The sequence below is a fragment of the Triticum urartu genome, chromosome 7A (genome assembly GCF_056163025.1).
Source record: "Triticum urartu cultivar PI428250 chromosome 7A, HENAU_Tu73, whole genome shotgun sequence".
Classification (NCBI taxonomy): domain Eukaryota; kingdom Viridiplantae; phylum Streptophyta; class Magnoliopsida; order Poales; family Poaceae; genus Triticum; species Triticum urartu.
In genome coordinates this window covers 361,860,948-361,933,036 of record NC_141879.1, presented here as the reverse complement: position 1 = coordinate 361,933,036, position 72,089 = coordinate 361,860,948, and the positions used below count along the sequence as shown (strand labels likewise).

General features: G+C 48.2%; 1 long non-coding RNA gene and 1 pseudogene across 1 annotated transcript; one reads left to right on the top strand and one right to left on the bottom strand.

Annotated features, from left to right (window-relative positions):
• Positions 1 to 9,632: 9,632 nt before the first annotated feature.
• LOC125521997 (uncharacterized) lies at positions 9,633 to 12,162 on the bottom strand. The gene is made up of 2 exons (XR_007289596.2): positions 11,122 to 12,162; positions 9,633 to 10,575 (listed from the first exon to the last, which is right to left on the bottom strand). It is a non-coding gene; the product is annotated as an uncharacterized LOC125521997 (long non-coding RNA).
• A 31,524-nt stretch (positions 12,163 to 43,686) lies between these two features.
• On the top strand, positions 43,687 to 61,758 carry LOC147959609 (putative E3 ubiquitin-protein ligase SINA-like 6; annotated as a pseudogene).
• Positions 61,759 to 72,089: the final 10,331 nt, after the last annotated feature.

Below are 72,089 nucleotides of genomic sequence, written 5' to 3'. Positions count from 1 at the left end.
AAGAACCTTGGTGGGCAGTTTATACTTATCCACAAATCCCCTTGAGATGTATGAATGCGATGCACCAGTATCAAAAAGAACGATTGCAGTAAATGACTTAACCAAAAACTTACCTATTACTGCATCTGGCTGGGCTTCAACCTCCTCCACGTTAACGTGGTTCACCTGTCCCTTGTTGAAAGGGTTCGGCTTCTTCCTAGAGCTTCCATTGCCATTACCATTCTGGGCTTCAGGACATTCATTGGCAAAATGTCCAGTCTTCTGACACTTATAACAAGTGACTTGGCTCAGGTCTCTCTTGGCTGGGGTTGATGGGTTGGTACAGTTCTGACCGTTGCTTCCCCCATTCCCATTACCGTTCATGGGGCCATTATGATTATGCGAATTCCCTCCTCCATGGGTATGCTGAAAATGTCCTCCCGCTTTCAGGGTAAAACGTGGCTTCTGCTGAGCTCCTGAATTGTACTTCCCTTGTCATGCTTCCTCTTGCGGTTCTCAATCTGCTGCTGCTTCCCTTCAATCATAAGAGCACGATCTACCAACTCCTGGTAGTTGTTGAAAGTTGCTACCATCAACTGCATGCTTAGATCATCATCCAGTCCTTCCAGAAACTTCTCCTACTTAGCTGCATCCGTAGCAACGTCATCCGGGGCATAACGTGCTAACTTACTGAAGTCATCCACATATTGGCCAACTGTTCATCCTCCTTGGTGCAAGTTGCGAAACTCACGCTTCTTCATGGCCATAGCTCCTGCTGAAACATGGGCAGTATAGAAAGCCTGCTGAAATTGGTCCCATGTCACCGTGGCTATAGGGTAGGTGACAGTGTAATTCTCCCACCATGATGTTGCTGGTCCATCCAACTGATGTGCGGCAAAACGCACCTTCTCAGCGTCAGTACATCCTGTAGTGGTTAACTCCCTTCCAATCTTGCGGAGCCAATAATCTGCTACTATAGGCTCGGTGCTACTGGAGAACACTGGCGGATTCAGTCTAAGGAAACGGGTTAAGTGATCAACAGGTGGTGGTGGTGGTGGGTTGTTGTTGTTGTTGTTGTTGCCTTGGTTCTGAACTAACAACTGCATCAGGGTATTCTGCTGTTGAATCAACTGAGTGAGCTCCAGTGGGAATGCAAATCCGGGGTCACGTCTCGGAGGCATCTGAGGGTTTAGAAAAGATGAGAGTATAGAATAGATTGAGGTCTAGAGAGAAACACTACCCATATGCACATGAGGCAATTGCAAATGAAATCACTTCATTCAATCAAGCAAGGCATACAATCGGTCTAACTATCGTTATAAAAGTGCTCGGACTACTCTATTTACATGGTGGAATACTACTACTGATATGGTGGTCTACTAAAAATATTCCTCGGTTGTAGACTCCATGATATCTTCTTCAGCTTTGTCTTCAAAGTCATCATCGCTCAGGTCAGAGTCAGTGTCGTCGATGATGATGTAGTCCTCCGGGCGAATCTCCTTGGGTTCTTCGTCTTCTTCTACTGGTGTGGGGTCTCCCATGAATATTCCGATCTTCTTAGTCAGGTCGTCCTTCTTCTCCACTAATACTTTGATTTCCTCCTCATAATCTTCACATGTAGCCTTGAGTTCTTCCTCCAGTTCCGTGATTCTTGTCATCGCCTTCTTCAGATCTATCATGCCTGCGCACATCTGGTTCTCCTAGCGTCGAATGTGCTGGTTTAACTCCTGGATAAAAGCTGCGATTGATCTATCCTTCCTGGTGCTGATCATTTCCCATTTCTCATCTCGGCGCCCACAAATCTGGTAGATAGTATCCTTGAGATCATTGTGGTAAACTTCTCCAATACGTCCCATGGTGATGTGGGCTGCCATGCTCTTTCCTAGAATCCAGGTTGGTGCATCAAAGGAAAACTCTATAGGCTCAGTGACTGGCGCGAATGTCCTTCCTGGAACTTGAACTTGGATCATCCAGCGCTCCTCCTCGGGTAAAGTGGCGTTGTAGGTCCCGGTGAAGCTTGGTACTCCGATGTTCAGGTACTTAGTGACTTCCTTCAGGTGGCGTCCAAAGGGTGTATCTTCATCCGGTTGCGTGAACTTGTTCCTTGCATCCGCCATCCTAAAAGAGTAGAAAAGACGAGGAGTCAGAAATGAGAAGAGAATAGTGATCTAGGGCTTTATCTTAGTGGTCGTGTTCTACAGTCAGCGTGTGCTCTGATACCATCTTGTAGAGATCAGACCTCAAACAGTCTGATCCCTGTGCTTCAGTGTCATCCCTGGATCAGTAATGTTAACACACATAGTACTTGAAGGATTTATAACAGAGTAGCAATCACACACTTATTACATCGAATGTCTCCAAAGAGAACTTATTGCAAATAATATGGCTTAAGGCCATCTAATAATGATAACAACGAAAGGCTTGGAAGATAAGTGAGTCCATCAACTCCAACGGCATCACTGAGTATAGAACCACGACCTATGGCACCTTACTCGTCGTCTGAAAAATCTGCAACATGAACGTTGCAGCCCGAAAACGGGTTAGCACATGGAATATGCTGGCAATGTAACACATAGAGAGTAACGAACAGAAATAGGCTATTATACATGCATATCTGGCTGGTGGAAAGCTCTATGGTTACAGTTTTGTGTAAAGCCATTTTTTCCTACTGCAAAGGAATAAATTTTATTTAACTAACATGGTGGTTGTTAAACATTGAGAGTGTAGACACCCTCTCAATCCCAATTAAGCATCATCATTAAAACCCAACAAAATTAATTAAAGTCACATGATGAGATTCACATGATAATCCAAGTACTAGATACTCAAAACGTCCATAACCGGGGACACGGCTAATCATGATTAGTTTATACACTCTGCAGAGGTTTGCGCACTTCTCCCCACAAGGCTCGATCTCCTCCGTTGGGATTCTCGCACTACATGGTGTTTGAGAAACGGATGACCGAGACTTAGTCTTTCAGAAGCGCTAGCACCTGACGATTGGGTAGACCGTTACACCTACTTTCCCCTACATCTTCTAGTCTACCACTGTAAGAGTTCGCACGACTTAATCAACTATGCTAGAGCCCATAGTAGCTTGTGGCTGCACACGGAAGTTTCTAGCATGAATAATCTCATGATCCCTTTGAGCCTGGGTGGTGGTCCATAAAGAAAACAGGCAATCGCTGGAATACCCAGGTGCCTCAATCCACCCAGATGTGTATTAAAGTTGCCACGTTAAGTAAACCATTAAATAACAATCTCACATCTGTCATGGATAAACTCACCCAATCCACGTCTACTAGCATAGCATGGCATAAGCAAACGTAGAAGTAACTCCCAAAGGTTTGATAATAAAACAAGTAATAGGTACTACCTCATCTACTTCCCAACCCACAATTTATTTAGATCCTAACCATGCAATTGTTTGAGGATTGATCTAATGCAATAAAACTGGGTGGTAAAGAGGTATGATCAAAGTGTTACTTGCCTTGCTGATGATCCGTGAAACCTAGTGATTCGAAGTAGCAAGCGGCGCACTCCGGGTACTCTAACGCAAACAAACAAGCATACAATAAGCACTCATCTAATGCACAGGTAAAATCAAATAAGAGATCTAACCAGAAAGTTCAACTTAAGAACTCCGGTTTGCAAAAAGAAACAAATCGAATGAAACAGCGAAAGTCAAACGGCGAAAGAAACAAGCTTCATTTACTAATCTAGACTTAAGTCAAATTTTACAGAAGCAAAAACTTGTTTGAGTTGGTTAAATGGAAAGAGGGTTTCGAAACGAAACTCTAGGCACTTGAATCGCCTGATTCCGATAAACGAGCGAAAAGTTATACTAGAACGAAAATCAGATCAGAAATCGCGATGAGAAATAATCGTGGAAAATCCGAGAAAAAGAAAAACTGACGAACAGATTAACGAACGAATGTTCGTTAACTGAAACTAAAAAGTGAACTCGTCCGTTAAAATGAACGAACGAGCGAACACTCGCTAAATAAGTGAACCGAGAAAAACAAAAAAACGATCTAAATAAAAAAACCTAGGGTTTAAAAAACCGAATCGGTTTTCTTCCGAAAACCGGTGGCGGATGGCGGCTACCTCGTCGAAAACCGGCGGAACTCGGGGCTCCGGCAGGGTGGAGTGGCGTCGGCGGCGGGCGGCGTGGGCGTCGGCGGCGGGCGGTGGCACACGGCGGCGGGCGGCGCGGCTGCTGCGGGAGGCAGGGCGGGTCGGGGTGACGGGGTGAGGCAGTGACGGCGGGCGGTATTTAAGAGGGGGGCGCCGGGTCGGGGTCGGCCTCGGGAGGCGAGCCCCGGCCGGACTCGGCGGCGGCGGCGAGTCGGACTCCCGCGGGGAAGGCGGCGGCGGCGCGGGCCTGGCCTAGCTTGGCTGGACCTTCGGCCCAGTCGGGCGCGCGGTACTTTTTTGTAAAAAAACAAATTCCACCGAAACTAAGAAAAATTCTAGAAAATAAAATAAAATTCTAAAAATGCCAAAATAAATTTTCACCGCCTAAATAAAATATTTAGAACGAGATGAACATTTTCTTGGCCCTAAAATGCAGTTTTGAAAAACGTGCATTTTTTCCTAAATTCAAAAAGAACTAGCCAAAAACTCTGAAATAAAAATCTTATTTGATTTTTTTATTAAATCCTCAATATTTCTTTATTTTGGGAAAGTCATTTTATTCCCTCTCTCATATTTTTATAAGAGAAATAATTGAAGATAAAATAAATAAAATCAAATGATCCTATTTTCAAAATTTGAGAAAACTCAAATATGAAAATAACAAAATTCCCAACTCTCTCCATGGGTCCTTGAGTGGCGTAGAATTTCTGGATCAGGCCAAAAGCAATAAAATATGATATGCAGTGATGATATAATGTATAACATTCCAAATTGAAAATTTGGGATGTTACACTCTTATTGCATGAACGCTGAATATATGGGTAGAGCATATTTGATCCAAATTCTAGGTTAATTCAAATTTGTCAAAGAGTTATACCATTCTTTGTTCAATGTAGACGGGCGCGGCAACACACGCTTTTATGTTCTTATACTATTAAAAGGGAATGAGGTGTTGCTTAATGGTCTACTTGCTCAAAATGCTTAGTGATATGCTCCAAAGCCCTCAACCACTTTCTCAAATCCAAATATGTCCTAAACCTAAAGTCAAACTCGGCCCCACCGATTTCATCTATCCGGCGCCACCGAGTTCCTTTGATAGAGCCATAGCCAGAAACCCTAATCGGTTCTGTCTCGGCGATAGGGATTTTGCTCTTACCGAGATGGGATTGCAAACTCTTTGTTTCCGTTTGTAACGTTTTCGCCTCACCGAAATGAGTGATCGGTCCCACCAAGTTCACAATGCAAACTCTCTGTTTCCCTTTCATAACGTTTCAGTATCACTGAAAGGAGCGATCGGTCCCAGCGAGTTTGCCTGACCAACTCTTTGTTTGCTTGTTACTGAAATCGGTCTCACCGAGTTCATGTAATCGGTCAAACCGAGATAAGGTTTTGCCCTAACCCTAGCGCATCGGTCCCATCGAGTTGATCATGTCGGTCCCATAGAGAATCCTAGCGTTCACATTTTGAACTGAATCAGTCTCACCGAGTTTACCTATTCGGTCTGACCGAGTTGGGTCAAATGTGTGTAACAGTTAGATTTTGTGTGGAGGCTATATATACCCCTCCACCTCCTTCTCTATTCAAGAGAGAGCCATCAGAATGTGCCTACACTTCCACTACTCATTTTCTGAGAGAGAACCACCTACTCATGTGTTGAGACCAAGACATTCCAATCCAACCACAAGAATCTTGATCTCTAGCCTTCCCCAAGTTGCTTTCCACTCAAATCATCTTTCCACCATAGCAAAATTTGTGAGAGAGAGAGTTGAGTGTTGGGGAGACTATCATTTGAAGCACAAGAGCAAGGAGTTCATCATCAACACACCATCTATTACCTTTTGGAGAGTGGTGTCTCCTAGTTTGGTTAGGTGTCACTTGGGGGCCTCCGTCAAGATTGTGGAGTTGAACCAAGGAGTTTGTAAGGGCAAGGAGATCGCCTACTTTGTGAAGATCTACCCAAGTGAGGCAAGTCCTTCGTGGATGATGGCCATGGTGGGATAGACAAGGTTGCTTCTTCGTGGACCCTTTGTGGGCGGAGCCCTCCGTGGACTCGCGCAACCGTTACCCTTCATGGGTTGAGGTCTCAATCAACGTGGATGTACGATAGCACCACCTATCGAAACCACGCCAAAAATCTCCGTGTCGACATTGTGTTTTCCTTTCCAAACCTCACCCTTTACCTTCATATGCAATGCTTTACATTCTGCTGTTATACTCTTAGAATTGCATGTGGAGGTTGATTGCTTAACTTGTGCTAAGTTGTTAAAATCTGCCAGGACTTAAAATTGAGAAAATGCTAGATTTTTATTTGGTTAAGTAGTCTAATAACGCCCCCCCTCTAGACCTACTTTCGATCCTACAGTATGCTACTCTGATCCTATCGTATATATTGAGTATTACACTTTTTCTATTTCTGTAGATATGGGAGTATATTCTTCTGTCATAAGATATATAGTATATACTCTATTTCTCTACCAGATAGTTTATACTACATCTATTTTCAAGAAGTATATCCTTTTTTTATGGAAGTGTATATACCTGATATTTTTTGAGGAAGTATATACTACACATGTTGCTAGTGAGTGCGTACAGCTTCATTTCTGAGGAAGTATATACTTCATATCTTCTGGTAGAGTAAGCAACACATCTTTCGTGAGGAATTATACACTTAGCAATTTTATGGGAGATCATATACTACATGGCTTGTGGGGAATATACTCATATTTTACAATAGTATATACTACTTTTTTCCCTAAAATGTATATACTACATCATCTGTGAGGGAATATACGTCTTGATTTTACAAGAGAGTATATACTGCAAAATTATGATCGAGTATATATGTTATTTTTGTTTTCAAGAGTATATACCACATTATTTATGAATTGATTTTTTATTAAATAGTGTATACTGTGATATTAGGAAAAATAAAAAATTGTATGATAAGCTTGCATAAGAATTTATTCACCAAAGAAGAGTATATGTATACTCCCCGCAAAAAAAGAGTATATGTATACACGTAAGAAGAAGTATGCCTGCCTCTAATCAGCGGTAACAAAAATGGCTTGATTGCAAAAGTGCAAAGAAACCTGCTATAGTCGTTCCATTCATACAGTACATGATAAAGCATTCATGTATATGCATCATTGGTGGCTATGTAAATACTTTCAAGTTTGCGTTCCGCCACCGGCTTCTGTCATCTTCGTGCTGCACCCTTGGCCGTTGATGCTCGTCATATAGAAACTGCTTGGTTGATAAAACATTCATCACTTCCACGGGTCACAAAAATGGCAGAAGGAAACTGCTTGCAGAAATCATGTAGGATAGATACAAAAATTTACTTACTTCGGGTCAAGACCTAGAGGACGGTCGGTGACTGAGAACAGCATGCGTGTCGTGGCCTCTGCCACTTACCCATGACAAATATTGTTTTCTGCTGGGGAGATGGAGAAGTTGTCGTCAGAATCAAAGCTGGACCCCAATTGATAACACAAGAATCTACCCCTTGAATAAAATGTATCCCTCATGTATTAGGTCGGATCCTATTTTGTATTTATCAAAAAAATCTGTAGAGATTAAATACTAATTCTTAGAAGACTGGATCTAATCAATGAGAGGATGAGCCGCTGCCAATGAGACCGCTGCCGAGCGAACTCCTTCTCTTGGAGGCCGATGTACTCTGCCGCTGCTGTACCAGCCATCGCTGTTACCGCCGCAGGACGCAAATGAGACGACAAGATAGATGGATAAGGGCTCAAATTGATAGGATGATCCAACGACACCTATAGAAACGCCCGGAAAATAGGAGCAATGAGTTTCGTCGTTACGGCTGAACTTTTTCCACGTAATAAAGGAGAGACACGTGGATAGGAGTATGTACTCCTAGGAGTACTAATCCATTTTCCTATATACATACATACATACATATATATATACCATCTATTCTGATAATATTATCAGAATAGTTATTTTGATAACACTTCCGCATTGCATGCTCAATGCGAGGGCACTACACTTTCTTTATCAAAAGCACTGCATTGCAGAGACTAGTGAACTTCGTGTCGGAAAAAACTGCTCGTACTGTTTTCTCGGTACTATTTTCGCTCTAATTTTTTAACCGTTTATTGGAACGAGGCGTCTAATATATCGTTGGAGAGCTACGGATTATGCGCAACTTCACCATGTTGAACACTTTTCGAGATTCCCCGCGGTTTAAGAGCAGTTTCAAAAATGGTGCGGCCCACAAAGAGTGGCAGCGAGCGTTTTTCGCGTTTTTTTCTAAACCGCTCGTCGGAATGAGGCAAATGATACACCGTTGGATAGGTATCCTCAAGGCGCATATTTTTCATAACTATTGTTCTCTCTAATTCGTTATGGTTTAAGAGCAGCTTCAAATTTACTAAATCGCGGAATTCTGTTTTTCAAAAAAATCAAATTTTCGGTACTGTTTTCGCTCCAGTTTTTTAACCGTTTGTCGAAACAAGGCGTGTAATATACCGTTCAAAAACTATGGACGAGGCGCAACTTTCGTGTGTTGAAATGCTTTTAAGATTCCTTATGGTTTTAAGTTAATTTTGAAAATCATGCGGCAGACGACGAGTGGCAGCGGCCGTTTTTTGTGAAATTTTTACAAATCGCTGGTCGGAATGATTCAAACGATACGCCGTTGGAAAGATATCAATGAGGCACAAATTTTTCATGTAGAACACTCTCTTTAATTCTTTATGGTTTAAGAGGAATTTCGAATTTACCAAAATGCGGACACTCTGTTTTTCGCGACACCCAAATCGACGTGGGTACTTCATCCAACTGAAAAACCGCACTGCATCGGACGAAAAACCGCACTGCATCAGACGTGATAGAGAACTGCATGGTTTATTTTGTTCAAACATAATTTTTTTCAAGGACGAGAAAGTAGAGTGCACTTCACATCGGGAGTAAATGAACCACAACACTATCAAGAAGTGAACCGCATTACTTTTTTATGGTACGTAAATCTTCTTAAGAGAGCTGGAGTGCACTTCATCTTAAGTGTTGGTGAACCACAAGACTATGAAAAGTGAACCTCGAGACTACCGTAAACGGGCCGTACTGCATCAGACAGAAAACCGCACTTATTTAGACTAAAAACCGCACTTCATTGGATAGACAAGTGCACTGCATGATTTCTTTTTTGTGGGACGTAAATTTTCTTAGACGGAAAGTGGAGTGCGCTTCACATTGGGCGTAAGTGGACCTCAACACTTCCGAAACTAAACCGCGCCGCTGCCGAAAGGGAACCGCATGACATTTTTGTTAACCTTTTTCATACTTAATATTTTTCTACGAGCGTAGACCAAACGCATGGAACCGCATGACATTTTTGTTAACCTTTTTCATACTTAATATTTTTCTACGAGCGTAGACCAAACGCATGGAACCGCATGACATTTTTGTTAACCTTTTTCATACTTAATATTTTTCTACGAGCGTAGACCAAACGCATGGACCATATGGACGAAGCGAATGAACCGTAGTGCATCAAGAAGTGAATCGCATTAATTTTTCTGCCCTTTCACATATGGGAGTAAGTGAATCACATTGCGGTGTCGACCAAATTGAAAACAACATATCACACACACTGCTTCAAATCAAAAACCGCACTGCAATGTCGACCAAGTAACTGCATGCAGGTTTGACTATACTGCTTTTTGCTATGATTCTTAAACAAGGCATGTGATACGTGTGTTTGTTCTTGAGCCCGAGTGAGCTTCCAGAGAGTTCAAAGCGAACTCCCACACACATAAAAAGTGTACTGCAGTTTTTTTGGCCATCATTCTTTTTAGTTATCTACAGAAGGAGACAACAGGAGGTGAAACAATAATTTCAGCACCACCCATGAAATCCTCCTACAGATCCTTCAAAGAGATTTCAAGGTGAAGCTCTCCAGCTCCAGCAATGATATGCTCACCAGAATCTTCAATGCTACAAAGAACCATAGGGTCAGACTTTGCTAGCCGCTTCAAACCCTCAACAAGCTTAGGAAGATCAGAAGCCACCTTGCACTGAACAGCAACACGCACAACAGGTGACACAGAGAACTTCATTGCCCTGATTGGGCAGGCATCAACTTCATTCTCATTTGTCAGGGTTGCATTTCTTGGTGATGAACTGATCCAAACCAACCAAAGCAACAGTGTTACCACAGGGAACATCCTCGACCGATTCTTGCTTCTTTACCATCCAGATAACAGTACGCTGGACACTCTTCACATACAAATCCTTCTTCTGGCCAGGAACAAAGTTAGGACCCATGATACGGACCTTCATACCATTTGCAACCCTCCCAGCAAAAACACGTCCAAAGGCAAAGAATCTACCCTTGCCAGATGCTGGTATCAGTCATGCGAACATCACCAGCAACTTCCTGGGCGATAATCCCAGCAGCTGCCACAAGGGAATTCGTAAGCGTAGAGTTGCCTGCAAACATGTAAATAATATGTGAGGACGGTGCAAAAGCATCCAGATTAATAGTTGAACACAATATACATTAAAATAGACACTTGAACATATTTAACCACTGAGAGATGTAAGTATGGCACAACATTACACTACATTGAAACAAACCGTGATTAAAATAACTTCAAAAAGGACAAACCGGGTATTTAGTAACATGGTTAAAAAAATCTGGTGGGACATTGCAAACAATATTAATACAAGGACATGTGTTTTTGTGCTACTAAGTACAACTGTGTAAATTGTAATACATTCAGCAACTAACAGGAGCATACACCAAACTGGGCAGATTTTGAGCCATGGGATTATATGCCAATAGTTACATTTAAGCTTGTCAAAGCATAAAGCATTCATAAAAGCAGTAAGAATAAGCTCCAGGAGACAGCAAGGGCTGAAACTACTTATTTCAAAACAGTGAAACAGCTCATTAAATTTAACTAACTTACAGAGATCCGGTTTTGGAAATAATATGGCATAACTAAGAGCAGGATACAAAAGGAGAGAAACTACAGGTGAGGGTGCCCGCATGCATGGATGGGCTACACTGCACGCTAGGGCGAGCTGCACTGCACACCAGGGCAAGCTGCACTGCACGCCAGGGAAGGTCGCGGAACTGCATGCCATCGTACGTCGCACTGCACGCCATCGTTGGCCGAACTGCACGCGAGCCGCCGAGGATGGACATGCACTAGACCTCGCCGGAGGTAGTTTCCGGGGAGAGGAGGAAGAAGGAAAGGAGAGAGGGGAGGGCGGCTCGTAGGGGAGGGTAGAGAGCTCGACGCCGCCGTAGAGGAAGGAGCTGCAACAGGATCCTGCCGTATCCGTCTCCAGGAAGGTGTGGGAGGAGAGGGGTGGAGGATCTTGCCGGATCCGTGACCGGCTAGCACGGGAATGGGAGGTGTAGGAGGATCCAACCGGCGGGCAGGCACGGGGGACGGATGTGGAGGAGGATCCCGCCGCATCCGTCGTCGTTCAGGCACAGTAGGAGGGGGTGGAGGAGGGTCCTGCCGGATCCGTCGCCGGGAAGGCACGGGAGGACGGAGATGGAGGTGGATCCAGCCGGATCCGTCACTGGGCAGGCACGATAGGAGGGATGGAGGAGGGTCCTGCCGGATCCGTCGCCGGGTAGACCTAGAGGTGGGAGATGGAGGAGAGGGGGACGACTGCTGCACCGGGGGATCCATGGCGCCAGCGGGGCCATCAAAGGAAGAAGGCGGTGGGGCGGGACCCGAGCGGTGGCGCCGGAGGAAGGAGATGGTAGGGCGGGTCCCGAGTGGCGTCACCGGAGGAAGGAGGTGGTACGGCGGGGCCCAGGAGCTGGTGGGAGAGGAAGAAGGGAGGAAGGAGGTGGCCGCGGTAGTGTGGGGACAGGGGCGGTGCTGGTGGTTACCGCGGTGGTGCGCCGGTGGGAGGGAGCAGATGCAGGGATTCCCAGATGCAATGGGGTTCGTGGGTTTGGTGGTTGGATCGGGGATAGTGTGGAGCGGCTGTGTGGTTAGTTTGTACTAGTAGCTACGAGTGGATACGAGGTGTTATCAGAATAAGCGGAGGTGTTAGTAGAATAAGGTCTTAAGAGGTGTTATTAGAATAGACCCACCCTATATATATACATGTATATATATATAGTGTTACTATTCATCACCCAGGGTGCAGAATAAGTTATTCTTCACCTGAGGTAATCTTACGATCATTTTATAATTAAATTACGTTTTGAATTCAAATAGTTACATTCCTATTGATTCACTACGTAAAATTTGACATATGAAAATAAAAATATAGGTCATAAGACAAGAAAATTTGCAGTTTATGTGTATTTTAGACTATGTTTTTATGTTTGTAATTTTACATAACATAAAATATTTTTTACGGCGATTATATATTTTCTTACGATCCCTTTTTGCGTCATAAATAAGACAAAAAATACGATGCATTGATGGTAAAATAGAGGGGGGGGTGAAAAATAACTATTCCTCACCCAGGGTGACGAATAGCACGACCATATATATATATATATATATATATATATATATATATATATATATATATATATATATATTAGGGGCGATCGGCTGTTCCCGAACTCCCAAACACGCAAAAGACCGGCCCGTTACACTCCTTCGAACGGCCCACCCCCACTCCACGAACTTCTCCCCAACGCTTTCAACGCCCACTCGCAGCGGGAACCCGCGCCGCCGCCGTCGTTCCCCAGCAGGAAGCCGCGCCGCCGCCGCCGTTCACCCACCAGGAAGCTGCTCCGCTGCCGCTGTCCCCCACCAGGGACCCGCGTCATCGCCGCCGTCCACCCACCAGGAAGCCGCCCCGCTGCCACCGTTCACCCGCCAGGAAGTCGCGCCACCCGCCACCGTCCACCCACGAGGAAGTTGCGCCGCCACCGTCGTCCACCAAGGAATCTAAGCCACCGCCGCCCCCCAACAGGAAGCTGTGCTGCTGCAGCGGCCACCACATCCACACGCCGGCGCGACCACCCAACACCACATTTGTCAGCTCTGTAGCCACCTCCCCTCTAGATCGGGTCTTCCCCGTCGATCCACTGAGCTGCAAGCTTCCCCCGACCGCTGCCACTGTTTGGCGTTGTCCTCGCCAACCGCCTCCTCACCGCTCACCGTCTCAGGCTCGTCGGCACCGACCTCGGGTGGCCACCAGTCACCCAACCCCGTGGCATCCCACTCCTCTGCCCAGCGCGCCCGATTCTTCCCCACCCAGGCATCCCACGATGCCATCAGCACAAAAAAGTCAACCCGGCGCAGGCGTGTGTGCAGGTCAAGTTGATCTACTCAGTGTTGATCCATGAGGCCGATCTGAACTTCACTAACTGTCGGCTTCTTCCTGCAGAGCACCAACATGAGTTCTCTCCCAAATCCTCTTTGGACATGCTCCATTTTTTGTAGATGCAAGAAGCACTGCCCTCTCTATCACTCCATCTCTCTCAAGTGGCAGGCAGAGGAAACAAACCTCTGAACAACCATCTCGTCGGCGTGATTTTGGAAATTCAGACCAAAGCTGAATATTTTCTTGAAGAGTTCACCTTCGATTAGTGCTTCTGTGTGTGTGTAACTATTGGCAGTAGAAAAATCATTTTACATAGAACACAAAAAAGGTTCGAAAAATATCAATGATAGAAGTTCATGTACATGAAGATTGATGCTTCGCATGTTGTGTGTATATACGACAGCACACAGAAATCATGTTGTGCCATTATTCAGTAGCAGTTCAACAAGAAAACCTGCAAGAGTTCTATTAGTATAGTTCGAGCAGAAGAAAAATCATATTGTGCTACTTGATGTTTACAAAAAAAGATGTCATATTGTGCTACTTTTATAAAAAAAAATATATATCAGATCTTTTATGTACTTATAGAAAACCAAGAAATTCCACATTAAAAAATGGAGAAGTTCACTACTTGTAATAAAACAGAGTTTCCTCGTTTCCACAAAAAATACCTTGAAGTTCAAAATTAAAAAACGGAGTGGTTCGATGTCTGGTTTGAATTATTTTCCCTTATAAATAACGAATTCAAAAAAAATATTTTCTTAGAAACAAAAACAAAAGCAAAGAAGGTCAAACTAAAAGAATAGAGAAGTACACGTTTAAAAAAACTCAGATTTCCCTCGTTATCAAAAAATGGAAACAAGAAGTTCAAAAATTAAATAACAAGAAATTCAACTTCTAATAATAGAGGCTTCAAAATTTCATAAAAAAGATTAAGAAATAAAACCAGGAAGTCCATATTAAAAAGATGGAGAAGTTCGATGATTATAGAAACTCAAATTTTCCTCGTTATTAAAGAATGGAAACAAGAAGTTCAAAAATAAAATAACAAGAAGTTCAACTTTTAATAATAGAGTGCTTCAAAATTTCATAATAAAAAGATTAAGAAATAAAACTAGGAAGTCCATATTAAAAAGATGGAGAAGTTCGATGATTATAGAAAACTCAGATTTTCCTCATTATTAAAGAATGGAAATAAGAAGTTCAACTTTTAATAATAGAGCGCTTCAAAATTTCGTAAAAAGGATTAAGAAATAAAACTAGGAAGTCCATATTAAAAAGATGGAGAAGTTCGATGATTATAGAGAACTTAGATTTTCCTCATTATTAAAAGAATGGCAATAAGAAGTTCAAAAATTAAATAACAAGAAGTTCAACTATTAAAAATAGAGGGCTTCAAAATTCATAAAAAAGGATTTAGAAAATCAGTTTAAAAATTCATAAAAAACTCAAAAAAATTCACATAACCGAGAGAAGTTCAGGTTGATAACTGCCAGAAGTTAATGTACTAGATGGTGTGCATTTTGTATTAAAAAGGAAAAAAAAAGCAAAGGCTAAAAGTTTTGTTGTTATAAGTTCAAGTCCTTCGTTGGAGAAAATTAAAAAAATTATTGTGAGAGAGAATTGTACAAAAGGAAATATTATTTGTGTAACACAGACGAATGGATGAGAAAATTAAAAACAAAAATACGTCACAGAAGTTCAACGTGAAAACAATATGAAGTTCAACTACTACGCTGAATGAATTTTAGATGAAAAAACTTTTAAAATCGTCACGAGTATGAAAAAATGATCAACACAGAGAAGTTGCATGTTTACAGCAGCTTTCCATCGGTATATCACCTGCTCAATTCCGGTGAATGGATGGAGAGCTACTAGAAGTGGATGGAGATCTACGAGCAAAAAAAAGCAGGTGAAAAACAGAGTGAAGTTCAACTAGACATGCCGAGATGTTCAGGTTCTTCACGTGGTGCATTTTTGAAGAATCTGTTTCGCGCTAAAGGCAAAACAAATGATCTCGCCATTTTCGCAATTACTTGAAAACGGCTGGGAATCGGAGAAAACCATCAACATGAAAAAGTTTCGCATTTTTCGTAGCTTTTCAACGATATATTATTTGCCACATTCCGATAAAGTTTGTAGAAAATACGGTGAAAATACATTTTTAGCTATTTTCAAAACTGTCTTAAAACCGTAAAGAATTGGGAGAAACAATATATACCAAAACGTTCAAGCTTTCCAACGCCATATCATTTGCTGCATTCGGACGCACGGTTAAAAAATTAGCTCAAAAATACGAACTCGGTAGGACTTGGACCATTTTCTAAATTACTCTTAAACCATTCAAAATTAGAAAAAAACTTTCAAGATGAAAAAGTAGCGCATTTTCATAAGCTTTCCAACGCCATATCATATGCCTCAATTGGATTAGCCGTTTAGAAATGACATCAAAAATACGAACTCAGCTGTTCGGTTTACGAAATTTTACGTTTTTTCAAATTACTCTTTAACCATACGTAATTAGAGAAAACTTTCAACATGTGGAAGGAGAGGTTTTGCAGCAGCTTTCCAACGCCATATTATATGCCTCATTCCGATAAACGGTTTAGAAATGCAATCGAAAATACGATTCATGTTTTTTGTGTGAAGAAAAAACGGTTTTCAAAACTGCTCTTAAACCGCTTATATTTTGTCAAAAATTTAAGTTGAGTCATGATATTGGTGTCCATAGCTTTCCAACGGTATATCGCAAGCCCCATTTGGGCAATGTTAGCGGAAGTTCAACCTAGTACAGGGGGAAGTTCAACGTACTACTAGCGGGGCAGGTCAGGTTGTGATCAGAATATTATTCTGATCCCATGATCAGAATAGTGTTTATATATATACATATATATATGGGCTATTCTGTTTCGCGTAACAGAATATTATTCTATTACCCTACTTGAACTGATGGTTTCAGGCGGTTGTACTGATAATTTTCATCTCGTCGAACTGATCGTCTTTTCGTCGGAATGGGTGTGTAATATATCCTTGGAAAGCTCTTGACATCCGCATTACAAATATATAGGAATTTTTTGCAAAATTATCAAGGTTTAAGAGCAGTTTTGAAAAAACCGTTTTTCTCAAAACCGAAAACGTGAATCGTATTTTGGACTCAATTTTCAAACGGTTTATCAGAATTGAGCAAATAAGATGGTGCTGGAAAGCTGGTAAAATTCCGCATATTCCATATATATACTAGCTTTTCAAATTATATACAATTTAAAAGTAATTTGAAAAATGGTGAAATTCTGGGTGAAACGAATTTTTGCTTTTTTGCAAACGGTTTGTCGGATTGATGCAAATGATACAACGTTGGAAAGCTATGGAAAATGCACAACTTTTTTGTATAGAAATGTTTTCTAATTCCTTACGGTTTAAAAACAAATTCGAACACGGTCAAATTTGATTTTGAATGCGATTTTTTTAAGTTTGTCGAAATGGGGGCAAATAATATACTGTTGGATAGCTATCAAAAATGTGAAACTTAGTCATGTTGAACGTTTTCTCAAATTCGCAATCATTGATGAGTAATTTTGAATACGGTGAGACATGTCGTGATGTTTTTTCCGTCAAAAAAAGCAGAGTACTTGTACTGAACTATGTATGTGTCCGTATTGATTTATTTTTCACATAGTAACTTTGAAAGGTTCCAAAAAGAGAGTACTTGAAAGGATGTCTGTATGGATTTATATTGAGCGTGTTTTCATAGACTAGACTTGTTGGGGATATGACTATCAGGTATGACCCGCCCAGGAGGGGCCGGGTCAACTACAATGATGGTTCATCCTAGAAGCCCAAGAGAGTATACCAGACGGCGGTTCATAGATAGGCCGGTAAGAGGCCCAAGCCCAGAGACGGCGTAAGGCCCGTAAGTGTAAACCGCCATGTATGAGTAGACTTGTAATATAAGGCATGTAAGATACGTCACCGAGCCAGACGGTATGAGCTGGCCGGGACTCTGTAGGCCGCAGGGCGTCAACCCGTGTATATAAGGGGACGACCCGGCAGCGGCTTAGGGCAAGAAAGATCAAATCGAGAGCCAGGCAAAGCGTGTTTGCTTCCTGGTAATCGAAACCCTAGCAATACCACCTTAACTGGAGTAGGCCTTTACCTTCACCGCAAGGGGCCGAACCAGTATAAACTCTCCGTGTCCCTTGTCCCGTTTAACCCCTTTAAGCTAACCTCGTCGCAATGGCTCCACAACTAAGTCCTTCCATGAGGACATCTGTCGTGACACTTCCACGATAGTTGGCGCCCACCGTGGGGCCAGCGCACGGTGGTTTAGAGTTCTTAAAGGGCAGCTTCAAGGGGATCAAGGGATACGTTGTGGGCCGGATGACCAAGAGTCGTCGCGGCAAGCTCTACATCGACGATGCAAGCTAGGGCCCTGAGGCCGGCTCAATTGAGTACGGGTACCGGGTCCCCTTCGGTGGAATCCACGTCTTCATTGGCAAGATCGGCAAGCCGGGCCCTGAGCCGGACATCTGCACCGACATCATCGAGACGGCTCAGCGTGCACGACCCGCCCCGGCTCAGCCAGCCGTAAGGCACGTCTTTGTTGGGTTCACCCACGGGGCTGAATTGGAAGGCTCCGTCTCCGGCAGTGAGACGGAAATCTGCTTTGATGATGAGTCCACGAGCGAGACCGATTCAATGTATCAGCTACAGGGCAGAAGGCTTGGGGGTTGTTCCGATGGCGATAGTATTTCGGACCCCTGTGAGACGCCAAACAAGCTCGCGATCTTCACAGCTGGCATACAGCCGGTTCTTGGCTCGACAGCTGCTGCGGCTATAACTTTTGGAGCAGCTGCGGTCACGGCAGTTGGGGTTCGCGGTTCAATTCGCCCGCCGACTCAAGTCTTAGAAGATCTGTTGGATGCTCTGGCGACTCTGATGGAGGTTGAGGTAACCCCAGAAAACCAGGAGCAACAGAAGGCAGAAGTGGCTAAATTACGTGATGGAATAGCGCAAGCTAAGGCAGACTTAGCGACAGAGAACGCCAGGATGGCCGCAGAACAAGCTATTTTGGACGCCCAAGCACAGCGGATTCAAGCAGAATCATATCGGCTTAGGGTGGCTCAGAACGCTTCACATGAAGTCTTGAGGAGGAAGCAACGGAGTCGTTTGTCCTTCATTTATGAGTCAAGGGACCTCTTCAACACCCCTGGAGCTGGGGCCAGTAACCCGTCGCTGGTGAACCAGATAGTTGAACCGCCCGGCCAGCCACGTATAAACAGCACTCCACCTCAGCATGTGACAACACCGCTGGGTCATTACTCCACCCCTCTGGACAACATGATTGCGGCAGCTACACGATTGGCGGCTCTGCATGATGAGGGTGAAACTCCAGCGGCGGTTGAAACCCGAACAGCTAGGGAGCTTCTTCAAACAGCTCTGGTGCAGCAGCAGGCTTACTCTTATAGTTGCGATCGGATTCATGAGACCCCTTGTCCGAGCCAGAGCTACAGCAGGCACATTGACTCGCCGGCGGTCTCAAGTACTGAAAAGTGCCATAATCAACCTCATGACCCGACACGCAATGAAGCTAATGCACAAGATTTGGTGGACCAAGCCAGAGCACGTCGGGAGGCTGAGCTGGCGGCTCAACTAGCGGCTCATCAGCATTCGTCGGTTTACCCGACAGCTTCAATTGAGGCAGGAGTGACTTCCAAGGCTTTCGGTGTGCCGTTTCTAACGACAGCTATACGAAATGAGCGTCTGCCTAAGGACTTCAAAGGCCCTCGTAAGGTGCCAAATTACACAACCGATCAACCTCCTTAGGCGTAGGTGGAGAGTTATGACATGGCCATGGAGATGCTGGATGTTAGTGAAGCTGCTTACGCCAAGTACTTCACCATGATGTTAGAGGGGACGGCTCGTACCTGGTTGAAGGGGTTGCCGGCTAATTCCATTGGGTCATGGGCGGAGTTGAAGGCCCGGTTTATCCAGAAGTTCAAAGACGCGTGCAAGCAGCCTATGTTGATTGTGGATCTGGTTTCTTGCGTTCAGGCCGAGGGTGAGTCTACGACCAGCTGGGTGCGCCGGGTCTCAACCATCATACATTCTTCAGATAACATCAACGTCGGCTCAGCGATTCTGATGTTGGAGAAAAATTGCCGGTTCATTCCACTCAAGCAGAAGCTTGGGCAGCTCAAGCGTCATTGTAACGACTTGGGTGAGCTGATGGCGGCTCTAGTTAAGTATGCCGACTCGGATGGTACCAAGGACCCCGATTCAGAGAAAGAAGAGTAATGGCATGAAGGGACAATAGTACAACTCTGCCGGTCAGGGTGGCAATGGTAAGCGCAGGGCTGATGACTTCATGGCTAACACAGGTGCACGCAATGATTATCAGTGCCGTAGAGGACCGCAGGGGGCCGTCGGTTTCGAGCATAGGATTCGACCTTGAAGCAATGTTAAACCAGCCGTGTCCAAAACACGGAACGAAACGTAAGCCGGCTACTCATTCATGGAAGGATTGCAGCATAATGAGAAGCTTTCGGGAATCCATCCAGCGCCACCATGGCCCAAATGGCGGGTCAGGGTCTGGTTCTCATGGTCCGGGTCATGGAGGCGGCAGTTCAAGTTTCGATTTTCAAGGTCACGATAACCAGGGTGGTTACAATCAATAGAGTAATTAGGGGAATCAACAGCAACAGCAGTCCGGTTATCAGAGCAATCTGAAACAATTAAGTAGTGGGCAGTACCACGTTTTCACCACCAGTTTGTGTAAACGGGATCATAAGCTTCACAAGAGAGCTGTGAACGCAGTTGAGCCCGCGGTCCCACGTTATCTACGATGGTTGAAGCAGCCTATCGTATGGATTCGAGAGGAACATCCGCCCCGGGTTGATAATCTGGGTCATCTGGCTTTGGTGGTGGCGCCTTAAGTTGGGGGTTATAAGTTTACTAAGGTGCTCATGGATGGGGGTAGCAGCATTAACATCCTTTATTATGAGACCTTCCGACGCATGGGACTGATAGATAAGAACCTTAAGCCGTCAAATATTGTCTTTCACAGTGTCGTGCCAGGTAAATCAGCCTACCCAGTGGGTAAGATATCGTTTGAAGTTGCCTTTGGAGATGAGCATGATTCCAGGTCTAAGACGTTAACCTTTGAAGTGGTCAAGATCAAAAGCCCTTACCATGCTTTGTTCGGGCGGCCGGCTTATGCTAAATTCATGGCGAGGCCCTATTATCTCTGTTGGAAAAGGCAGTGCCTAGGAGGCGCTTAGGCATGCCTAGGCATTAGGCAATGGCCAAACGCCTCGCCTAGGGCATAAATGGAGGTCTAGGCAGGGCAAGCAAGGAATTGCCTACCCAAGCAAGAAATCATGCCACATACTGTACTGATATGCCAAACGGGTTATATTCCAATGGCAGTGGACGGTAATTAACTTATCTATATGGCCTAAACTAATATCAACACCCATATAATAATCGCAAATACACTACGAGTAAAAAAATATTACCGCCTAGGCCGCGCCTAGGGCTCTTAGGCATCGCCTAGGCACTAGGCGAAGGCTAATCGCCTCGCTTACGCCTACCGCTTTTTCCAACCTTTCCTGTTATGTCTACTTGCAGCTTAAAATGTCGGGTTATAAGGGCACCATCACAGTGCATGGGAGTCGCAAGGTGGCCTTGGAATGTGAGGAAGGAGATGTGGCTTATGCTGAATCAGTGTGTGCAACGGAGGAGCTAAAATTTTGCAAAGACAATGTTGACCCAGCGGACATGACATCTTTGAAGAAACCAACCACTGAGCATGATCCTTCATTAAAATTTAAATCGGCGGACGATACCAAGATGATTGATTTTGTCCCTGGCGACTCATCTATACAGTTCAGCATCAACACTAATTTGGATCCAAAATAGGAAAGCACGCTCATCGAGTTCATCCGTGAGAACCGGGACATCTTTGCATGCAAGCCTTCTGACATGCCAGGTGTACCGAGGGAACTCGCTGAGCACACTCTTAATATTGATCTGAAGTTTAAACCGGTCAAGCAATTTCTTCGCCAGTTTAACGAGGAGTGGCCCAAGGCCATTGGTGAGGAAGTGGCCCGGCTTTTGGCGGCTGGGTTTATCATTGAAGTCTTTCATCCTGAGTGGTTGGCTAATCTGGTTGTGAGCATTTGAGTTTTTTGGATGCTTATTCTGGTTATCATCATATCAAAATGGCAGTTAAGGACCAGGAGAAGACAGCTTTCATTACTCTGTTCGGAGCCTTCTGCTATGTGTCTATGCCTTTTGGGCTCAAGAGCGCCCAGGCGACTTATCAGCGGTGTGTATAGAATTGCCTTCACAATCAGATTGGGCGCAATGTTCATGCTTATGTAGATGACATTGTGGTGAAGTCAAGAGAGAAATACACCTTGATTGACGATTTGAAAGAGGCATTTAACAATCTCTGGGTCTACAAGATGATGCTTAACCCGGCCAAATGTGTCTTTGGTGTGCCGGCAGGCAAGCTATTGGGATTTCTGGTTTCTAACAGAGGCATTGAAGCTAACCCTGAGAAGATCAAATCCATTACATCTTTGGCTAAACCGGCGTGTATCAATGATGTTCAGCGACTGGTGGGTCGAATTGCAGCTTTGAGTCGGTTCATAAGCCGGCTGGGCGAGAAGGCCATCCCCCTTTACCAGATGATGAAAAAGACGGATCATTTTGTTTGGAGTGATGCTGCTGATCAGGCATTTGAGGATCTGAAGAAACAGTTGGCTAAGCCGCTCGTGCTTGCTACCCCTGTTGATAAAGAGGCTTTGTTGCTATATGTGGCTGCTAATAGCCGGGCCGTCAGTGTAGGCATTGTGGTGGAAAGGAAGGAGGCAGGCAAGGAATATTTGGTTCAATGGTCAGTTTATTATATCAGTGAGGTGCTTATTGAGTCTAAACAGAGGTGCCCACACTGGCAGAAGCTTGTTTATGGGGGTTTTTATGGCAGGCCGAAAGCTTAAGCAATATTTTCAAGGTCATCCTATCACTGTGGTAAGTTCTGCTCCTTTAGGAGATATCATTCAAAACAGGGAAGCCACAGGCCGGGTTGCTAAATGGGCTATTGAGCTCGGTCCTCACGGTTTAAAGTATGTGCCACACACAGCCATCAAGTCCCAAGCACTGGTGGATTTCATCAATGATTGGACAGAGTTGTAGGTGCCTGAGGAAAAGCCGGATAACACATATTGGACTATCCACTTTGATGGATCCAGACAGCTGGAGGCTCGGGGGCTGGAGTCGTTTTAACTTCCCCACGAGGTGATAAGTTTTCCTATATTCTCCAGTTAATGTTCCCTTGTACTAACAATGCAGCAGAATATGAGGCCTTACTCCATGGTCTTCGGATGGCTAAGGAGATGAGCTTAAGCCGGGTGAGGTGTTTTGGCGATTCTGATCTGGTGGCTCAGCAAGTTTCTGTCACTTGGGATTCCAAGGATCCTCTTATGGCAGCTTATCGCTAGGAGGTTGATGCCATTGCAGGTCATTTCAAGGGTTACCAAGTTGAACATATTGATCACAGGAAGAACGAGGCGGCTGATACCTTAAGCCGGCTAGGATCTCAGTGTAAGGCGGTGCCGCCCAATACGTTTTTGGATATTCTGCTTAAACCGTCTGTGAAAGTACCCACCGAGGAGGACCTTGCAGTTCCTGACCCGGAAGCGCAGTTGGTGGCGGCTCTCCATGCTATTCCTGATTGGACGGTTCTGTATTTGGCTTACATCACCCGGGGTGAGTTGCCAGAGGATGAGGTCTTGGCCAGACAAATAACCCAGCGGTCTAAGTCAATGACGATTGTCAGTGGAGAGTTGCACCATCGCAGCGTTTCAACGTTGCGTCTCTCCTGAAGAAGGCTGTGAGATTTTACGAGAAATCCACGAAGGAGATATAATGCGGAGCATCCCAAGATCATCCCCATGGACGCACCTACACCTCCAACGACACCACTTGGACCAATGACACGAGCCCGAGCCAAGGCTATCGAAGATAAGGTGAACTCACTCCTCTCCGAACTTCCACTTTCTATGGATGAGACATGGCTACTACCTAAGTCCGAGATGTTGTGCATGATTAGGCACCAAGAGGACCCGCCCGAAGATGCGCATGAAGATGTACAAGTCCCCAAGTCCACAGATGAGGAGAACCAACGGAAGGAGCCAAGAACATCTCCCAGGCCCCGGACATCCGGCCAGGACCTCGGACATCCGGCCCCTGGAGCATCATCCACTACAGCAGCTCAGCCGCCAGAACCTACAGGCCCCGGACATCCGGCCCCGACATCCCGGACATCCGGCCTCTCCCGAGCCCCCGGACATCCGGCCGCTAGCCCGGAAATCTGGCCCCTCCGAACCCAAGAGCAACAAATGCCACCACTCCAGCTCGGACATCCGGTCTCCCCAGCCCGGACATCCGGCGTCGCCCGAAAGCCCGGACATCCCGCCCGACCAGCCCGGACATCCCGCCTCCCCTGTCTGCGCTCAGTGAAGGGCCAAGGCCCGTGTATCCCTTCTCCCCCTAGACTATATATACTCCACCTCGCCCAACTTTCTAGGGTTAGCAAAGGTTTCGCTCATGTTTGTGTGAGAGCTTTGCTCATCCACTTGGTTACCTTCTCCACTGAGATTCAAGCCTCCACTGGAGAAGATCCCCCAAGCGGATTCAAGACCCCTCTTTAGGGAAGAACATCAAGACCTCCTCATGGAGAAGACCGGTTACCGTGTATCATCCTTAGTTGTCCGAGGATCGTGTATCTTCTCTTATGTATTCGAGGATCTAGCACTTGTGTGACTTGTTCTTGTTAGTTTGAGTGTTCCCCTTGTGTTTCCCCTTGTGATTTCCCTCATTTCCCTCCTTGTGTTCCTCGTGTTCTTCGCGGGATCCGCTCCTTTCGTGAAAGATCGGCCGATTAGGGTCCTACCCTACATCATCTTGGTATCTAGAGCCATGTTGATCACAATTTCGGAGCCTCCCTGTTGTGTTTCTAACCTTGTTTTGTTGTTTTTCATCCTAATTCGAAAATTCCCCACCAAAAATAGCCCCAATTTTTTTTGTGATTTGTTGGTGTGTTGAGATTTTGTTGGTTTGGATCCGTGGATGTGCTTTGTTTTGAGTGGATCTAGCTTCCCATCCATTTTCCCCCAATTTCCTTCCACAAATTCCTCCGAATTTCGCCCAGATTTGTCCTCTCCATGCGGTGTTCATCCCATTCGTCCCCGGATCCAGAGCCCGGACATCCGGCCCGTCAAGCCCGGACATCCGGCCTTCCACCCGGAGATCCGACCCCTGGCAGCAATATCTCCATCCACCACCCCGTTTTCTGTCCATTTTTCACCAAATTTTGTTCCGGTGCCCACCATATACCATATATACTTCCGCATACCTCCACCACTTCTGCATACCCAACCATTTTGGACCGTTTCGCTCTCCGACACATTTGCTACTTCGAGGTTTGAGAATTTGAGTTGCGGTACCGTATCCTTTTTGTGTTTTGGCTATCTAGGCACGGTTCGACAACGACATCACCGCCGCTCATCTTCGCCACGGATGCGTGCTACATCATCACTGCCATCCTACATCGTCATCAACAACGACCACCTCGACTACACCTTGGTATTCGTGCCACCATTTTGACACCATACCGGAAGCAAGACTGGTAACCTCATCTTGGTATTGGACATATCACTCTTACCATTACATTGATAGCCATTATAGCCTTACTCCTTTGCGTTGCTTACCCATCGAGACTAGCCATTGAGTATTGCCTGCAACGAGACTTGTGCACATTAGTGATCATACTTCTCATATCACCCATATATCATTGTTGCATATATTGGTATCATCTCTTGTGACACAAAGTTGTCATCGCATACTCACTTGCTATATCGATTCGTCAAGCATTGCATGAGAAAAGAGCTCAACATCAAAGAGCCAAACAAGATTTTAAGCAAAGAGGAAAGATAAGCAAAGAGCTTTTAAGTAAGAACCATAGCATCATACAACATTAAGATTGTCATACTCCATCATCTTGGATCATATCATAGCAACACCTTGCATAGAACATATTTGGGATAGAAGTCATTGCATTTTTGCTAAGTAGGTTGTGCACAAGTTCTTGTATCCGCCTATTGTGCAATCGTGCTAGCGTCTCTCTAGTGTTGTGCAACAAGAGCATTTTTGTGGATTCCACATTTTGGCTCACCCTTGGCTGCACGACCCCACTTATCTTTTTGCGTGTGTGTTTCCGTGTACCTTATATGCTTGGTCTACTTGTTACATTGCATCTTGCAAATCTTTTCCAACATTATTGAAGCTCACTTACAATTGCATCAAATTTTGTGCCACCATCTTAACCAAGATCCACCAAAAGTGTTTACTTGTGTAGGTGTGAGAAACCGACAAGAGTTAGTACCAATTGTGCTATTTCCTTTTCCTACATTGGAGTGATCCTCGATCCACTTTCAAATTTGTCAAGGTACATTTGGTACTCGTTCTTCTCTTTCTACCACTCACATTTGTCTTGGAATGATGGATAGTCCAAGTACTTCTACCAACCCACTCTTCATGGAGAAAGACGACGACATGAACTCCTTCGTCACCAAGAGTCACCTCTTCGGTGCACAACGTGCTTTGCATCAAGAGCAACAAGCTATGAGTGAACGCATCGACAACCTTGCCGCCGACTTGAGACTTTCCGAGCAATGTACAAGGGACTACTTCGACCACAAGCTCGATGATCACAAGCAAGAGAATGACGCAAGGATGGACGAAATTCGTGCTTTGCTGCTCAATCGCTCTTCTTCCACTTCAAGAAGGAGCCGTTCAAGCCGCCACTCCGACTTCACCCTCTCCAGCTCAAGTACACCGACATCGAACACTCTTCGCTGAGCCACGCGCAACGATCGTCAAGCAAGCCTCAATCCCCTACGCGACACCGACTCTCAAGAGCGCCGACAACGTCAAACTCAAGAGGCCTTTGCACTAGCACGAGAACGGCAACGACAACATGAAGAGGAAGAGCGAGCGCGTCTACACCAAAATGCTCAAGATGCCGAGGCACAACATCAAGAACAACTACTCCGTGACGCTCAAGCACTTGCGGCGCAACAAACTCTATGCGATTCAAGTCGAGCCGTAGTCAACCGAGGCCGACAAGCCCGTGAACAAGCGGAAGCACTTCGCGAAGAATTCCGCGAGAGGATTTCTCAAGCTTGCGTGCACCGTCAAGTTGCTCCTCGAGATCAACAAGCTCCTCCACAAGCACGTCAAGAACAACAAGTTCCTAAAGATCATGAAGGCAATGGAGATCCTCCACAATAAGAGCAACATGAGGTTGACAACCCTCCGCACCAAGAGCAACACGAGTTGAACAATCATCAACAACATGGGCATCATCATCCCCGACCCCAACACAATGAAGAGCAACGCTACGGCAAACTCAAGTTCAACATGCCCAAGTTCAAGGGAAGCAACGATCCCGAAGAGTACCTTTCATGGGCATTGAAAGTTGACAAGATCTTCTGTTTGCACAATTATGACAAAGAGAAGAAGATCGCGATGGCATCCCTTGAGTTCCAAGACTATCACTACAAAAAAAAGACACATCCGTGACATTTTGGGCCGAACGAAATTTTTTTCTGTCATACATATGACACTTCTATGACGATAATTGTGACAAAACCCGGTATCATCATAGATGTGGTGGGCTCCTACTTCTATGACAAAATATCATGACAGAAAATGGGCTTTTCGTCCTCGGCGGGCCGAAGACGCAGCTGCATGACATTCTTTGGGCCGTACATGAAGGAAAAAACTGTTGGGGAACGTAGTAATTTCAAAAAAATTCCTACGCACACGCAAGATCATGGTGATGCATAGCAACGAGAGGGGAGAGTGTTGTCTACGTACGCTCGTAGACCGATAGCGGAAGCGTTATGACAACGTGGTTGATGTAGTCGTACGTCTTCACGGCCCGACCGATCAAGCACCGAAACTACGGCACCTCCGAGTTTTAGCACACGTTCAGCTCGATGACGATCCCCGGACTCTGATCCAGCAAAGTGTCAGGGAAGAGTTCCGTCAGCACGACGGCGTGGTGACGATCTTGATGTTCTATCGTCGTAGGGCTTCGCCTAAGCACCGCTACAATATTATCGAGGATTATGGTGGAAGGGGGCACCGCACACGGCTAAGAAAACGATCACGAGGATCAACTTGTGTGTCTAGAGGTGCCCACTTGCCCCCGTATATAAAGGAGCAAGGGGGGGTGCGGCCGGCCCTAGGAGGAGGCGCGCTGGAGGAGTCCTACTCCTACCGGGAGTAGGACTCCCCCCTTTCCCTAGTTGGATTAGGACTTGGGGGGAAGGAGGAGAGGGAAGAAAGGAAAGGGGGGGCGCCGCCCTCCCTCCTTGTCCAATTCGGACTAGGGGGAGGGGCGCGCGGCAGCCCCTAGGCCTCCTCTCCTCTTCCTCCACTAGGCCCATTAAGGCCCATTAGGTTACCGGGGGGTTCCGGTAACCTCCCGGTACTCCGGTAAAATGCCGATTTCACCCGGAACACTTCCGATGTCCAAACATAGGCTTCCAATATATCAATCTTTATGTCTCGACCATTTCGAGACTCCTCGTCATGTCCGTGATTACATCCAGGACTCCGAACAAACTTCGGTACATCAAAATATATAAACTCATAATGAAACTGTCATCGTAACGTTAAGCATGCGGACCCTACGGGTTCGAGAACAATGTAGACATGACCGAGACATGTCTCCGGTCAATAACCAATAGTGGAACCTGGATGCTCATATTGGCTCCCACATATTCTACGAAGATCTTTTATCGGTCAGACCGCATAACAATATACTTTGTTCCCTTTGTCATCGGTATGTTACTTGCCCGAGATTCGATCATCGGTATCTCAATACCTAGTTCAATCTCGTTACCGGCAAGTCTCTTTACTCGTTTCGTAATACATCATCTCGCAACTAACTCATTAGTTGCAATGCTTGCAAGGCTTATGTGATGTGCATTACCGAGAGGGCCCAGAGATACCTCTCCGACAATCGGAGTGACAAATCCTAATCTCGAAATACGCCAACCCAACATGTACCTTTGGAGACACCTGTAGAGCTCCTTTATAATCACCCAGTTACGTTGTGACGGTTGGTAGCACACAAAGTGTTCCTCCGGCAAACGGGAGTTGCATAATCTCATAGTCATAGGAACATGTATAAGTCATGAAGGAAGCAATAGCAACATACTAAACGATCGGGTGCTAAGCTAATGGAATGGGTCATGTCAATCACATCATTCTCCTAATGATGTGATCCCGTTAATCAAATGACAACACATGTCTATGGTTAGGAAACATAACCATCTTTGATTAACGAGCTAGTCAAGTAGAGGCACACTAGTGACGTTTAGTTTGTCTATGTATTCACACAAGTATTATGTTTCCGGATAATACAATTCTAGCATGAATAATAAACATTTATCATGATATAAGGAAATAAAATAATAACTTTATTATTGCCTCTAGGGCATATTTCCTTCAAAAACATGGTAGAAGCGAGGGCGAGGAAAATTTCAGTGAGTTCCCGGTTACGGTGGGAGGTCGGGGGCCGAGCGATGCGCGTTTCTCTCGTACACGTACGCGCGTGTGTGCGAGGCGTTGGGCTCTAACTGGACCCGAGCGATTGCACTACAGGCTACGCGTTACTGAACCCGAGCGATCGATCGATGGCTGTTAACTGAACCCGATCGAGCGATTCCTTCGCTACTGCTGCTAACTGAAGCTGGTCGATGCTCCTCTGGGATGAACAGTGAGTGTTGCGGGGGGTTTTGATGAACAGTGAGCGGTGGCGTGGCCTCTGGATGAACAGGACCCCGTGGTGTGGTGGAGGGCTGGATGAACAGTAGATCGTGGAGAGGTGCCCGTGGAGGGGTGGTTGAACAGGACCCCGTGGTGTGGAGGGCTGGATCAACAGTAGACGGTGGAGGGGTGCCCGTGGAGGGGTGGTTGAATAGTAGCCGGTGGAGTAGCGCGCGGTGGAGGGTGGAGGAGGTCAACGGTAGCCTGTGGAGGCTGGAGGAGGTCGACGGTGGAGATGAACAGTATCTCGTGGAGTCCCGTTTTGCGGTACGCCACACCCCTCCCGATGAACAGGACCCCCGTTTCGACCATAGCTCTCCAACACAAGTCTGTTTCGTCCGTTTTGCGGTACGCCACACCCCTCCCGATCAACAGGACCCCCGTTTCGACCGTAGGAGGTCCATTTCGTCCATTTTGCGGTACGCCACACCCCTCCCGATCAACAGGACCCCCGTTTCGACCGTAGGAGGTCCGTTTCCTCCGTTTTGCGGTACGCCAGACCCCTCCCGATCAACAGGACCCCGTTCCGAACGTAGGAGGTCTGTTTCCTCCGTTGTGCGGTACGCCAGGCCTCGTTTCCATTACCTGTTCCGTCCAAGCCCTCCCGATGAACACGACCACGCATTCCGTTCCAACCCAGCTGGTTGGCTCCCATGCGTTCCGTTGCCTCCCGATGAACACGACGCATTCCGTTGCCTCCCTATGAACATGACCCATTCCGTTGCCTCCCCATGAACACGACGACAACGATGTTTCTCCGTTCCGACCTAGCCATGTACACGAGCCCTGGCCGTATGTCTGCGCGAGTAGGTGTTCGAGACCCCACCCGTATGTACACATACGTGGCCGTATTTTCTTTCTTGCACCCTGGCCGTTGTACGTACATGTACATGCTACGTGCGCGCCTCTACTACGACACGTATGCGCCTCTACTACGACACATGCGCGCCTCTACATCCACCAGTATATATGTACGTACACGTTCGCGACCAGAATGACAACGTTGCGTACGCTTTGACCAGGTGGGTCCCGACTGTCAGGCACTTCCTTGCCTGCGAAGATGTAGCTGGTGGGTCCCAGCAGTCATGGGGCGAATCATTTTTTTTTGCCCGGACGCACTTCCTTGCGTGTGAAGATGTAGCTGGTGGGTCCCAGCAGTCAGGGGAAAACGTTTTTTCACGAAATACGGTGGCCCGTCCGGTGGGTCCCCACTGTCAGGTGGAGGAATAATTATTTTGCACGTAATAAGGAGGCACTTCCTTGCTGCGGTCGTGGACACAAATGTCAGCCTCTCCACGTACAGTCCACGTCCGATGGAAGCCGTTCCTTCACCACGTTGACCACGCCGCGCCGAGAGCACCAGGGCAGTGGACGACGGCGAGGCCTAGGAAGGGGACGACGCAGAGCCAGGGAAGACGCAGCAGTGGATGCTCACGCGTAGAGGAGTACGAGGGCTCACTGGTTTGCTGCGGTGTGAGGCTGTCGTCGCCGCAGAATAACAGCGGGTGTGGGTGAGTAGAGGGATGGCCTGGCCAACGGTGGGAGTAGTAGGGGACGGTGAGGCCTCCGCCGTGTTGCAGCCGGCCACGGGAGGCAGGAGCACGAGGCACGCCCGGCGCTAGTTTGGGCGGCTGGAGCAAGAAGACCAGAGGTTGAAGAAGCACTACGGCCGTCGGATGGACATCGTACGGTCACTGGAGCTAGAATCGTGCATATTGACTAAGTTGACAAAGCCTTTCGTCCCCGTCAACTTAGTAGGCCCACAAGTCAGCCTGCCACTATACTGGGTCCCAACTAACAGGGGGAGTATTCTTTTTTTGCGTAATAAGGAGGCACTTCCTTGCATGCGAAGATATAGCTGGTGGGTCCGAGCTGTCAGCGGCAGTAACATTTTTTCGCAAAATACAGAGGCCCTTTCGGTGGGTCCCTGATGTCAGGTGGAGGAATCATTATTTTGCGCATAATAAGGAGGCATTTCCTTGCGTGTGGCCGTGGACCCAGCTGTCGGCCTCTCCACGTACAGTCCACTTCAGATGCATGTCGGTCGTTGACCACGTTGACCAGGCCGCGCCGAGAGCACCAGGGCGGTGGACGACGGCAAGGCCTAGGAAGGGAACGACATGGAGGCAGGGAAGACTCGGTAGTTGTTTCCCACGCGGAGGGGAGTATGACTGTACGAGGGTTTACTGGTTCGTCTGCCGTCGCCGGAGAATAACAGCACGTGTGGGTGAGTAGAGGGATGGCTAGGCCAGCGATGGGAGTACTGTGGGGCGGTGAGGCCTGCGCGGCAGCACAGCCGGCCATGGGGAGGAGGGAGCAGGCAGTCCCGTCGGCGCTTGTTTGAGCGGCTAGAGCAGGAAGAGCAGAGATTGAAGAAGCACGACGGCCATTAGATGGACATCCAACAGTCACTGCTTGTGCGTCAACCTTTTTTTAGGAAAGCCTCAAATCTGTGGAAAACAGCATACAGCCCATCTGCCATTATTTCTAATAATTTACAGCCCATTTGCTAATTATTAAGGTTTTTTGGAGCCTATATTCTTTTTGTTAGCATTACATCCCATATTGTGGCCACGGTTAAAAATTATACAAAATTTTGCATATTACGGTGCGGTCCGAACTGTTTTTAATCCTGAAATTTTGACTCACATTCAAACTGATTTTAAAAATAAATGTATATCAATATAAAATCCAACAAATTCTCCACGCATAAAAATTAATGTAATTTAAAATCTCGAAATGAAAGAAAAAGATATTTGAAACTAATTGCCGGTTTGATGTGTTGTAAAAATGTACAGCCCATTTCTCATTACTGATAGGCCATTTTCTCGGCCAGCCGAATGAAGCTCTCCTCGTCTTGAAAGATTTGCAGCCCAACATGCCTGACAAAGCGACTTACTTGGCAAATCACAAAAAACTGGGCTGTGGCCGTGGACCCAGCTGTCAGCCTCGCCACGTACAGTACTCTTCCGATGGAAGTCGGTCGTTGACCACATTGACCACGCCACGCCGAGAGCACCAAGGTGGTGGACGACGGCGAGACCTAGGAAGGGGACGATGTGGAGCCGGGGAAGACGCAACAGTGGATGCCCACACGGAGAGGAGTACGAGGGTTCACTGGTTCGGCTGCGGCGTGAGGCTGCCATCGCCGCAGAATAATAGGGGTGTGGGTAAGTAGGGGGGTACCCTGGGCCAGCGGTGGGAGCAGTAGGGGGCAGTGAGGCCTCCGCGGCATCATAGCCGACCACGAGAGGCAGGAGCACGTGGCACGACCAGCGCTGCTTTGGGTGGCTGGAGCAAGAAGACCAGAGGTTGAAGAAGCACTATGGCCGTTGGATGGACATCGTACGGTCACTGGAGCTAGAATCATTCATATTAACTAAGTTGACAAAGCCCTCCGTCCTCGTCAACTTAGTAGGCCCACAAGTTAGCCACCCACTATGGTGGGTCCCAGCTAGCAGGGGGTATTCATTTTTTGGTGCGTAATAAGGAGGCACTTCCTTGCGTGCGAAGATATACCTAGTGGGTCCGACCTGTCAGCGGGGGGGGGGCATTTTTTCGCGAAATACAGAAGCCCTTCCCACGTACAGTGCACGTATAGTGTGTAATAAGGAGGAACTTTCCTTGCGTGCGACCATGGACCTCGTGGGTGCCAGTCGTCAGGCTCTCCACGTACAGTCCTCTTCCGATGACTCTTGTATGTTGATCACGCCGTGCCGAGCGCACCGAGGTGGTGGATGATGGCGAGGCCCCAGACTGGAACGACCCAGAGATGGGGAAGATGTGGCAGTGGAGTCGCAGACGGAGAGGAGTGGGAAACTTGACTGGTTTGGGTGCGGGGTCGGCCTACAATCGGCAGAGAATAACAGGAGGTGCGGAATGGAGGGATGGCCTGGCCGTCGGCGGGGTAGTGTTTCGCTGAGGAGCGCAAAACAACGCCGCTGGACGCCGAAGATTGGAGAAGGCGGTTCCGGCAGCGCTGGGGGAAGAAGACGAGAGATTGAAGAAGAATGCCGGCCGTTAGATGTAAATCCAACGCCTTCTTAGGCTTCGACCTACTGGCCCACATGTCAGCCAGTCCATTTGGTGGGCTAGGTGAAACAATGATGTAGCATCTATGCAGCCCGTTTAAATCCCATTTGCATTTTTCTCGAAATCCGCGGACTTGCTGGGCTGGGTGAAAATATCATGTTGGGCTAGACGGAGAAATATTATAAAAACATAAACACATGATTGCACGTCAGTAAAATCTTTGCAAGCTTATGTACGCAATCACTAGGAGTTAACTTGCCAAGTTATATATAAACAATTATTATTATTATTTTGTAAGAACTTTCAACTTACGAAATAAAATATCATTTTAATTTGATGAGTTAATAGTACGTGGGGTATTATTATTTTTTAGGCTAGACGTGGGACAGTTGAGTTGGTTCTAGGGGAAAGTACTGGGAGAAAACTCAGTTTACATCAAAAAAGAAAGTGGGAGAAAATTTAGAGACCTGTTGGGTCCACCTGAGGAGGGGGATATGTTGGGAGGAAGGAGATTCAAAGCACGGCAGCCGAGTGAACTAGTTTTTTTACGGACAAGTGAACTAGTTTACATACATAAGCAAATAGCCACTAAAAAAGCAATCAGGTTAATGGGTTCTTAAAAGAAATATTTCAGACAAAACAGATAATTACGACACATAGGCTAATGCATGAAACACTCAGATGATAAAGGTGCTTATAAACAGATAAAGTACAACATCTAGACCTTCCTGGCATGCTTGGTCCTGACGCTGCGGCTGTCCGTGTACTCATCGGTTACGGGAAGCAGACACGCCCTCATGTCCAAGATCTGCCCGTACATGTCGTAGCATGCATATACGTCCTTGGCCGCGTAGGTTATGTAGGCTAGATTCAGAGGTACCTCCCACATGTTCACGTCGTCTTCTTTCATGTTGGCGTATCAGGGGTTGATGATGGTCTCAGCGAGGTCAACCACGGAGGCCTTCTCCTGCCCGTTGCTGATGATCTTGTATTGCTTCTGGATGTTGACAAGCTTGTTGCACCAGATGGCCGAATCATCGCGTTCTTCCTTGTCTCCACCATAGCGAAGGTGCTGTCGGCGCTGCCGATGAAACGGGTGAATGCTCTAGAACCTGGTGCAGCCATAGGACTGAGGTGAGGCAGAGCTTCACTGAGTCCGTATCACTGGTGTACATCACATTCAACTTGGTGCAACCATAGGACTGAACGGCGAACTCAAAGGGGAACTCCATGCTGAAGTCCATATCCAGTAGGCTCACCCCTCGGATCGCCATTGGAGTCTCTTCGAGTGAACGAGTGTGTAGGCGGCGGCAGTAGTTCGTTTTTCAGCTCTTGGGGAACTGGATTCAACAGTAAGCTGAGTGTGTACATGTGACAATAGTTACTACCCCTCCCTCGTCCGCTGCACTCCCGGCAGAAGATGCACCCTCGGCCACACGCCGGTTCACGAGCGGGTCTTTATTGGTACTATAATAACAAGAGTTAGTGGTCACTTTACTTAAATTTAATTAGCTTTAATAGAAATTTATTCTTAAAACAAGCAATGCATTCGCTCGTTCTATCAGTGCCACAGGATCAACATGCACAACAATTAGAATTATTATTCTCGGGACGCACACGATCAGCACATTTGTCGCACTTTCACAAAGATAATACTACCAAGTTTGAACTGTTTGTTATGGTTGTTGTCCTCTGCATCATCATGCTGTGTTTCCCAGCTTGCAAGATTCAGAACCAACAAATAAGATCCAAATAATAAGTACAACAAAGATGCCTACACATCTCATTGATTCCAAGCTTGCAAGATTCAGAACCAACAAATAAGATCCAAATAATAAGTACAACAAAGATGCCTACACATCTTTGATTCCCAGCTTGCAATATTCAGAACCAACAAATAATATTCAAATAATAAGCACAACAAAGATGCCTACACATCTCACTGATTCCCAGCTTGCAAGATTCAGAACCAACCCATTAGAGCCTTTTGATAAAGTGAATATCGGGATTAAATCCATCTTAGCTAGCCATGTCATACAATCGAAGAACTTGGCGAATTCTCTTGACTGTCACAACATGTGTAGTTGTGTATTCCTGTTTGCACAGCATGTTTGCACAACACAAACAAGGAGACAAGAGAGCCTGATTTCGCTTTAATAGCGGCCTCCTTGAACTCAACCTCCAGCTCTACTTGGATGAGGTCTACCTGGAGTTCCATGATTCAATTCATGCACCTTTTTCTGCAGTTCACCTGAAATGAAGCAAAGATTGCATCATTCAGCTAGCAAGAAGTACTTGCTCTTGTGAGCTGGCAGGTTCTTCTTTAGTAGTTGCACTAAAATTGAGGAACATTAAGGTTGGCTGTCCGGCTCATGTAAGGTGCAACTATAATTTTCTTATCCTTTTGTGTAGTTCCACTAAAATAAAGTGCCATTGTGGTGACAGTGATGGCTCCATCTTGCAAAAGCTAATAAAATGTTGCACGAGATTACCAGCAGAACTTGACGGAGATTTTGGAAACTCCAATCACCATTTTGTTCAGTTCCACCAAAATTGAGAGATGTTGCCCACGTGACATTTTAGTTGAACTACACAAGACACTCATTCCAAAAAAAAGTGTTTTGTGCAGTTCACCAAAAGGTCGCAATAGCAACAAGGTGAAATGGATATCCCTATCTGCACAAAAAGATAGAAAGTAAACAGTTGCTGGTCAATAAGAATATACGAAACATATACACAATGAAAAGAAGCATCTTAATTATGTTCATGGCAATCATGCAACGACAGTAGAAATTTTAAAACCTCAGCAATGCTTCATGTTACCAGAAGCATTACGATCAACAATGAGATTACTCAAATATGGGATTACTTTAATGGTGGCATTGCTTGTTTACCACACACAGTAAATCAACAGCAGCTAAAGAGTTGGTTTAAGGGCATGGGACCGTGGGGACACCAGGATACTCAGCAGCATAAAGGAGTAACTTACTTATCATACTGGGGAAAACAGTAGGCGTGCCATTTGTAACATAGTTAATTGCATCTTATCACTAGAGGCATTAGATTAACAATAACACTGGTTAGACATGTCCCTAAGGTAACAGTGTGATCGCTTCATTTTACATGCGCCCTTACATTAACAACAACAAAAGGTTGGTATAAGGACATGCGACAGTGGACGCATCAGCACAACGTACCTACAAGGAGGCATAAAGTGGTGAATCCGAGTTTGTTCATGCTATGTGAGGGCAGCAAACCTAATCCTGGAGACCTTGTACTATGTGAGGGCAGCAAATCTAATCCTCAAGACCTTTTACTATGTGAGGGCAGCAAATCTAATCCTGGAGACCTTTTACTATGTGAGGGTAGCAAATCTAATCCTGGAGACCTTTTACTATGTGAGGGTAGCAAATCTAATCTTGAGACCTTTTACTATGTGAGGGCAGCAAATCTAATCCTGAGACATTTTACTATGTGAGGGCAGAAAATCTAATCCTGGAGACCTTTTCCTATGTGATGGCAGCAAATCTAATCCTGGACATACTCTGTTGACTTGTCCACCAGCCGCCACTTTCTATCCTTTTTTCAACCAATAATAGATCTGTTCCTTATCTAGTTTGTACTGCATTTTCCCATTATTTCCCTTTTCAACCAAGAGACAGGTTGGGTATCCGGTCTCTACTAGTTTCACCATATTATTTCCTCTTTGAATCAAGTCCTAGATTCCTGCTACAACTTTCCCCCCTTTATTCATTGTTTGAACAAAGCCCTAGATTCAAATGCATGAAGTAGCTTTAGCTCTAATAATACTAAAAATTTAGGTGGCTTTGGAAGACCTGATGGGAGTAGAAAAAGATGCACATGCAGACACGTGGGGAGCTGGGGGCAGTAGAGCAAGGCCGCTTTCGAAGAACTTATACCTGAGGGTCACCGGGATGTCGGCGGCGGCAGGTCGGATCTGCAGACAATACGGCAGGGAGGAAGAAGGGTCGGAGGACCTCCCGAGCCGGCGCTCTGTTGGAGAGAACGGCAGGGGCAGAGGATCGGGCCCCTCCGGCAGCTGTGGGTTTCCTCCCTCAGTGGCGATGACCGCGTGAAAGATGCACCTTTTAGTCCTCTACACACACCGGCCGAAGGGATCCGCCCGGATCTGTGACCAGCGGTGAGCAAAGAGAAAATGTCGCTACCGCTGTCTTGTTTATATCTGGAGATGATGAGAGAATGAAGAGAGCAACCCTAGTAAAGCAAGTGCTCAGGCCCCTGCGTCCATATATAGTGGAGTGATTATCTTTTTTCTCTCCACAACAAGCGTTTCAATTTGTGTGCGTGGCATTAAAGAAAAGAAACTCTCTATTTAAGGTGACTACTGTACGACTCCTACTTACTACTAGTAGTACTACAGTATTGTTCACTTGTGCTCCTCGCCCCTCCATTCATTGAACAACCCCACGGGTGAATAAACATACAGTAAGTACTATCTTTATATAGAACGAACAAGCTCAAACTATTTTCGCATAGTTAAAAGTTGAGGGCGGGGCTTTTCCCGGGCAGTACGCGCGGCAGTTTTCGGGTAGGCGGTTTGACAGAGAGGCGAGGAGGGTGAGCGAGTGGGGCTGTGCGATTTGACGGCGCATTACTGCTGGAAAGACTTGTGATATGACCACTCACTATAGTCATGAATTACTGGCGCTCCGATCGGGGTGATGCCCCCCTTCCGTTCCGCGCTCTAATCGGGTGCATGACACGTCGACCCGGATGCTGGCTCTCCCACATGTCGGAGTAGTAAGAAGGAGCAAAGAATGATGCGGTATATACTAGTACTATACTACTCCCTCCGTTCCTAAATATAAGTCTTTGGAGAGATTTCACTATGGACCACATACGGAGAAAAATGAGTGAATCTACACATAAAATGCATCTATATACATCCGTATGTGGTCCACAGTGAAATATCTATGAAGACTTATATTTAGGAACGGAGGGAGTACTACTCAGGTCGGAGGAGTGCGAACCACGGCAGCCCAGTGAACCAGCAGTGCGAACCACGGTAGCCCAGTGAACCAGTAGTAGAAAACAATGTGGTGATATGGCCATAAAAAACAATGTGCTACGGTCCACACTGTAGCATGTACAGTAACACTCCTCTTTGTTTGGATCCCTGAGTTAGAGCTAGTTTGGGTTGAAATAGCCTCAAATTATCGAAACAAGAGAGGTTAGTTTGAGCTAGTTTGCTCTAACCCAGCTAAAAAATAGCCCGGTGGAGAGGTTCTAATTGGGTTAGTTATCCTCGGGCCCACTAAAAGAGAACTAAAAAATCTCCCCTGCCCGCACCAGATCGCTCCCCCCTCTCGCACGACTCCTCTCTATTCCCCATAGGGCCGCTCGCCCTCTCTCTCCTCCGGCCGCCCTGTCCTTCTGGCTTCCGCCGCCCTACTTCGGCCGCCCTCTCCCTCCGGCCTTCGAAGGTCGCCCCGCTCCCCCTTCACCAGTCATTTTTCTCCGTCTGTCATGCGCGGCGGCGGTGCATCTACCAGGGAGGTCGCGAGAGGGGTGAGTTTGTTCGTTCCTTCTCTGTCTCACGGCCATATCATTGATCTTGCTTGCTCTAGCGCTAATTCTGATTTGGAAAAGTAGATCCCGATCAAACTTGGTATAAATTTGTGGTGCATGCATGGAATTGTTTGATGCTGCTTGAGGAGGTAATAAATCTTTCTAGAGGCCCAAAGATTTAGGTCACCTTTCTAGGTATTTCAATTTCAGGCTTGCATTATTTCTAGGGGCCCAAAGATTCAGTTCACCTTTCTAGGTATTTCAATTTCAGGCTTGCATTATTTCTAGAGGTCCAAAGATTCAGTTCACCTTTCTAGGTATTTCAGTTTCAGGCTTGCATTATTTCTAGAGGCCCAAAGATTCAGTTCACCTTTCTAGGTATTTCACTTTCAGGCTTGCATTATTTCTAGAGGCCCAAAGATTCAGTTCACCTTTCTAGGTATTTCAGTTTCAGGCTTGCATTATTTCTAGAGGCCCAAAGATTCAGTTCACCTTTCTAGGTATTTTAGTTACAGGCTTGCATTATTTCTAGAGGCCCAAAGATTAAGTTCCCAGTCGACGCCAAGCGGCCCTGCTACCCATGTCGGTGTCGACCTCAACTCGCAAGGGCCAGCGTCGGAGGGGTTCCCGAGGCTTGGGCTCCACAGAGCCTTCCTCCGGAGCAACGATGGCGAGCTCCTCCCTCAGTGCGTGAGGGGCTCCGGGCTCCCTCCCTATCATGAATGACTTCCGTGATGAGTTAGCTCATTCTTTGTTTCATGAAGTGTTTTTTTATTTTGTGAAGCTTGATTGACGACTTGTATGTTTAAGTGGGATATCTCATTTGTATGGACAAAGTAAAAATTATCATGTTTTGCATGCTTGATTTGTATAGATGGTTCATTTATGTCAATTGTGAGCGGGAGGAGGCCACAGAAGAGCCGGCCACACCAAGAGGGTGCTTGGATCCAAGGGACTTATTTTAGTCTGACTAAAAATAGTCTCTTTAAGAGGCTAAAGTTCCAAGCACCCCTCACTAAAGAGGGGCTAAAACTAGTCTTGAGACTAAAAAAATTTAGTCAGGGGTACCCCTACTAAAATGTGGATTAGTCCTCTCTCTCCTCATTTAACACCTCTCCTTTGACGCAGGCGAGTTCCGGATTGGAGGGTTTGGAGGATAATAAATGCTCATTAACTTGATTTTAGTCTCTTTAGTATTTGGATCCAAGCATGGGTGAGGCTAGCAAGTTTTAGTCCCACTACTTTTAGTCATGGAACTAAAACGTATCCAAGCACCCTCCAAATCCGGCAGGAAATAGGGTCCAAAGTAGTCAAATGATTGAGATAGAGCATTTATTGTCAATCTAACCCTGCCATCCATACACCTCTTTGGTTTAGAGTTAGTTCAGGGTTAGAATCTAACTCTAACCTCTAACTGAGTTAGAGTTCTCCTTGTCTCGGTTCATCGCCATCATACTTTCCCCATTCCTGTGTTTTCAGTATCCTGCGAATCAAAGAGGCCCTTTTTTGCGGGAAAAATCAAAGAGGCCCTTAGACTGGTTTCGGTCCGGTCATTTTTTATAAACATGTTATGTCCAAAATTTAATGAACGTGCTCCGGTTTCCACAAAAATAATCCGGTTTCATGTAGTAATTCATTCATTTATTTATTCTTCTGCAGGAGGTTTGCATGTAATTCGTGAGGTCTAAAATGTAAAGTACCCCGGCATATGCTTCAAGCCTGCACTACGACCCAGATGCTCTATGTCCCACATGTCGGCGAATGGGAGAACGTGGCAATAGCCTAGGAGTACATATAGGAGGATAAATGCGTGAAATAATATGTACTGTGAAGCGTAGCCGCGGTTCGAAAAGGAGACCTAAAGTGATGAAAGCTATAGGTCGCACGCACCCAACTAGTGGTACTAGACATACGACTAATTTTTCCCTCAAAAAAAGAGGCACGAGTGCTCAGTACTCCTATTCTATAAACACGAGTCCCATCTAACAACAGCATCCGTGCTACAGCTAGCTCTCCTCCCTCGATTCTCTCTTCTAATTCTAAACTCGGCCGACGCCCGGTGGGCGGGGTGGGTTTGCTCAACTGCGGCCCCACCTCACAGTGAAAATGTTACGACTGGAGTAAAAATGCCATATACTCCCTCCGTTCATAAATATAAGCCTTTTTAGATACTATTTCAAATGGAATACAGCATACAGATGTATGTAGACATAGTTTAGAGTGTAGATTCACTCATTTTGCTCAGTATGCAGTAGTCACTTGCTGGAATCTTTAGAAAGACTTATATTTGGGAACGGAGGGAGTACTATACTAATAAAACATTAAGGCCACGAGGCGATGCAGTGCTGGTTACAGGAGGCAAGAAGAAGAGATGCATCCATCGACGACGTCCACCTCCTCGACTTAGGGCGCCGGCCCACCGAACGGCGCCTAAGTAGCAGCGGGTTTCGTGGCCAGGTCGACGTGCTTCTGAACAATGGCGTCCAAAGATTCCAGCCGCTGGAAGAAGGCCAACGTCTTTCTGTCCTCGCTTGCCTCGTAGTGGCCTATGTAGACGATTTCCTAGTAGACGTGGATGTGCAGGTCGACGGTTTCTTGCATGGCGAGGCGCTGCGCGGCGAGCGCGGCCTCGAGGTGCACATTCTTCGTCGCGACCTCCGGCACTTGCAGGGCCACCAGGGCTTGAAAGAGTTCGTCACCATGGAGGCCGATGAGGGTGGCAGGCAATGAGGAGCCTGGGCACGCGGGCTGGAGCAGTACGACAAGGTTGTCCGCGCGCTTCTTGACGGCGGTGAACTTGCGGATGGAGTTGACTATCATGTCGTCCATGCGAGAGGCGAAGCCGGTGTCGGCGAGGGCTACGATGCCTATGGTCGCCAGCGCCGTCTGGAAACGCTGTGCGGTGTGGGGCCGTAGGCCGGCGCCTTGGATGATTTGGCACAGCCGACTGCCGCTCGCGTCCATCGCCTCCATAGGTGTGTGTGGCTTCTGGTCACTTGGTCTTGGATTGGAGTGAGCAGTGTTGCGCAGAGACTTGGGAGTAGATGGATTGGAGTGGCGGGGCATCTTTATTATATGAGAGTCCAAACTCTGTTGCATTCACATCGTGCTGGCTCTATTCTGCTTCTCCAATTAATTCCCTCTGCATGTAATTGAGGATGCATCATTGACCGTTCAACGTCTCGGGAATCGCTACCCTCTCCCTCCTTGGCATTCAAGCACCTATGGACCCGTCGACGATGAGGTGCCTATGGTGACTTCGTAAATTTCAAGATGATAGTGACGTGTGTGTGTGCGTTCATAGGGGTGAGTGTATGCGTGTGTATATGAGCGCTTGCGTCTGTACTGTGTAAAAAACGTAAATGCATGTCAAAAAGAGACTAGTCAGTATAATCAATATTGTGCACCTCGGAGAGGAAGACGATAGAACTAGTATGTATTTATTTACGGTGCAGATTCACTCATTTTGCTCCATATGTACTCTATCTCGGTGTAGTCTAGTCACTTGTTGAAATCTCTAGAAGGGCAAATACTCCTTTCTGGTTTACAGGGCTATACTAGAAAGTAGTTGTACGTACTAGTACAATAGTGGGCTCACATAGCAATTTTGTCTCATGCAAGAGCCTGGCTATATGCGTGCTCCAATGTTCGCAACTGCAATGTTCGGTTTGCGCTTGGCTCTTCGCCTCTTCGAGAAGACGAACAATGATGTTACTACTACTGCTTCTACAGTGTTGAATCCACTACTGCATGTCCGTCCACCGCGAGCGGGACGGATAGCTTGTTGTAGAAGTACTACTAAGCAAAAGCCTGTCCTTGTTTGCGAGCAACCGCGCGCATGTGTGAGGGAGAAGGCGTGTAGTAAATCAAGCTTCTCATCGTTGTACGAGTTGACGCGACACATCATAGCACTGGCCCCACATGCTTGCCTCTAAACTTGGCTGAAAGACCCATAGTGTACAATATATTTGCTGCAACCTCTACCATTTACCCACCACAAATTAAAATATATTTGGCCGTATGCATCATTTTGATGCAGAGGCCGGGGAGTCCCCCCTTTTCGAAAAAAACAAATTAAAATATATATTCATGTCTTGACCAGATGAGCGTGCAAACTACAATCACCAGGGTGTCAGGTAGGGCCAGAATACTATTTTAAAAAAATTTAAAAAACTTCGAGACGGCCACATAGCATGGAGCCGACCCCAACGATTTTAAGCTTACATGCATGATACACACTATCCTAGACTACTCTACACATGAAACTACCACACGAGCGTCCGGGCTGCGCTTGGCTCTTCGCCTCTTCAGGAAGTCGAACAGTGATGGAGTACTACTGCACTGGAGGAGTACTACAGTACGCTTCTGGCCATCTGACACCGATTGAACTGCCGCATGTCCACCGCATGCGGGAGGGAGAGCGTGTAGCGAAAGCTTCTCCTAGTCTTGCCAGCCACCACACTCATGGGCGAGGGAGGGACGCTCCCGCCTTTGCGTGTATGATAGGTGGGCCCAGCAGGTGTGTGGCCAACCTGTCATACAGCCAAAGGCAGGTGCAGTTAAGTCCGCGAGGGAGAGGATAATCAAACTTCTCGTTGATGTACGAGTTGACGCAACACATCAAAGCATTGCACTCGATATACTTCAATAATTTGCATTTACCGATGCATTAATTACAAGCATGCATGCATGTTGTGACTCTCCTTTTGATACTTGCATGTGTTGATTTGATGCACCTTGAAGTAGTATAAAATATGTGATGGTAAAACTTTATAATACCCCGGCCCAAGTCGAGAGATGGTTGTGCACGAGGAGGGCAAGATCATGCAGACCGAACAGGACCCGGCGATGGAGCTCTCTAAGGTCTCGATGGACCTCACCGTGCTCCACTACCCCTTGTGCCTCCGCCCCTTGACGCCTCCAGTGTATGATGTTCGAATACACCTCGTCCATTCGGTTGATTGAGCAAGGTGCAGGTTTCTTGATTGATGTGATGTTCGATTGATTTCTGCAGTGCAAGGGAGGACACCTGGCCTGAGCGGACTGCCGCATCGAGCGCCCCGAGAACCAGCGGCAGTGCCAGAAGTGCGAGCGCGGCGGTGGCTTCGACATGCGGAACACGGCGGTGGACTCCGTCCTTTCGTCGGTGAGGGTGGAGTGCCCGCACGAAGGCTGTGGGCTCTACGTCACTTACCACAAGCTCGCTGATCACCAGAGCGTGTGTCCACTCGTGCCCTGCAAATGCCCCGTGCCCATCTGCGGCTATGAAGGCCCGCTGAGGGAGTCCTGGATTAGGGGGTCTCCAGACTGCCGGACTATGTCCATTGGCCGGACTATTAGACTATGAAGATACAAGATTGAAGATTTCGTCTCGTGTCCGGATGGGACTCTACTTGGCGTGGAAGGCAAGCTAGGCAATACGAATATGGATATCTCCTCCTTTGTAACCGACCTTGTGTAACCCTAACCCTCTCCGGTGTCTATATAAACTGAAGGGTTTTAGTCCGTAGGACAACAATCACAACATACAATCATACCATAGGCTAGCTTCTAGGGTTTAGCCTCTCTAATCTCGTGGTAGATCTACTCTTGTACTACCCATATCATCAATATTAATCAAGCAGGACGTAGGGTTTTACCTCCATCAAGGGGGCCCGAACCTGGGTAAAACATCGTGTCCCCTGCCTCCTGTTACCATCCGGCCTAGACGCACAGTTCGGGACCCCCTACCCGAGATCCGCCGGTTTTGACACTGACATTGGTGCTTTCATTGAGAGTTCCGCTGTGTTGTCGCCACTAGGAAGGATGTCTCAACCCGTCTTTAAAGACGGCACTGTTACTGAGGGAGCTTTGGCTATCGGCCAAACTCTCTGGCTAGGTGGTTTTTTTATGACCGCCTGTTCGGCCGCTGCGCCGACGATGACTTCTCGGGTCATCAAAAGCAATATTCACGTCAACTCGGAACTCGCCGAGAAGTTAGATCCAATGGAGCTCTCTTCCCTGAACGAGCTCTTGGATTGCATCGCCGCCCTGGAAGTCGCTACAGACTACGATCAGATTGGGCCTAAACCCGATCTGAGAGAGATCAACTCTCCCCAGGTCACCCATCACGTTGCAGTGGTGGAGGAACAATGCAGCAACCCTTCATCTATCTTAAGGACTAGCTATGTCCGGATTCCCGATCCCTCTAAGTCGGATACCCGCGGAGGGGAGGACGTCACTCAAGGCCTGAACCTAGAATCAGGCAGCGGGCTAGATTTATCGGAAAACATACAAGAATCCAAACTTCCGAGTTCGGAAACTCCTTGGCCCCTGAGTCTCAGATTAGGTGAGGATTCGGATTCAATTCCACCCACCCACCCAAACATACGCGATCTATCCCAAATTAGGCAAGAGCCCGAAGAAACAGTACACCATTACTGGGCCAGATTCCTCCTGGTCATGAACAGGATAAAGGACTGCCGCGAGGAAGACGCAATTTCATTCTTCTGCAATAATTGCATGGACAAGGGAATCCTCAATGCCATAAGTCGCCGTGAAATTACACGCTTTGCTGACTTGGTGTCCATAGTAAGAAAGTACTGTGCGATGGAAAGTGCCTGGAAAACCGAAATAAAATTTTGGGATAATCCGGCCCTGAATACAAACCCAGTCCGAAATAAAAGGGTGCATTATCACAATACACCTGGGTTAACTACCAAAAAGCAAAAGCCCTCTACGGGTCAAGGAACCATACTGGAGGGATGGCTCAACGGACCCTGCAAAATTCATAGTACAGCGGATGCAATACCAACGCACAGCCATAGAGCATGTTGGATACTCCGACAGGTGGCCAAAAGTGGTGAGGATCTACTCCTCCCAAATACTACAGAGCACCATCCCGTGGACAACAATACGGTGTTAACGGTCTTTGAGACCTTCGCGTCAAATAATAGACGCAAGCGAACACTCTGCGACATGGCCGAAATCTGCCACATAGCAGAAATAAATCCTTGGAGTGACATGGCTATTACCTTCAGTGCCAGTGACGAACCCAAATTCCGAATAGCCCGAGCACGAGCCGCACTGGTCCTCAGTCCAATCGTGGACGGCTTTCAACTCACCAAGGTACTCATGGACGGCGGCGGCGGATTAAACCTCATCTATGAGGAAACTCTTCTAAAGATGGAAATAGACTGGAGCCGCATTGAGCAAATTAGCACAACCTTTAGAGGAATCATCCCTAGTCGGGAAGCACGCTGTGCTGGGAAAATCACACTAGACGTGCTATTCGGCACGTCGGATAATTACAGGTCCGAAGAAATTACATTCCAAGTGGCCCTGTTCAGCAGCGGAAACCACGCTCTATTAGGGCGGGAGGCGTTTACAATCTTCCAAGCCATACCCCATTACGGGTACATGAAGCTCAAAATGCCCGGGCCCAACGGAATCATCACTCTTGCTCGTGATCCGGACATAGCACTCCGCGCCGAAAATAAGACAGCTGCACTGGCCCTTGAGGCACTATCCGAAGCCCTAGCGGCCGAGGAACTAACTGTGCTGCGCTCCATGGTGAACAGGGATGACATGATACTCGATAAAAGATCCAAGTCCACCTCCTTTAAGCCGGCGGACGAAATAGTCAAATTCCAAGTCCATCCATCGGACCCTACAAAAACAGCTTCCATCGGGGCACAATTAAACCCTGATGTCGACGCCGCACTGCGAGAGTTCCTACGCGAGAACTGGGACATTTTTGACTGGCACCCTTCAGACATGCCAGGAATCCCACGCAGGCTGGCTGAGCATAGCCTAAATATCCTCAAAGGATTCAAGCCAGTCAAGAAGGCTCTTCGACGTTTCTCCGAACCTAAGAGACAAGCCATGGGAGAGGATCTAGCCAAGCTATTGGAGGCCGGATTCATCAGAGACATAAAACATCCGGACTGGCTAGCAAACCTGGTGATGGTACCAAAGAAGGACAAATCCTGGCGCTTGTGCGTCGATTTTAAGGACCTTAACAAGGCCTGCCCAAAGGATCCTTTCCCCCTCCCCCGCATCGATCAAATCATCGATGCTACCGCAGGACACGATTCATTGTGTTTCCTCGACGCATACTCCGGCTACCATCAAATTAAAATGGCAGAGCCAGACCAAGCCGCAATGGCATTCATCACACCATACGGCCCATTCTGCTTCAACACAATGCCCTTCGGGCTCAAAAACGCCAGCGCAACATATCAGCGCATGATTCAGACATGTCTGGCAAACCAGATCGGCAAAACAGTGGAGGCATATGTAGATGATGTGGTCGTTAAAACCAAGCATGTTGAAACTCTAGTAGACGACTTGAGGCTCACATTCGACAACCTCCGAACATATGACATCAAGCTCAATCCGAAAAAATGCGTTTTCGATGTACCAGCCGGAAAGCTCCTGGGATTCATTGTCTCCAGTAGAGGTATTGAAGCTAATCCGGCCGAAATCCGAGCGTTGTCACAGTTGGCTACCCCAATAGACCTCAAACAAATACAAAAATTGACTGGATGCGTGGCGGCTCTAAGCTGCTTTATCTCCCGCTTGGGAGAAAAGGCATTACCCCTTTATCGCCTCCTCCGGCGCACCGAACACTTTGAGTGGACGGATGCCGCCACGGCCGGACTCAACGAAATAAAAGCCATATTGGCAACAAACCTAGTCCTGGCCGCGCCAAACATTGGCGAACCAATGCTATTATACATTGCGGCAACTCATCAAGTAGTAAGCGCAGTGCTCGTCGTCGAGCAAGAAGTGGACGGACACAAATTACCCCTTCAAAAGCCGGTTTACTATGTGTCCACTGTCCTTACTCCATGCAAATCACGGTACCCGCATTATCAAAAGATAGCGTACGCGGTATTTATGGCATCCCGGAAGCTGTGACACTACTTTCAAGAGTGTTCGATAACGGTAGCCTCGGAAGTACCACTTAACGATATTATAAACAACCGCGACGCGATGGGCCGGATTGCCAAATGGGCCATTGAGCTCCTCCCGTTTGACATAACTTACAAGCCACAACGAGCTATTAAGTCGCAAGTTTTGGCTGACTTCGTCGCTGAGTGGACGGAAGCCCAACTCCCTAAAGAGTACGGCACATATTCAAACTGGATCATGCACTTCGACGGCTCCAAAATGTTGGCTGGTCTAGGGGCTAGCATCGTTTTGACGTCCCCAATAGGAGATACCGTTCAATACGTACTACAGATAATGTATACGGACTCCAACAACGCAACCGAATATGAGGCCCTTCTACATGGTCTTCGGATGGCAGTATCCATGGGCATTCAACGCCTAGAGGTGCGTGGGGATTCGAACCTCGCGATATCCCAAATAAATGGGGACTTTGATGCCAAGGGTCCGAAAATGGCAGCTTATCGCAATGCTGTCTTAAAAATGTTAGCTCGGTTCGAGGGGCTTGAATTTCACCATGTGGCTCGGGAAAACAATCAGGCGGCGGGATATCCTCGCCCGCATTGGCGCAAAACGCGACGCGGTCCCTCCCAACATATTTCTGGAAAGTCTCTTCAAGCCATCCATAGCATGGGAAGGGGACACCGGTAACAACAGTCCGGACCCGGCCAAAATACCCGATACCGAACTCTTTGACACAATCGGAGGCTCCGCCACCGACATAACACATTCAGCCCACGAAATAATGGCCATTATTGCCCCGTGGACAGAACAATTCCTGGCCTACCTAACTAGACAGGAACTTCCGGAGGACCAAAATGAGGCACGCTGCATAGTGTGGTGATCCAAGGCCTACAGGGTCCATGAGGGAGAATTGTACAAAAAAGCGCTACCGGAGTCCTTCAAAGGTGCATCTCCGAAGAGGAAGGGCGGAACCTTTTGGCAGAAATTCACTCCGGACTCGGCGGTCATCACGCCGTAGCCCGAGCTCTTGTAAGCAAGGCCTTCCGTACAGGATTCTATTGGCCAACGGCCCGGGCAGATGCACATGACTTGGTCCAACGTTGCGCCGGTTGCCAGCTCTTTGCAAATCAAAGCCACATGCCACCCACTGCCCTCCAAATAATCCCCATTACATGGCCCTTCGCTGTCTGGGGGCTTGACATGGTTGGACCCCTTAAAGGGGGAACCCACAAGAAAAAATACTTATTGGTCATGGTGGATAAATTCACCAAATGGATAGAGGCTAAACCGGTTAAAACAGCCGAATCCGGACCGGTGATAGATTTCATATCCGGTGTTGTACACCGTTACAGCGTCCCCCATAGCATCATCACTGATAACGGCACAAACTTCACGGCCGACGAGGTAAAACTCTGGTGCAGCAAAATGGGCATCAAGCTCGATTATGCTTTAGTCTATCATCCACAAACCAACGGTCAAGTCGAACGAGCAAATGGTCTTATAATGAGCGGCATTAAACCCAGATTAGTGCGCTCCTTAACGGAGTCTGACATGCACTGGGTAGAGGAGCTCGACTCCGTACTCTGGGGGCTACGGACCACGCCGAATTGTAGTACCTGATATACACAGTTTTTTATGGTGTACGGCGCAGAGGCAGTCCTGCCCTGTGACATAATTCATGACTCACCTCAAGTGCGCATGTACGAAGAAAGAGAAGCCGAGTTCGATCGGCAGGACAGTCTGGACACCTTGGAGGAAGAGCGCGACGTAGCCAAAGCCCGTTCCGCATTTTACCAGCAACAGGCTCGCAGATACCAAAGCAGAGAAGTACGGGCCAAAACTTATAATGTTGGTGAACTAGTTCTACGACTGTCGGATAAGAAAAAGAACAAGCTCGAGCCCAAATGGAAAGGTCCCTTCATTATCGACCAAGTTCTGACCGGTGGAGCGTATCGACTGCGGGATGCATCGACTAGTCGACTCGAGCCAAACCCATGGAACGCAGCCAAGCTTCGAAGATTCTACGCCTAGCACCGGACTCTATGTTAGTCCCCTCCATTTGTCCATTTTCTGCATATGCATCATCTGTCTTGTTTTCCTTTCTTTCTTTTATTTCTCTAGGCCTTCAAGGGTCACCTTGTGCCTGACTCATACATTACAGATGCGCTAGCCACACTCTTCATACCTGGGGGCTTCTTTCACAGAAGCTTAAATTATTTACCTAGGCCCCACGCCCAACACATGTGTTATACTTCCGCATGTACCTTTTTTCACCATTATATGCATCGATATGACTTAAGTTTTGGCCAAGCTGGGTTGCCTGGCTCTTGTATTTATGCCCTACGTTCCCGTTAATTCGGCTAGGGCATAAGGGGAGCACCTCTGTGATTGTTACCGCCGGGTCAGCCGGACGTGTACCTCAGACTGGGTGAAGCCGAAAGCTAGCGTTCTTAAGGGAATATTTGGTCGGTGAACAAAAGATGACTTTTATTTATTATCCATATCTGCCCCCAGATGCTTTTTCTGCGCCTCTTGTCGTAGTCCGGACATGCACTTTAGGGCATGCTTACCTAGGGAAAGGAACCCTTAACGGAACTATTCTCCCTGGAAGATGTTTCTTACTACCCATGTAATATAACATAACTAGTTGGGCACTTGTCTGATAAAGCACTAATGACCCCTACGCCTGGTCTCCACGCATGCCCCGGTTCTTACCTAACCGAGAGGGTATTCGGATACACTCCGGACCATCGGGTCCCGAGGTCGAAGCGAAAAGGTCCACCACGACAAACGATCTACAATCCGGCTTGAAGGCATTATACATGTCACTTTAAAATTACATAGTTAATTTGACTGGTTGAATTCCTCTTCAATACCATCCAAAAGGTTGTCTAGTCTACACTCCTGTTTGGAATACTTTCCGGCCAATTCTACTTGACCATACACTAAGCTCACAGGGATCTCCTTCCCATTGGGCCCCACAGGTCCGACTTCGGCCATGTGGTTCGGGTCAGCCTTCGTGTACCGTGTCTTCACCATTGCCCAGGCTTCCCTGGCGCCATGACGGCAGGCCGATATCTTCCATAATCAGAAGCGTCGCCGCGCTCCCTTTAGCTTTTCTGCAAGCTCTCCAAGGCCTTCGGGTATGGAGACGGATGGCCACAAGGCATGGGCGACGCCTTGCATCACCTGCCAAACTCGTTCGTGCAGCTGTGAGAGCTCGGGAAGAAGGTCACCCGTTGAACCGGGCATTTCCTCGGCAGGACGACCTGTTAGCATACCTACAGACATAACTCTATCAGCCAGCTTCCTCGCCGAACTCTTTTTCAAAGTTCGTTCAAGCACTTACCAAATATGCCGTGTCGAAGCCACCGATTTTCTTTAACACAGTCAGACAGTTGGGCACGAACATCTTGTAGTTCCACGCCCAGATTGGTGTTGGCATCTAGGAGATCATTTTTCTCCTGCCTCACCCTCGTAAGCACGTTCACACCGGCCTTCAGCTCGCGTTGGAGCTGTTGCTTATCCGGATTTACTCCAGTGTCATCTGCAATTTTATCGTCAGATCTGCATGCACGCCGCATTCTATATGATACTTATCATTTGAAGGATATGTTACCAGAGGGGGTCTCTTTGGGCTCCCCTGTTGCGGCCAGTGCGGCCTGAAGTTGGGCTTTGCACTCTTCCAGCTCCTGGGATAGTTGAGTATTCTTTTCTGTAAGAACCTGCATAACAAGTGATCCTTAAATCAGTTATCCTAACTGTTTCAAGTCTCAGGGGCTACTAATATATATATAATCACCAAATTTTCTCACCCGTATGTCTTTTACATACTGCCCCGTGGCTCTGGCTAGACCATTTTGAGCGGCACGGAGGTGCGCGTCTCCCGAGTTGAAGGCATCCAATGCCTCTTGGGAGAAACAAGCGTCACGAAGAACAGTCCGGCGACGCCTGTGGTTCATGGCACTTTCCACCTCGGAATGGGTGGCAGACAGTTTCTCCGCATCCTCTGTCGGAGGAGCCCCGGCGCACGCCTCGTATTCGTTCCCGCCTCCGAATCCGGCCTTGGAGCCTGGCTTGTGGAGGCGCGATTGGTAGCCTCTCCGGGTATAGTCCGGCGAGCGCTCTTTTTCCTGAAAAGAAGGCATGGGCGTTGTCGGTGTACAAAAAGAGGGGTGCACTTTTGGTACCCCTATAACTGTGCACGGGCAGTCTGAGCCACGGGCACCACCACACTGAGCAAGGCAAGGGACGTGAGCCAAGGTAAGGCCGAAGCTCAGGAGAAGCAGAACGACGCCAAGACCAAGACCACAAAGAGCAAAGGGGACGAAGCGGACCCCCGGCAAGATCCTTGTCGGGAGGCGGTTTTGGCAAACCCGGCAAGACCCTTAACATGGCAGCTCGCCCCACACCTACGGAGTGAGTCACCCTTGAGTCCACTTCCCCCATGGGGAAAGGATTCGGGAGACATCCCCGTGGTGGCATGCAGATCTTTGTGAAGACATTCAAGATCAGATACACCCTTCAGAAGATGATGACCCTTGGCGGGATCCCAGCCAAGGAGGACCACAAGGCCCCCGACAAGAGCCTTGCCGGGGATGACAGCAGGCGCCACGGCAAGACCCTTGCCGGGGCCCCGGCAAGGCCCTTGCCAAGAACACCCGTTGGGCCACCATCAGGCCCACGCCAGTCAAACCTCCACCGCCGTTCGCATGCAGCTGCCGAGCCAACCAGCTGGGCAGGCACCCGCGTGGCGGCATGCAGATCTTCGTGGAGACCCACCACTGCGCCACCTCAGCTGCCTGCCTGCCTACATGGCACCGCAGGCGCCGCTGGCCAGGGCGTGTGTCGACGCAAGAGGGAGCGGCGACGGACGAGACAGGGCTCTCCCCTGTCCCCGATAAAGCAAGGACACCTGGGCAAGACACATTAAATGTGCCTTGTCATGTAATGCGAGGGATAACCTCGCATCACTGCTCCCTTTCCACCTCCTGGTGCTACTGTGGCAACCCCTTTTCCTATAAAAGGAGGCCCAAGACAACCAGGAGGAGGATTCGGCTTTTTGGAGCTCCTCACGCCCCATAGCTAGCTCAAGAACATAGATATACAATCCACCAAAGCAGGAGTAGGGTTTTATGCATCCCCGCGGCCCGAACCTGGATAAACGAACCGTGTGCTATCTGTTTGATCCGCTCTTCTCACGACCCCGCGCCCCGCAACCGTACTAGGGATTCTTGTGACCCCATAGGTGTCGTTCGCACCGACATCTTTGGCGCGCCAGGTAGGGGGCGCAATTGTGAGAATCGGCTCTAGCAGTTAGCCCGGCACTCCTTCATCTTCGTGACCCTTGAAGAAGAAAGGAGGCCAGAAGATCGACGCTCGAGCGATCGCAAACAGAATCTAAGTTGCACTGAACCCTTATTTGTTCTACCCTTCTTATTTGAGGTTATTCCCCCCGGAGATATTTGCTTTGTATGAGAAACCTGCACGCCAGGGGGCTCTACCACGATCGGCAACGCCCTTGCCCTGTTTCGAGTCCGCTCAACAGCTCAAGCGGCTGCGTCGAGAATGGAAGAGTAGCCTTCCGCGATCTGCAACGCCCCCGATTCTGACTCGAGTCAAGCTCGACAGTTCGAGAGGCCGCGTTCAGAACGGAAAGGTGGCTCGTCAGGCGGCACGCGTACCCGGCTGGCCATAGGGATCCGTCCCCAAAACGCCGCTAGGGGCTTCCGCGCCGGCAAGCCTTCCCGATCGACGTAGGGCACGCATACAAAGAGGAATCGAACGGGGAAATAACATGCATGAAAATTAAGAGTACTTCAAAGTTATATTACATCACATCATAGCTGCGGTTCTAACTAAAGATAAAATTTGTCTTGGTCGGGAACCCGCAGCGACGAAGAAGAACAGGATGCCTAATCCCGGCGCTGGCCTTCCACCCTCTTGATTTCGTCGATGCAGTCGGTGATGGGCTTGATGCGCTCCTTGAGCACCGTGAGGTCAGCAACATCCGGCAAGCTCTTCATCGCGGCCGCGAAGTCAAGATCGGGATTCCAGTACGCCGTCTTGGTGAGGACCTTGGTCACGACCCTCCGGTAGAGTCACCGGGCCTCCTCGGCCAGCATGGCCGCCCTGTTGGAGTGAAGATATGCCAAGGCTCCGAGGACGCCCTCGAAGAACAGGGTCAACTTGGTGTTGACGGTCCCGCTGCGCGTAGGGGCGTACCTCACGTGTGGCATCCCCATGGTGGCCAACTGCAAGGTGACCCTGCCGGCGACCTCCTCCAGGCGGCTGATCCACCTGTTCTCGCCCGCCAAATAATCCTGGTGGGAGGCGGCCTCGTTCGCCCGCAGCTGCTTCTCCTCCTCCAGGCTCCTGGTCAAGGTCTCCTCCCGAGCCCTGCTCTCCGACAGCATCATCTCGAGATCCTCCAGCTTCAGCTTGAGGTCCCTGACGGAGTTTTGCGCTTCGGAGAGCTCCCTAGCCCTGCTGATGACCGCTCCTTGCGCCTCCACCAAGGCGCTATTGAGCGTGCTCTTCTCGTTGGACAGCTTGAGGGCCTGCTCCTTCAGCTCGCCCTGCGCCACCTCCAACTCCCTTACCTTGCCGGCATGGCCAGAGCCTAGGCATCGAGTGCCTCCTTGTGCCTCTGCTCCAGCTCGTGAGTCCGCCGTGCGACAAGGGACTCGAGCTCCTCATCCTTGCCACGGAGCACTGCGGCAAGCTTCGCCTCGTGCGCGGTGAGGTCCTCTTCCTGGGAATTCAAGGTGGCTTGGTGCTGGTTCCGGGCGGCCTCGGCCGCGGCAGCCAAGTTCGCCGCCTTTTCCTGGGCCTTCTCGATGTCGGCCATCTTCATGGTGAGCTCCACATTGCGCTCGGCCAAGTTCTCCTGGAAGGCCCTCTGCTCCTCGCGAGCCTGGTGGAACCAGGTCTGCGTCTCGGCAACGCGCACCTTGAAGTCCACCTCCGCGTTGTCCACCGTTGCCATCCTGGACTTGACCTTGTCCAGGCGAGCACGGTAGAGCACTTGGAGCTTCCGGAAATTGGCCCCCATGGCACGGAAAAGCTGCTCTTCCGGGGAACCATCGTCACCAACCCCCCGCTCATCAACCACCTCGAGCCCGGTGGCGGCAAGCACCTCGCCGTCGAAAACTTCCCCTTCGGCGGGCGCCCGGCTTGACGCCCCTGGGAGGTGGACGAAGAGATCGTCGCCCATCTTCAGATACCTGCCGGGGCCCGAGGTTGAGGAGGAGGGAGGCTGGTCACCCACCACCTCTTCCTTGGCGGAGGCCTTGCCGGCCCCACCGGCAGGTCCACCGCTGGTGCCCCCGGCAGAAGCCTCGCCGGTCGCCTTGGCGGCCCCCGCCGTGGTGTCCTCGGCAGCATCCTTGGCGGCCTCCTCAGCAATGTTCCCAACAACGGTATCCACGTCCTCCATACCTGTTGAAGGAGGGCCTGGGCAGCAACGGGAGCAATGAAGCCAAGAAAAGAATAAGGGAAAATAGAGACGAAGGACAGGCGACTCACCAGTGCCAGGCTGTGAAGCAGAAGTCCCCTCTTCGCCAGCATTTGGCGCCGTGGCAGAGCCACCAGCGCCCAAGTTCCCCTCTTCCTCCATGGGTGTGGGCTCCGTGCCTGATGCCCTTGCCGGGGACGCCCCCCGCGGCGGCGTAGTCGATGGGGGTGGTGTGTTGGGAGTAGCCCTCTGTGGCTCCTCCTGCTGCCGCTCCCCTCCTGCAAACCCGGCAAGGTCAGCGTCATGGCATCGAGCACCTACCACATGTCGAGTAAGAAGAGGGTGACGAACTTACACTGGGGGCTGCGCCGGGGGCTGCTGTCCGGGCAGCTCAGCACAACCAGTGGTGTCTTTGAAGCCCCAGCCGGGGGCTGGCTGCTCACCGAGGTCCTCGCCCTCTTCGCCCTCTGGTCCAACATCTCTGTCTCCCTACGGAAGCAAAAATGGATCAAGACAAGCGACCCAATTCAAGGAAATGGAAATGACAGTAAGGAATGGAGAACTTACTCGTCATCCGTCTCCTCCTCTTCCACCAGTTTCCTTTTCCTCTCCGGACTAAGAGGCCCGAGATCAAAAGGGAGCTCCGCATCATCATCCAAGTCGACGCCTGCCGGAGGAGGCGAAGGAGGCGGCGGGGTTTGTGCGCGCCCGGATGAGGAAGGGGATGTTGTCTTCTTCTTCTCAGCGGCCTTCGTCAGCCTCTTGGCTGCCGTGGCCCTCGTGTGGCACCCAGACCCCTCCCGGGTCAATTGAGGCCGCGCAGCCCTGCCAGGCCGGACCGGCTCACCGGAGCCAGCCCGCCGCGGGACTCGCCCTCTTCCCCTGGTTGGCGTCGAGCCCGCCGCCGCATCCTCCTCCTCCCCCGACGACTCGTCGGCCGTGTCTTCAACGAGCGGAGATCCAGTGTTGGCGCTGCTGACCTCCCCGGAGGCCGCCGCCCACCAGGAGAGCTCCTCTTCCTCCACCACCATTGCGGCCATGTCCTCCACGCCCCCGGCGCTGCCGGCCTCCATGGCAAGCTGTGCCTCGCCCTAGTGGCGATGTAGTCCAGCTCTGCCTGGGTGGTGTCCATGATAAGCCACCGCTCGGCGTCGGCATTGACGTACACCTCGATCAGGGTGTCAAAGAATTGCTGCACATCCTCGACCTTTGGCTCCTTCCAGCTCGGGACAGGGCCGTGCGCATTACAGTCCGGCATCATGGCGATGATCTCGGACCGACGCGAATTGTTGCACAACGGGACCACCCCTGCTGGCAGCTTGAAAAATGGCCCCTTGAGGGCCTTGCCAACCTTTGCGGCAGCCCTCGCGGCCTTGCCGGTTCGCTCAACCTCGCCATCGCGACACACATCAAGCTGGAAAAGCCGCTGCAGAAGTGGGCATGTGCCAGCACTGTGAAGTTGTGATCGAGGCCGGGGCGGAGTCGCATAATGTCAGCCGGGTTCATGAAGAGCCAAGCTAGCCTCCCCTTGCTGTGCAACGGGGCGATCCGGCGGTGAATGAAGTCCACCCCGATCATCTCAAGGGTGAGTCCGGCCTGGGTGAGCCAGAGAATCCTGGTGGTGGAGACGGTGAGCCTCCCATCGGCGGCGTCGACATCACTCCAATCGCTGCCGCGGACCGGCGGCACTCGGCGGACCTTGCAGAATTCCGGCGGGTTCTCATCTTCAATCCAGCACCACCGGCCACGCCATTCCTCCTACCTCTCCTTCATGGCACCATCCGGGTACGCCCCCTTGGATCTTGGGATCCATGTGACGCAACCGGAGACGGCTCCTCCCGGCTGGATTCGAGGGAAGAAGTAATGGCGGAAGAGCGTCGTGTTGGGCTGCACCCCGGCAAAGCCTTCGCAAAGATGCGCGAAGAAAGCCATGCACGCCACCGCATTCGGAGTAAAATCCAAGAGGCGAAAGCCGAAGGTGCGCATAACGTCATAGAAGAAATCGGAGAAAGGAGGGCATAACCCGCAAGAAAAGTAATCAACGAAGAAGGGGTACCGATTTGAGGCAGGATCAGCGCAAGCGGCAGGAATGATGCGTGTCGCCGGGTGTCCCGAACCCTCTCCCCCCGTCTTCACTCCCCATAGGGGCTTGAAGGAGGCCCGAAGCTCTTGAACATCAACCGTCGAGGGGAAGAAGAAGGCGGACTTCGTCTGGTCCCCCGACAGCGCGCTCTCCGGTGGCTCCACCGTCCCGGCGCCCTTAGCCACCCCCTTGCCCTTGCGAATTTGGGAGCCATGGCGACCAAGAAGTTCAGAGGGCTGAGGAAGGGGGGTGGCAAAGCAGCAGCGGCGGGCGACAGCGAAAGCTTAGGAAGGAAGGAAGGAAGGGAACGGTGGCTCTGAGATCGGAAAAGGCACGAGGGAAGAGGAGAAAGTGAGCAGCGCGCCCACGGTTATTCCTTCTTATGGGGGAAAAACGCGGGCCGCCTCCTTTCACATTAACTGTGATGTGACGCATTCCCGCGGGAAGCAACCCCACGCATGCCGCCCACGTCACACACGCCTCCCCACGCCGTGCCACGCGCAGGAAGCATGGGAAGCGCAGCGCGCGAAGAGACTTACCGCGGTAACAACCACCCCGCCTGCCCGCGCACCGTTTTTGGGCCTAGCCCAACGACGCGGTTGCGCTTACGTGTGGCCCAGGCTCGGGGGCTCCTGTCGGTGTACAAAAAGAGGGGTGCACTTTTGGTACCCCTATAACTGTGCACGGGCAGTCTGAGCCATGGGCACCACCACACTGAGCAAGGCAAGGGAGGTGAGCCAAGGTAAGGCCGAAGCTCAGGAGAAGCAGAACGACGTCAAGACCAAGACCACAAAGAGCAAAGGGGACGAAGCGGACCCCCGGCAAGATCCTTGCCGGGAGGCGGTTTTGGCAAACCCGGCAAGACCCTTGCCGTGGCAGCTCGCCCCACACCTACGGAGTGAGTCACCCTTGAGTCCACTGCCCCCATGGGGCAAGGATTCGGGAGACATCCCCGTGGTGGCATGCAGATCTTTGTGAAGACATTCAAGATCAGATACACCCTTCAGAAGATGATGATCCTCGGCGGGATCCCAGCCAAGGAGGACCACAAGGCCCCCGGCAAGAGCCTTGCCGAGGATGACAGCAGGCGCCCCGGCAAGGCCCTTGCCAAGAACACCCGTTGGGCCACCATCAGGCCCACGCCAGTCAAACCTCCACCGCCGTTCGCATGCAGCTGCTGACCCAACCAGCTGGGCAGGCACCTACGTGGCGGCATGCAGATCTTTATGGAGACCCACCACTGCGCCACCTCAGCTGCCTGCCTGCCTACATGGCACCGCAGGCGCCGCTGGCCAGGGCGCGTGTCGATGCGAGAGGGAGCGGCGACGGACGAGACACGGCTCTCCCCCGTCCCCTATAAAGCAAGGACACCTGGGCAAGACGCATTAAATGCGCCTTGTCATGTAATGCGAGGGATAACCTCGCATCACTGCTCCCTTTCCACCTCCTGGTGCTACTGTGGCAACCCCTTTTCCTATAAAAGGAGGCCCGAGACAACCAGGAGGAGGATTCGGCTTTTTGGAGCTCCTCACGCCCCATAGCTAGCTCAAGAACATAGATATACAATCCACCAAAGCAGGAGTAGGGTTTTACGCATCCCCGCGGCCCGAACCTGGATAAACGAACCATGTGCTATCTGTTTGATCCGCTCTTCTCACGACCCCATGCCCCGCAACCGTAGTAGGGATTCTTGTGATCCCATAGGTGTCGTTCCCACCGACAGGCGTTAATATGCCTTTGAGAATAATGTCTTGCAATAAAGACGGCGCGCCGTACCGCTGTGCCGGTGTCTCAATCCAGACTGCGGGTCTTTTCAGCCTGCCTGGCCTCGCGGCCCCTTGTTGGCCAGTCGCCACAGGCTCAGCCTTCTGCCTCGAGGACCTCCCCTGCAAAACACGGCTATTATACGGAGATCAAAAACACGCAAGGACGGATCCCTTTTTGAAGTGTTGGGACTTCGGTCTCAGTCACCTGTGAGGCTGGAACTAGCCCAGGATAATCGGCCGTAATGGCCACCAAAGCATTATCATTGCTCGATTGGTAAAACACCCCATCGATCAGCTCCACAGATATGTCCGGATCCTCTTGGGAGGCCGTGTCGAGGGCCCGTCCAGGGTCCTCGGGTTGTGAAGGGGGTTTGTTTATCTCCCTTACAGCCTGGTGCAGTTCCTGCATAGAAATCGCTAGACTGAGTACTTAACTGCGGAAATATGAAATGGATGGGCGAGAAAAGTCTCCACTTACCCAGCTCGGAGGATTGTACATAGAAAATCCACCCTGCGGGTTGACACGAAGGAATTCCTCCTCTTCTCCCTTGTACAAAGTGGATAAGATCTTTATTAGATCAGCAACCGATCCCGGCCCTTTACGGCCATAGCGGGTGGCATCATCCTCCCCGTTGAAATCCCACATGGGGTGGCCTCTATAATGAAGCGGCTGCACCCCCCGCATGATACATATGGCCATGACCTCGATCATGGTCAATCCGGATCGAGCTAAAAAACTTATCCGGCTCATCAGGTATAGAACGTCCCTGTCGTCTTCTCCAGGGGGCTCCGTGGATGCCAGCTCCGGCGCTTCTTCAAAGGGGCGTTGTCGAACTCAGGAAGGCCGATCCGAATAGGATCCGGGAGGGGGACGTCTTCTATATAAAACCATTCTGAAGGCCAGTCTTCGGACGTCTTCTTTGGGGTTCCGGACAGGTATCCGGTCCCGGCAATACACCACACTTCGGCTCCGCCCACTTGATATATTGACCCCTTCTGAGAACGGGGCACAAGGCAGAACAGCTTCTTCCACAGAGTGAAATGAGCCTCATAGCCCAAGAACAACTCGCAAAGGGCTACGAATCCCGCGATATGCAGCATAGAGGCAGGCGTAAGGTTGTGCAACTGGAGGCCGTAGAACTCCAGGAGCCCCTGGAGAAACAGATGAAAGTGGAATCCGAGCCCTCTTACCAAATAAGGGACAAGGCATACCCGTTCTCCCTTGGAGGGATTGGGAAGGCTCTCCACTTGCTCTCCGCCATTATAGGTGGCGAGCCCGGCTCGAACGGGGACCATGTACGCTGGGGGAAGAAATCCCTTGGTCTGAAGCATCACTAATTTGCTGTGCGGGACGGAACATCTCTCCCAATCTCCAGGCTTGGAGCTAGGGGAGCGAGAGGAGGAGCTGCGTCGACCGGCCATGATGGAATGGATCTCTGTCAGGTGCGCTCCGATGAAGGCTCGCCAAGGGAGGATGGTGTGATTTGGATCTGAATCCTCATCTTTTTAATAGGCGGCTCATTCACACAGCTAGGGGGGTAAATGTGAAAACACCCTAGCTCTTCACATTCGCTCGACACGTGGAAAGTGGCCATTATTGGGCATGGAAGCCAAGGAGTGCAACATTCACAAGAGATTGGACACTATTTTGACAGGTACACAGAATTTGGAGAGGAACCCGCCTTGCAATGCCGAAGACAATACTGCGCGCCGGACTCATCGTCATTGAAGCCTGGTTCGGGGGCTACTGAGGGAGTCCTGGATTAAGGGGTCTCCGGACTGCCGGACTATGTCCATTGGCCGGACTGTTAGACTATGAAGATACAAGATTGAAGATTTCGTCTCGTGTCCGGATGGGACTCTACTTGGCATGGAAGGCAAGCTAGGCAACACAAATATGGATATCTCCTCCTTTGTAACCGACCTTGTGTAACCCTAACCCTCTTCGATGTCTATATAAACTGAAGGGTTTTAGTCCCTAGGACAACAATCACAACATACAATCGTACCATAGGCTAGCTTCTAGGGTTTAGCCTCTCTGATCTCGTGGTAGATCTACTCTTGTACTACCCATATCATCAATATTAATCAAGCAGGACGTAGGGTTTTACCTCCATCAAGGGTGCCTGAACCTGGGTAAAACATCGTGTCCCCTGCCTCCTGTTACCATCCGGCCTAGACGCACAGTTCGGGACGCCCTACCCGAGATCCGCCGGTTTTGACACCGACACCTGTCGCCGGCGCTCTACCACCACATTAGCACCGCGCATCCCATGCCCGTGCACAGGATCCAGTACGGCCAGGTGCTCCAGCTGCAAGTGCCACTGTCGGAGCCACGACTCTTGCTGTTCACGGAGGAGGACCGCCGCGCGTTTTTCTTGGTCGGCAGCGTGCTCGACATCGGTGCGCCTATTGCCGTGTCGGTCGTCTGCATCAGAGCGGGGGCGTCCCCACTGCTGCACTACGTGCCTAAGCTGTGGGCGAACGGCCCACCGGGGGAGCCCAAAGGCATGACCGACGCCATCAAGGTGGATATGGAGGTGACAAGCAGCAAGGATCCCGGCGATGTCGACGTGCAGGAGCTGACCTTCTTGACAGTTCCGCCCAAGTTGATGGTCGGGGCTAAGCTTGTGTCCCTCCACATTCAGATTGACAAGCTCACGTCCTAAATGTTTCTACAGTGCCTTCTGTTTATCTTAGTAATATGCTAATATAGGGATTACCTTGGTCTACTTTAGCTTAAGAAATGGTGGGTTTTGGTGGCGATGCAGCAATTACTTCGACATCAGATCAATAATTTCCAACAGTCGAACGGATATTTTGTGTCTGTTGGATATAAAGTTCCTTTGGGTAAGAAGTACTACTTGTCATCAAAATGGATAAAAGGAGATGTATGTAGACGTATTTTAGTTCTAGATACGTCCCTTTTTATCCATTTTGATGACAAGCACTCCCTCCGTTCCACAATACATGCCTTCCATTTGTCAAAATATAGATGTATCTAGACATGTTTTAGTATATAGGTACATCCATGATATAGCCAATCGTATGGTTGATAACACTACAATTCGTAGCTACAGATGCGTGTGTGACTCCTAGATGCAGAGGCCGGGGGTCATCATCCCCCTTTTCGAGAAAAAATAGACGCGTGTGTGAGAGGACGAGTGCGTGCATGCACCTCTTCTCTTCCTGTATAACGTACTACTAAGCTCAGAGTACAAGTTTTTGTGGGTGGCACGATGGTGCGTGCGAGAAGTCCCGAGAGATAGGTTTAATGCGTCTGAAAAAAATACTAGCCTAGAGCTCGCCACGCGGCTATTCCTGTCGAACGCCCCATTAACTGTAAGATATGTATACGATGGTGCCAGTTATTGCACGTACACATCAGTACTCCCTCCTTTCCGGTTTATAGGGCTTAATTCAAAAATCTCACCAACCAAGATGGTGAGTGGTGGAATATTTTTTGTAGTTTGCAAAAGCACCTAATTAATGCTCTTGTTTTTCTCAAAAAAATTATGTTTATCAATGCATTAATTGCAATGCATGCATAAAGTACACGCGTTGGTCAATTTTCTCTTAATACTTGCATGCAATGAGTTAATGCACCTTGGAATCTGAACATGTGTTGGGGAACAACCAAATTGAACCTTATAAAATGGAAAAATTAAATTTTGAGATAAGCCCTATAAAACCGGAAAGGAGGGAGTAGAAAAAGAAGTACTCCATCCGGGAATAGTGCCGCACTTCGAAACTAGAACTGTCAATAAATTTTGAGCTTGCGTCTCGTCACATTCCAAATTACTCCATGCTATATTGAATTGCAAACCTGTTCACACTGATCACAACCTAAATGGTTTCCCACTTAGGAGCGTATTAGTACCACGCTATATTGAATTGCAAACCTGTTCGCACCGATCACAACCTAAATGGTTTCCCACTTAGGAGCGTATTAGTACTCGGTTATAAATACTAGTATGCCAAGATGATTGCACATTCCTCCTCAACTCCTCATCCACAAAAACAAACAAGTCATTCAGCATCCTTCCCTTGCGTCTGCCATGGCCAGTGTGAGTTCTGGGTCGAGAGATTGCCACCAGGGAGAGGCGAGCATGGAAGCGGAAGCACGAGATATGTCCCGCCTCACTGCGAGAGCAGCCGACATGTCCCGCCACGCGGAAGTAGCAGCACAGAGGTCCCGCCGCACCGCTGAAGCAGCACGGAGGTCCCGCCGCGCCATCGATGCAGCAGACTGGTCTGGCCGCATGGCGGAAGCAGCAGAGATGTCCCGCGGCGCCACGAATGCAGCAGAGATGTCCCGCCGCGCCGCGGCGGCCTGGGAAAATTTCTCGCGGGTAGGCGATGACTGTTATAGGCGCATGCATGCGATCATCCATAGCTAGATGGATCAGATCTCCAGCTGGGCGAGGTTGCAGGACGACATGAAAGCCTCATTTGAACAGGCTACCGGCATCATCCGGCAACTAAAGGAGGGCAATGAGAGGCTCTGGGCCGAGTTCGACCTGCTGAGGGAGAAGATCGTCCAAAGTGCAGACCAGCAAGAGGAGACCAGTGCCTTGTTGAAGAGGACCGGCGTCATCGTCAAGAAACTTATGGACGAGAATGACATGCTCCGCAACGAGCACCAAAGGCTGGTGGAGGAACCGTGCATGTTCTCAAGCAGCGTCTTGAGGACACGAAAGAGCTCATCGCCGCTCGCCGCGGAGACTAGTTTCCGCGGCCTGTAGCAGCGCATCAAGAAAGTAGAGATCAGCGAGCCTGATCCTTGTCTTCCTTCTTCTTTTACCCTTGTGTATTTCAGGCATAGCCGCATGTGGCTTTTTTAATTATCTTTCTAATTATGTAAGACAATTAATCGTCCTTATCTTTGTGTGGAAGATCAATGTTGCGAGGCTGGAATGAAGAAAACTCTTGTTGTGGCGACCCTGGCATTGCTGTTCTTCTAGTTGCTGCTGGGCTTCCTTCAGTTTCCTGGTTTCTTTTGATGTAATAATCAGTTTAGGATGTGGATTGTGTCATCGGTTGTGAAATGTTGGGTTCTAGCGTGGATGTTTGGCCTTGGTTGGCCTCTTGGGATGTTGCGATTTCAATCTGGTAGCTTTTAGTCCTTCGTGTTAGGCTGGAGTTGTGCTGAACTTCTTGTGAATTGTGGTGGTTTTCAGTAATGAAAATCGGAAGGGGCAAGCCTTTCTTTGATAAAAAAAAATTAATCGTCCTTATATATTCATCAGTCTTGCTATAAGTCGCAGTAGATGCTATATAGGTCCGTCGGATCTTACATCAAGATCCGTGCTTTCAGATTTTCTTTTTTCTCTCTTAAATCTTGGTCGAGTGAGACATAGCCACGCCATTAAACAGAGGCTCGGGCGCCATTAATGGAGACCTTGGGAGAGAGGTGGACGGCAGATGGAGGTCAAAGGGCTCTTCTCCCGATAAGCACGCGCAGGGGTCTGATCGCACGCCTCTCGTACTCAAATAGCTACCCTGCACAGCGCCTCCTAGCTAATAAAAAATAGGGATGCATGGCGGCACGTAAATGGTACTAGTAAGTAGAACGCCCACGGTTTCAATAATACTTGTGTTTCCGATTGTAATGTGACAGCGCTTGTTCCAAAATGACTTTGTTGATTGTTAATGTGTGCGCCTTCGCAAATTGGACTGCAAATTTACCACAGCATGTTGGTGCCATGTCATGGCACCAAGCCAAGTTTCATTATTTTCATGCGTGTTTTGGATTTACAAGAATTAAAAACTAAGGTTCTCAATGTTTCCAACCTAGCCACGACGCCCAGAATTTTGAATTTCATTCCCATTTCTTGCATGGAACCTAGAAATTTACCCGAGGACACACATGTGATTTTTCAACCAACTTTGGTGCACTGGAACATGTGCTTGTATTTCAAATTTGAATTATGCACACAAAGGTGACACGTTCCCTCCCAGAACCACGAGCCTTCTTGAGAGAAGCTCCGATTTGCAAGAAGCTTATACCAAGATTTGTTCCTATTCGACCAATTTTTTTACCACGGCATGGTACTACCATGACATGACACCATGCCAAGTTTCATGATTTTAAAACCAAGTTTCTCAATGTTCTCGACCGAGCCACGATGCCCAGATGTTTGAATTTTATTCTCATTTTTTGCATGGGACCTACTCCCTCCTTCCATCTATATAGGGCCTAATGTGTTTTTCAAGACAACCTTTGACTATTGACAAGATTAATAGCACATGAGATGTATACTATGAAAATTATATTATTGGAAGCTCCTTTGACATACAAATTTGAAGGTATGCTTTGTGTAAGTTGCATGTCTTATATTATTGCTCTAACATTTGGTCAAAGTTAGCCTCGAAAAACGCATTAAGACCTATATAGATGGAAGGAGGGAGTAGAAATTCACCCGAGGACACAAATGTGATTTTTCAACCAACTTTGGTGCACGGGAGCATGTGCTTGTAGTTCAAATTTGAATTATGCACATTAAATGACCAAAAACTCAATTAATGTGTAAATAAGGCCAAACAAAGCCGGAATAATTCCAAAATTTAACAGGGCACTCGTGTAGTTCTATGTTCCCTTTGTAAATAAACTCAAGGGGGACAACGTATATCGTTTCGCACTCAAAGGTGGCACGTTCCCTCTCAGAACAACGAGTCTTCTTGAGAGAAGCTTCGGTTTGCAAGAAGCTTATACCAAAATCTGTTCCTATTCGGCCAATTTTTTACCACAACATGGTAGTACCATGACATGACATCCATGCCAAGTTTCATGATTTTCAGATGTGTTTTGGATTTACAAGAATTTTAAAACCAAGTTTCTCAATGTTCTCGGCCGAGCCACGATGCCCAGATGTTTTAATTTTATTCTCATTTCTTGCATGGGACCTAGAAATTCACCCGAGGACACAAATGTGATTTTTCAACCAACTTTGGTGCACGAGAGCATGTGCTTGTAGTTCAAATTTGACTTTTGCACATTAAATGACCAGAAACTCAATTAATGTATAAAAACGATAAACGAACCCGGAATAATTCCAAAATTTAATAGGGCACTAATGTAGTTCTATGTTGCCTTTGTTAAGAAACTCAAGGGGGGTAATGTATATCGCTTCACACTCAAAGGTGGCACGTTCCCTCTTAGAACCACGAGCTTCCAAATCGGCCCAATTTTTTACCACAACATGTTAGTGCCATGACATGACACCATGCCAAGTTTCATGATTTCCAGGCGAGTTTTGCATTTACATGAAATTAAAATCAAAGTTTCTCGATGTTCTCGGCCGAGTCATGACGCCCAGATGTTTGAATTTCATTCTCATTTTTTCCATGGGACCTAGAAATTCAACCAAGGACACACATGTGATTTTTCAACCCACTTTGGTGCACCGGAGCATGTGCATGCAATTCATATTTAGATTATGCACATTAAAACTCTAGAAACTCAATTAATGTATAAAAAGGCCAAATGAACCTAAAATAATTCCAAAATTTAACAGGGCAATCATATAGTTCTATGTTGCCTCTGAAAATAAAATCAGGAGGGAGGCAGCGTATATCGTTTCGCACACAAAGGTGACACGTTCCCTCTCAGAACCATGAGCCTTGTTGAGAGAATCTCCGGTTTTGCAAGAGGCTTATACCAAAACTTGCCCCAATTCAGCCAAAAATTATACGTATGAAAACAGGGTTTAGATTATCCCAAACATCTCGCTACCTAGACCAGTAATGTACTATGATTTGAATTCAACATAAAATGGATACAAATATTTGAATTGGAGGCGTATGGTACATGTAGTTCATAGTGAAATATGATTACTGCTATATGTATGTTTTTTGTTATCAAGATAATATTTAAATTATTCTATAACTTGACAAAAATCGTATTCAAATAAGGAAAATTGATTCAAATTTAGTCCATATGGTAGACGACAATATATATGTTCACATGGTGGAGTAAAATGTTCATATATGATGGAAGATCAAAATGTACGACTACATCAATTATAAACCGCAAGGTCACCTAACGATATATTCGAATTCAACATAACGTGGATTCAAAAATTGAAATTCGAGATCATGGCACCTGTAATCATATAAAAAGGGACATTACTCTTTGTTTGGTGGGAATTGATTTGTTTTTTGTTGTTGTTGAGGGAAGTGCGAATCAATTTGGTACTGTGTAGGGTAATCTTGTTCTCCCGATTTTTTTTACATTTTTCTTGTAGTTTTTTCAATGGCATCTATAGCAATATAGTAAAAGGGGACATGACTCTCTTGTGTCTTGTATGAATTGTTTTTTTTACACGTTAAGTTTGTTCTGCCGAACAAGGAATCCGCACCTTGTTATCCCGAAATTTTCAAGCTCGAGTATCTTTTGTCTCACCTGCTTTGAAACTCCCACTTCTACAACCCGCGCCGCGCCTTGTTATCCCGAAATTTGGACACGCACGAGAACTCCCTCCTCATCCGAAATCGCTCCCGCAGCCCAGACACGCGAAATCCCCCTTCTACCCCTCAGCCGGAAATGAAGCTCCACGTTGCGGTGTCAAAACCAGTGGGGGCACGCTAGTAACTTACCATACATTTCGGACAAGCGCGTCCCTAAGCTTGGCTCCCCCACCCCCTTCACCCCCCCCATTCGTACACCGAGGCTGCCAAAACCCGTGAAACCCCACGCTCCTCTGTCGGCCTGCCGACCGCCGCCCAGCCGGAGACTCTTCCCCGACTACATCGTCCACCACAACAGCTCGCCGTCCCTCATCCACCGCACCGGATGAGGATCCGTTGTCGATCTCGTTGTCCCGCCGGATCAGTCGCCCCGTCCTCCACCTCCAAGGAGCTGCCCCGACGTTCGCCTCGTCTATCGCGCCACCTCAATCCCCACAGCGCTGTCTTGACCTGCCCCACCAGAACCGCAGCACCCTCACCAATTCCTCCGATGAAGCCGAGGCCAACTCGGCGCCACCAAGGAGGTTCTGCACTCACCGCTGCATTTTATCTTTTATTCGATCTCACGGGGCTGCTGGTGCTCGATAACGAGCAGACATGGCGTGTCTCCATCGACGGCGCCGTCGCCGGCCACATCATCCACGGCATCTATCCCCCATGTCGTTGCTTCCTCGGCGGCGACTTCCACAATGGCACTAGCTGCAGCTGCTCCGGCTCTCACTCGCGATGCGGCTCTGTTCTTGCTGTCGGTCGCGCTACTACACTGCTCCTGCTTTTGTTCGTGCTGCTGCTCTGCTCTTGCTCTCGCTTGCGCTGCTGCTGCTGCACGACCTCTGGCAGCTACAGGAGTTGCTGCTTTAGCACTCGCTCGCGGTGCTACTGCACGACTTGCTCTCTGCTAGTGCGTTCCCTGCTCGAGCGTCTACTGATTTAGATCACTGCTTCTCTGCTACTAGTGCTCGAACGCCCTAAACATCTATTGCAATGCTCTGTTAGTAGTTCAATCAGTTTCGACAGTAAAATTCAGTTTCGACTGCGAAGTTCATTTTCTTCAGTTAAGTTCAGAGTGAACAGTACTTACAGCATCTGTCGGAGCGGCCGTGGCGCGGCTGATGCGTTTTACATCTAGCACTTTTTGGTGATGTATTTTACATCATCTATTGCAGATGATATTAGGGTCCCACTTCAGATTAACGTTATATGTCTTGTCATGCTTCAGCCTCGTCGCCGTACACCTTAGCGGAGCTGCTCCAACGACGGAACTGTCCATCACAGCGGAGCAGTACGCTCGGCGCCATTTCCAGAGGCCTCGGATCTTCTTCCCCGCCTCCGATAGTCACACCAGCATCATCACCATCCGGCACGTCCAACCCAATGATGTTGAGGTCCACAAGGCTATGCCAAAGAGTTTGTACACTCGTCGCATCACTTTGTTTCTCCATTCCTCTATTCTTCCAATTCATGTGAGCCAAACACCCAGGTTGACTGAAATCCTATGTTTCCAAATGCTCTATTTTGCACGTGCATTCCTATCCTATTCCTGTGTTTTTCCTGTCCCTGCGTTTATAGAATCCTCCAATTCTAAGGAGCCCTCACAGATTTACTTCATTTTCAGATAGGCGTCAAATAAAACTCTGTGTGTTATGTCCTCCTCCTGCCGTGCCATCACCCACCCCACCAGAGGTGCACCATCGATAGAAGCGTTCACTGCAGCAGAGATCCCCCCTGCAGACTTCCTTTCGCCGCCTCAGATCATCTTCCCCGTTGCCGGAAGCCACGCCAACTGCATTACCATCATTGACTGAGCAGATGAACCTGAGGACTACACAGTTCCGGAATAGAGGTCACAGTCTTTCATGTTTGCTTACGTTATACATCGATTATTATTACCTGGTACTTTATCGTTCAATCTTGAGTTTTGAATTGCCCATGGGTCTCATATCCAGCCAGCAACGAATAGTATCTGTCTACTATCTGGTTCATCTGGGGTCTTCTATGTGGTTCATGTTGGGTGGGCAACAAACAATAGATGATCCATTGTCTATCTTTTTAAACTGAAGCTATAATCTACCTACTATCATTAGTTTTGGATCCATCCACTCGTTTGCTACCATCAGTCTTGATTTTTGCATGCACCCCTTAGGCCTTACAAAATCTAACTATTTTTTATTATGCATGTCAGATATTGTACACAATCGTACTGAACATGTAGAGAAAAAGAGAAGACCGTTGCATGCGAATATAATGTCATGCAGACGCCGCTCCATGGTGGGCGAAGTGCCCCCCCCCCCCCGCCGCCTCCTGCATTTCCAGATTGTATTCCAGAGGAAGATAACTGTTTAGATGGAGATTCAGAAGGAGCCGACCACGCCTGTTTACCACCTGAGGTGTTTGCTCCAACCTGGCATGCTGATGTTGGTCATATCATGCATATGGCGCCTTGCATTGCTTACATTATACATCTTATATGTCATCAGCTTAGTTTAGATTTTCTTTGTGTGAATGCCACCTGTTTGGTTTCTATATCATACTCCCACCATTCCTAAATATTTGTCTTTTTAGAGATTTCAACAAGTGACTACATACAGAACAAAATGAGTGAATCTACACTCTAAACTATGTCTATATACATCCATATGTGGTAGTCCATTTGAAATCTCAGAAAAGACAAATCATGCAATGCCATCTTCTTTAGCCAGGAATCATATACGTGAATCATGCAATGCCATCCTGTTTAGCCAGTCATCGTATATGTGAATTGTATCGTGCCATATTTTTCCATAATGTATTCCATTTGTCAACAATGTTTATACATTCATCTACTCTTCCCGTGCATCAGCCATTTGAGTCGGTCATGGGAAAATCTGGAGTGAAAACAAGGTCTTCTGAGCAATCAGTGCTACCTGTCGATGCAGATTTCTTGCTGGATACAAATAGCTCCTCAGAGGAGGATTCAGAGAGAGATGACCAGTCGTATCCCCCCCCCCCCCGAGGTGCATGCTCTAACTTGGCTAGGTTATATTGCTCATATCATGCATATGGTGTCTTGCATTGCCATGCCATCTGCTTAGATTAGACATGCTTTGTGTGAATGCCTCCTGTTTGCTTTCTATATCAGATATGTGAATTATGCAATGCCATGTTTTTCAGCCAGTTATCATATATGTGAATTATGCACCGCCATGGAGCGAGGCATCATATATGTGAATTATCTCATGCCATCTTTTTTTCATTACATATTCCATTTGTCGACAATCTGTGTATATTGAACTACTCTTCATGTGTATCAGCCATTTGAGCCGGTTATGGAAAAATCTGGAGTGAAAACAAGGTCTTCAGAGCAGGCAATGGTACCTGTTGAAGCATATATCTCGATGGTTACACGGAGCTCCTTAGAGGAGGATTTAGAGACACATGACCAGTCCTATATCCCACCTAAGGTGTATGCTCTAAGTTGCAATGTTTATATTTCTCATATGATGCATATGGTGTCTGGCATTGCTTAGTTTAGACATCATATGCACAATATTGAATTCTATCTACTTAGTTTAGAGATCATACATGCGAGTGCCGGCTGCTTAGTATATGAATCAATTATGTCAATTATATCATGCCATCCTCTATACTTAGACAACATGTATGTGAATTATTTCATCCCAACCTATTTTAGAAAGAAATCATATAGTTTTGTCATGTCATCCTGTTTAGGTACTCATCATATGTTGAATTATGCCATTATATCTTGTTAAGTTATCCATCATATATCTGAAACTGTGTCATGCTATCCTGTTTAGTTAGGCATCATATATGTGAAATTGTGTCATGCTGTCCTCTTTGGTTAGACAACATTGTAAGTGCATCTAGTGCCACCCCTAGTTGGTTTTGGAGTATTGACGACAAACCTAGTTGAGGGACTAACGTGTGTGTGAGAATTGCAGGAAAACACAGGTAGAAGTCCCTCATCGATTCGGTTTTATTACCAGAGATGACCCCTAAAAATGTACGAAGACATTGAAGACAATGGTGGTTTATGAAGATATTCATATTGAAGACAATGACATGAGAAGACTCCCTATGAAGCTTATGGAACTCGAAGACTTAGAACCTTCGTAGTTTTATTTCATTTATGTTGTGTCATAGGAATTACCGTACTGTTAAGTGGGGTCCAAGAGAACCAGTCAGAATGACTGAAGTGATGCCTAATTCAAATCCTATGTCTTCAAGCGAAGACTTTGAGAGAAAATCTTGTCCAGAGTCAGACAAGTCAGCTTTACTTGTAGCCCAAGTAAAGTTGCTGTGTGAGTTCAAAATTCGACCGTTGGTACACGTGTCAGTTCCTTAGTGACCCAGGGTCATTTCGGACAGATCAGGTCGGGTTGCCAAGTGGCTATAAATAGTCCACCCCCCACAACCATAAACGGTTGGCTGCTCAGATTTCAGTGCACGGCTTTTGTCGTTTGAGAGCAACCCACCTCGAAGCCTTTGAGAGAAAAATTCCTAGTGAGGAGAAAAGCCCTAACCACCCAGAGCC